General features: G+C 44.6%; 4 protein-coding genes across 4 annotated transcripts in view; 2 read left to right on the top strand and 2 right to left on the bottom strand.

The window, feature by feature from the left end:
• Window positions 1-1,770, bottom strand: part of ercc8 (excision repair cross-complementation group 8) — a 9,908-nt gene extending 8,138 nt beyond the window's left edge. The window contains exons 1-4 of the mRNA XM_058636777.1: window positions 1,413-1,770; window positions 1,165-1,260; window positions 320-421; window positions 1-66 (exon numbers count right to left, since the gene is read on the bottom strand). The exon at window positions 1-66 is cut by the window's left edge and continues 58 nt beyond it. Coding sequence (XP_058492760.1) covers window positions 1-66; window positions 320-421; window positions 1,165-1,260; window positions 1,413-1,489 — 341 coding nt within the window. The 5' untranslated portion in view covers window positions 1,490-1,770. The remainder of the gene's footprint in view (window positions 67-319; window positions 422-1,164; window positions 1,261-1,412) is intronic.
• A 40-nt stretch (window positions 1,771-1,810) lies between these two features.
• Window positions 1,811-15,923, top strand: ndufaf2 (NADH:ubiquinone oxidoreductase complex assembly factor 2). Its single transcript, XM_058636778.1, has 4 exons — window positions 1,811-2,079; window positions 11,608-11,697; window positions 12,681-12,721; window positions 14,787-15,923. The coding sequence occupies exons 1-4, from the start codon at window positions 1,965-1,967 to the stop codon at window positions 15,027-15,029; spliced, it is 489 nt and encodes a 162-aa protein (XP_058492761.1). The 5' UTR covers window positions 1,811-1,964; the 3' UTR covers window positions 15,030-15,923.
• A 451-nt stretch (window positions 15,924-16,374) lies between these two features.
• smim15 (small integral membrane protein 15) lies at window positions 16,375-18,272 on the bottom strand. The gene is made up of 2 exons (XM_058636779.1): window positions 18,216-18,272; window positions 16,375-17,069 (listed from the first exon to the last, which is right to left on the bottom strand). The coding sequence occupies exon 2, from the start codon at window positions 17,036-17,038 to the stop codon at window positions 16,814-16,816; it is 225 nt and encodes a 74-aa protein (XP_058492762.1). The 5' UTR covers window positions 17,039-17,069; window positions 18,216-18,272; the 3' UTR covers window positions 16,375-16,813.
• A 3,529-nt stretch (window positions 18,273-21,801) lies between these two features.
• Window positions 21,802-70,804, top strand: LOC131464346 (zinc finger SWIM domain-containing protein 6-like). The gene is made up of 14 exons (XM_058636776.1): window positions 21,802-22,619; window positions 48,131-48,487; window positions 50,807-50,955; window positions 53,041-53,191; window positions 54,554-54,733; window positions 55,852-56,022; window positions 56,143-56,289; window positions 56,406-56,552; window positions 57,299-57,559; window positions 58,466-58,601; window positions 64,115-64,272; window positions 64,357-64,520; window positions 65,919-66,000; window positions 66,106-70,804. The coding sequence occupies exons 1-14, from the start codon at window positions 22,187-22,189 to the stop codon at window positions 66,969-66,971; spliced, it is 3,402 nt and encodes a 1,133-aa protein (XP_058492759.1). The 5' UTR covers window positions 21,802-22,186; the 3' UTR covers window positions 66,972-70,804.
• The last annotated feature ends 250 nt before the right edge of the window (window positions 70,805-71,054 follow it).

Genomic DNA, 71,054 nt, shown 5'->3' with positions numbered 1-71,054 from the left:
ATTCCTGTGTCATAAGGATACCACTGAACTGTCTCAACACTGAATTTGTGGACATACCGACTCGACCTAAAGAGGAAAACAGAAACAAAGGTTGCATGTCTTCATGACCTTCATGACAAATACAATCTGATGGTTTAGAGTGAGTTTCACATATGTTTCACATATTTTATATGAATATGTGCATAAAATGATGATATCAACGTGGACAAAACATGTTTGATTCATAGTAAACAGACACTGTCTGATTCAGGTCACTTCAGTAGAGCAGAACAGAATGCTACCCTCTAGTGGACACAATTAGAAATGGAATCAAATGTACCTGCCGACTGTGCAGACTGCCTTGCAGGTGTATTGTGGTTTGCCACTGAAGTTCTCCAGGTCATACACAACGATGATTCCATCTGAACCTCCAGACAACATGCTAAACATAAAAAAAAAAGAGTTCCCGTTCAGATATTTTGTTTTTTTTTAATTATTCAAACGCAATTTACCATACTTTGAGAGCTGCAAAATCAATTTACAAGTAGAGTGAATTTAGCAATGCATTGGTAATGGCTACGTGAATCGATTCTGTATCTGTAACAGAGTTAATATCTTGTTTCTGATTTTGGTGACCCGTTAATACAATACCTTCTGCTCTACAGCATTAAACCAATGGAATATAACTAATATAATATACAACTATCAATAACATATATCAGTGGTCCTCAAACTTTTTATACCAAGTACCACCACTGCCACCAACATTAAAATAGGCCGAGCAAAGTCAGGACTTTCCACAGGAGGCAGATTTATTCCCAATAAGATAATTTCATGCTCCTCTTCCTCACATATACTTCACACACTAGTATTGTGAAATTAGATTAAGATGGAGCGAGAGATGAGGTGACTTATTATTATTATTTAATTTATAATAATTATTTTGTTATTAAGTTTCATTTCCTAAGCACTCTGGTCAAAATTCCTCAGCTCCTCTCCGATCACATACCCTGCCACAGTAGACCATTATTTCTGATTTTCCTCCATGTACCACCAGAGGAGGCTCATGTACCACAGTTTGAGAACCAATGACATATTTGACGTGATGCTTTGTGCGATGCCTATAAACATATACAAGAATAAATGTAGTAATAAATAATAGACCATTAGTAAGCCAGGACTCACTATCTGCCCTCTACTGCTTCAATGTCTATTGTGTTAATGCCATTGCCATGGATTCGGTCCACATCTCTGTCAGGATTCAACTCCAGTCCAAAAACCCTTTGAAAGTAAGAACAGAAGATTAACATGACTGCACGCTTTAAATGTGCCATTTCTCAAACACAATGATATGCAAGGATGGGCACTATCACCACATCGGTCAAACGCCTTCATTTTATACATTTATTGCACACAGACTGTGGATCTCTCACCTTCTCGTTGACTCTGCACGTCGCAGTCGCAGTGGGTCATCCAGTCCAGCCTGTCTTGCTGTCAGAAACCCCAACATTATCCCAATTTGAAGAGAATACGACTTTAATTTTTGAGTGATCTACGCAACCCTTGGTTAGCCTAGCCAACAGGCGAACATGTTACCCAAAACGAAGTGAGTTTTGATTAATAAATCAAAACCTGCGCGTCCAACACTGCATTATATCTTAATTAACGCTCCCTGGTAGCTAACCGCGCTATTTCACTCTCTTTCAAAAGTAATTCTTGTTACTTTCTGTGTATTTTTGCATTCATTTCGACTAGCTTTGTGGCTAATTCACAACAACTGTCGGCCATTTTGGTACGCTACCGGCGCATTCTAAGACGAGCGCGATGATTGGTTGGCAAAACATAGCCGTCCAATCACAACGCAGTTTATTGGTTTCCTTTCCGCCTCCCAAGCACTTGCGTAAACGCGTCAGCGAGAGGGCAGACAGGGCAGAGAGCAGGACAAATACTATTTACCCCCAAAATCTTTGGGTTACTCTGTCAACATGAGCCGAATCACTGGAGCTATTCGGCGGACGTTTGGACTGGTTCGCGAACACGTCGGGACAGATCACTTGGGGAACAGATACACCTTCATCCCAGAACAGAAGACATGGACGGGTATGTAATATATAATAGCAACTTACAATCCTAGTTGTGGTTTTTATGTGTACAACCATAACACCTATACACTGATGACGATACATTCACAAAGCAGTTATCACACGTATCTATTGTGTCCCTAACGCTTTATTTTATTTATGCAGGGTGTGTTCCCTGCCTAAACTTAACTGCTACATCACTTTATATTTTCACACATTTAATTCCACTTGCAACACACTTGACAATACAGCTACATACTCTGTATTATGCTTCATTTGCTTCTATGCGTCTTTACCTTCACCCCTTCATCTCTCGTAGTATTTTGATCCTGCCACTAGATGGTAGCCTCACTATTAGTATTTCATTGTGGTGTATTAAATCATGTCTGTTTTTAATACAGCTCGTCCTACAAGTGTCAGTGTATTTCTTGACATTCAGTAATGATTACTCATGCCTCTGATGTGTTTGTGATCTACCTGCCTTTGGGATGCCCTCTCCATTCATGTCCCTAGGAAGAAAATCTGCAGAAAAAAAGTTAAATGTTTCCAAATAAAAGTATAAAATCAGAAAAAGTTTGACATCAATAATTTCCTGAATGATCTGAATGTTTTGAGTTGTTGAAATTGACTGAATAGTGTCGGAGATCGAGAGCACGGATAATGATGATGAGGAGGATTTAAAAGGAGGTCACATATCCCTGCTGAGACATGGCAAACAGTATGTAACGCTCAAGCCAAGCAGCAGAACTATCTATGTCATCGGGCTAATCCATGGTGGGATACCAATGGTGTCCTTCACACTCTCTGACTGATAGGAGGCCAAGGTCGTGCTCGGCGGCCTTGCAGATTTGATGCTGAGGCTCACTCTCTGTGAGTCCTTCATCAGTGAGTGTCTCAAAGAAGTGCGTTCAGTTTAGTTATGGAAGATGTTGGCCATAGTTATCACCTCTGCAGAAAGTAACAGAAGTCTGGTGGTGTAATGACATACCCCTCTCTTGCTTACCAAGTGACAATAAAAACATTTCCTGTGATTATGTCATATGTATAACTGCACATTAACTCTGGGGAACAATTTACTGACGCAATAAGGGTAAAAGTCCTGTCATTCTTACTATAATTAATTAGTATCCAGGCTTGATATATCACTCCCATCATCCCAAGGGTTCTACTCAGACTGTAAGCCACAGATCATGGGTCACAGGTCAAAGAGCACAACCTGTGTCTGCTCTACACGTGATGCTGCTGGTTAACAAGCCATGGACTTTTGGCTTATTGGTAAATAAGGGTTAAATCCCACCCATGTCCTCTTGTGTTTGTCTCCCTGTCTTGGTGCCACATTACACAAGACAAATAAAATACACCTTTGACTAATATCATGGTGTTTTTTATTTTCTGGAGAGGGACCAACCTCTGGCAGACTGCAGTCCGGGGATTCTTTCTGACCAAACTTGACTTTGTGCTTCACCTTTTCTCAGCAGTTTGCGGGGAAACTTGTGCCCACCTCGTATTTATAATTCATTACAAGGCTGCTCCTCCACCCTTGGCTGTCAGACTATTCAAATGAGACATCACAGAAGCCCATTTTCCAGCACACTACAGGCTCCTTTATTCACTGTACAATCACAGTGATTGACACAGTGGAGAGGCTGGTTGGCCTGTCGAAACATTAGTCCCAAACAAACACACTCACAAATGCCATACAAGCATTATGTACAAAGTCATAAGAAGCTCGTAGAAATTATACGGTATACACATTGTGTGAGTTTTTATGCCACTCACTCGACCCAGCCCTGTAGAAATAAAACAGATGCATTATTCAGCCCATATGTCTTGCTAAAGCAAGCTCTTTTTGATCTTAAACTGATAGGCCAAGCGTGGGCTCAGGGCCTCAAGGCATGGACCGCAGGGCTTTCCACTGCAGCACATGAGTAGTGTTTAATGTAGGTGAGGAGTTTTTCTCCCTTTCTCTGCTCACTTCCTATATTTACTTGACCATTCCCAGTGCTCACTTCTTCTACCTTTAGCCACGCTTCTCTGCTCCTGTTTTCTACCTCTTTCATTTGATGAACTTTAGAAAACTGGGGCATATAAGCAGTTTAGATAGTGGAAGGCAGCATATGGGGATGCCAATGGTCGCCTGTACAAAGAAAATAAGAGGATGCAGCTCCTTGTTTTTGAGGTTTTATCAGATTATAGTCATCTCTTCTTAGTTTCACTGTAACGGGTCAGGGGGAGGACCCACATGCCAGTACGCGGAGGCAGGCAGACAGTTGGTAATGACTTTTATTTACCACAACGTTCAGCAAAAGTTCAGAGAAAACCTTGCAAGGGGAAGCTGGGAGCGAGCAGGCAGAATCCGTTGTCGGGGGCAGAAGGCAGAGTCGATCACCGGAACAGAAACAGAGAAGACAGGTCGGGGACAGGCAGGGTTGAAACCGGGGAACCGGTCCAAAAACCGCTGAAAGAGACGAGTGCAAATGACATAGAACAATCTGGCAGTGACTACCTGGTGGAGGGGATTATATATAGTGGGCTGATTAGTGATCAGGTGCAGCTGCTGTGAACAGGTGAGTGGAGTTGAGCTGATGAGGAGGGAGTGGCTTGAAGGTGATGAGAAGGAGGGGCTGGTGAGCTGGGGTGGAATGAGATGACTGAGAGAGAAGATCATGACATTCGCTCCTTATTTGCGTCCAGTCAGTCCGTTTTCCCCTGTCCTTCATTGCTGCCTCTTGATTTTCCTTCTTTGAAACCAGTCAGTAAAGATTTCTATTTGAAACACTGGAGCACTTTATTAGTGTTTAGTGTCAGGTCGAGCGGTATGCTTTGTTCCCCTCTCTGTATCAAAATGAAAGGGATTCTGTAGCTGTCTGCAGAAGAGGTCCGGTTATGGAGGCCTGCTGCGCACTGCAGTAGGCCACGGAGCTGCACTGATTGTTTTCTACGACAGGACACCAGAGAAATCCACTGGTTATATGGACACTGGTCCTCAGAAGGCCTCTGCTTTGGTGTTGGCTTCATAGAGCTATGCTTCTATATTTTCTCTCTCTTTCTGTGTGCATCTGTCCCCCAGGCCCAGCTCTGCCTCACACTGCATGGGGCGCCATGTCATGCTGCCCAGATGAAAGGAAAGCATTCTGTGGATGAGCTCATTCGTCTTCAGCAGTGGGCCTGCAGCTTTGACGCCTGCCTTCCCTCCCTTTATTTAGGAAGAGAGGCACACTGACATTATCGGCCGCTGCAGGCACATTTGAAAATAATTGCCTGTATGATTGCTATTTTTCTTACCTCTTTGAGGAGATGTAGCCTTTGTCTTGGAATCAATGGCAACTCAATACTGGACAGGGGAAAGGCAGTTTCCTTTCATGTCTTAGTGAAAAGGATGTATTTTTAGCACTATTCATATTAACAGTGTGTGCCATGCAGTTTTAATCTAATGGTCCTCTCTACTGTGTGGAGAATGGAAGGGATTCAGGGGTTCTTTAGAGGTGTGCCATGCTGTTGCGGAGAAAGGATGCGATGACTTGTCGTCCTATCACTATCCCCCCTCTCTTTGTCTATTATTTATTTGATTCCTCGGCTCTGCTCTGTGAAGTGAAAAATCTGAAAAGGCCTCAGCTCTGCTATTTCATGATGGGCAACTTTGGGGGACGAAAGGAACAGTTGTGTTTGTGCGCCTTTGCGTTAGTGTGTGCATATGTGTCTGCGTGTCAACACATTATCTTGTGTGTGTGTGTTTATCTGCTTTGAATTAAAAAATCAGCGACTGTGTGTTTTCCCTCCACTTCATGCCCTAACACACTTAACACAACAACAGATGGCTGTGTGTCATCAGAGCGTTGATTCAAGCCACATATTTCCATGAAAAGAGTCACAGCGGAGAGGGGGACGCGGGTCCAAATGGCTGTTTATTCTGCCACAAGCCACCCCAAGGGAGTGATGAAGGAAGGTCTATCCTACAGTAGAACACCACGTCGGGGTTTGCTATGGAACGGCGATGTCCAGAGCTACCACAGTAAATCACGTTAATTGATCAGCAGCTTTGCAATGCATGGGGTTTAAATGAAGGTTGTTGAATCATTATAGGAAAACCAAGTGGGTTTAGCTCATCTTTCTGTACACTGTCTGGTTGCCAAGTGTGTGTTGTGTGTGTGTGTAGTGAAACGCCATGAAGTGGCTTAACTACTTCATTAAAAAGGCATTTGAAAAGATAGATGCTCCAATGAGAAACCAGCTCAAATCATTTCCTGCGGTGGAACAATTTAAATTAGCCAAGATCTAACACCTGTGGATTAAGTATTTAGCAGGCCAATCTAAAGTTAACCTTTATGCAGTATATATATACATATATATATCCTCTACTTCAAACTCCATCCTCCTCAGAACCTGCACATTTTAATTGAACGTTATTGTTTCAGCCTCCTGTAAAACGATTTGCTGTTTGGTGAGCGGTGATGGACAGCAAATAAATCCAATTCACTTTTCCCCATTTGGCTTAGATGTGATTCACTGTCCAATGCATGAATGTCTCTGTTTGGTCAGATGGCCAGTCGGATGTTTTGACACCTTGGGGCTCCTTGTCTGTCAGAAATTCAGCCAGGAAGACTGACAGACAGACTTACATGCAAGCAGACATCTCCTGGAGCCCTCCACTGCTTATTCAATTCAGAATATTTTAATAAAGCAGACCGGCAGAGAGAGAGAGAGAGAGAAATAAGGCTAGGAGTATGGGGGGGGGGGCAGATAAGGCCGAGAGAGACTCACTGAGGGTGGAGAAGAAGGTGGGGTAAAGGAAGTGAGTGACAAAGAACAAGGGGTATGCTGACATATGGGGTGAAATTATAGAGTGGGGGAAGACTGGAGAGAGTGAATGTGAAAGGAGGGCTTCTGACAGAAAGAGGGTGAAATGAGTGGGTGGAACAGGCAGACAGATAGAAGGGTAGAGAGAGAAGGTGGAGGTAGGTTAATGGAGAGCGAGAAAGCAGGGGGGCTGAAGGTGTGAAGCAAGGAAACGGAAGGGGGGGGATGCATGAGCGTGATGGAGGTAAATAGAAAGGGGTGGACAGCTTGGTGCATGGACATCACATGCATGGGCCTCAGAGGAGTCAGTAGCAGGGAGGGGGTTCAAGCCGCTCTGCAGGCTCACAATGGATGCTGACTTCCTGTGTTACTACATTTTTTATTTTTTTTTTATATATAACCCATCGCACAGGGGAGAGACTTCAAGAGGATATGTGGTCTTAAGCAGAGGGGTCTAAAGTATCCCTTCCACCCTCAAGTGCGCCTGCGTTTAGTTAAAAGTAACACACAGGGGAAATCAGAGTATTCTTTTCGGGCACGTTATTACTTCTATATGAATTATTCTCCTCTGTTCTGCCGTGAGTCGCTCACGCCTCAGCGGGATCAACAGCAACAGGGACAAACAGAATGAGGGCTGAATTAAAAAAAGGAAGGAACGAACAGCAGCAGAAGGCCTACTTTGTGTCTAAGCCCCTCCTCTCACCAGAACTGATGCAAAACAACGGCTGGCCTTTTCCCTCTAAACCTCATCACAAGACTCTGGGCTAATGGGTAACCATGGTTACAGGCCTCACACATCCTCGCCATTTTTTTTTCTTCCAGAGAAAGAGATTGGAGGAGGAGAGGGTGAGAGGGTTTCAGCACTGGTACCTGGTTTCTATTGTATCACTGATGCTTATCGGATCACTCCATCTTCATAAAGCTGTCCATTACCATGCACATACTGGTCCACGCATCTCTCCCTAGTAGAGCTTTGTGCTGGAGAGGAATAAGCCAGGCTCACATATAGGCACACAGCTTCAGGACGGCTTTTTGTTCCCGCCACAGCGTCAGGCCTCCAAACCCCAGTGCTTTACCTCATACAAACACAAAGACTTAAGAAAGCTGCTCTTTTTGCTGTCTATTGAGAGGGAGCAGTGAATGCTGTGCTGCTGGAAGAGGCAGTTTTTAGGTTTTTTTGTCTGCATGGCAATCTGTTGGAGAGCAAGTGAATGTGGTGGCGGTGTGCTGCATGAGACCACGAGTCCACCAGTTGGAGCTCGTTCCTTTCCTGAGTTTGCAGTGCGTTTGTTTACCCACTCATATCTGCATCTGCAACCAGGACGAACCGACTGCAGCTGAAAAGTGAAGAGTGAGCGAGACATGCAGCACAAGACGCCTGTAATGACATTGTGGAGGTGAAAAACCTCTCAGGTCGCCCCCAGCAGTACTCACCTGGGAGCTGATGTGTGAAGTTAGGAGATTTGTGGTGTGTGTGTGTGTGTGTGCGTGCTGGAGCAGGTGATGGAGTTTAGTGGGGTGTGTTCAGGGTTCAAAGAGCAGCCCTCAGAGCGCATCACGTCTTATTCTAAAGAAGGGGGAAAGCAGAGGCATACCTGCAGTTTGATTGGCTCCCGATCTAGCTGCCACGGCAACCCCTCACCCATCCTGCCTCTGTGTCTCCTTACCTTCAACCCCCCCCGGTTCCAGAGCCAGGCTCACAGATGAGTCGCGCTCAGACAGGTGAGATGGCTCATGAATATTTATGTGGTGGGATTTCATTTCTCCTGCCGCTGGCCCCTCCCCCTCCCTCATTGCAGTGCTGCGTTTGTCCTTCACGGTAAGAGGCAGTGTCCTCGCTCCTGTTCATCAGGTTAATCTGCCTGCTCTCTAGCCAGTTGTATGTGTGTGTGTGTGTGTGTGTGTGTGTGACTGGTAAGTAGGTTTCCCCTAGTGAGTGATGAGGAGGCAGACCTGTCACAAGGGTACCTGCTGAGATTGAAAGCTCCTAACACCTTTCATCTCTCTCTCTCCCTCTCTCTCTCTCGTTCTCCCCCATGATGGGGGGGGAGAAAGAGAGCCAAGGTCTGAACTGTGATAGATAGCTTAGGCTCGGCTTGATGACTGTGTCAAGTGCAGTCCTCGGAATAAGCAGACACTAACTTTATACACTTCATCAGAGTGAATATGCTGATGCTAAGGAGTTGATTTGCAATTCCTTCTCTCATAATTGGAAATTAATAATTCATTTCAAATGAGAGTAATTTGTTTTTGTGCTGATACGTGATTTCAAACTACATAAGTAATAAATACAGTGTGGCTTTAAGACATGCCGTAGTAAACGTGTGGCGTCAGCAAGCCTCATTGTTGTGGTTGCTTTGCACTTTGGGATTTGCAATATTATTAATAATGCTAGTCTTTTAATTTGAAAGGGTTTCTTTCTTTTCCCCTTTTTAAAGGTCCAGTGTGTAAGAATCGGTGACATCTAATGGTGAGACTGCAAGGATATAGTTGTTGTTGTTTTTTTTGTTACAGCCTCTGCAAAGCAAGGCCCTTGCATACAGTACACAAAGGCTTGTTCTAAGGTGTTTTGGTTGGATGTTTGATTAAAAAAAAAAGAAGAAAAGTTTGTAATGAAAGCACTATGCAAATGGTGTGCAAGGCCAGCTAATTCTGTATGCTACATTAGTTGAAGACAGAAACTAATTGTGTTCTTTTTAATAAAATCGACAGGTCATGTAAGGTTGTTCTTGGAGATTTGCTGCGTTTTCCTTTGTGCGTCTCTTGTCGAAGCAGCACGGCCTTGATGTGCATATATCTCCCCCCCCCCCCCCCCCCCCCGCCCCCACCAGATCAGAAATTACCATGAGAGCAGGCCGTGGTGCATCCTCCCAATGTGTATGTGGTGGGAGGATTGGCCGTGTTTCATAAATATATGTACATAGTCGATTTGGTATTCAAATCCAAGGATAAAAGCCATGGTGGAAGGGGCTTAGTCATGCTGCAAAAGCAGCAAGACAAGAGCAGAGCCATGTTGGGAGTGTGAAAGAGTGGCGAGGGTGAGATGCAACCTAGTGGAGAGAGAGAGAGAGAGAGAGATGGCGAAAAGAAAAAAGTGGGTGACTCTCTTTATGCTTATTAGTTAGGCATTAGCTGTAGCTAAGCCCATTTCTTGTGGGGACTGTATCATAATTGTACCATTTGGATCTGCTGCCGCCCACACTTAACACAAATATTGATATGATCTGTTTATAATTAACATAGCATCACCTGGAGAACATAGGCTTTTGTTTCCGTGCAGTTGCCTTCGTGCTGCTTTCTTGGTAACCGCTTCTCAAAAGACATTTTAAGGCAGACATAAGACGAAATAATGCAGTGAGGGTTTTTTTTTTCTTTTTTTTTCTTCCAGACCTGGATATCAGAAAACTAAAGCTGCAGAGCTGGAGCTGGTGAGGCCCTATAGTGACAATCTAGTGGGAACCAAAGCAATAGTAGCCTAATTAGCTGACCTGATTACTATAGAGGCTGGATGGTGTATGGAAAGGAATTATTCTAACGAGGCACAATTGCAAGCAGGCTTGTCTTTATTGGAATTATTTAGAAGGCAAACGAAAATATTGAAGTCACCGCTCGTGGAGGAGGCACAAGCAAAGCAACACGACTTCCCACACAGAGCACTCTTTAGTGCCTTTATGGAGTGCCGTCATTCATTTATCCCAGTGCCGTAGCTATCTGTTATGGTTGAAGTAAACATTAAGGCCATCAGTCTGCCGTGTGCATGGAGGTGGTTGCCTCCATTTGTCCATGTCCAGTCAGCTGCAGAGAAATGGTGATGGAATCTTGACAGATTGTCTGTGTTTTGGAGCGTGTTGTTTTCCTTGCCCATCCATTTCTCTCCTGCTAGCCATGTTTGCCATGCATCATCTCTCTCTCTCTCCCTCTCCCTCCCTCCCTCCTCCGTCCTCCTTCCTTTGCTCATCATTTTACAGAGGGATGGAAGCGATGGACAGACATCTGGTTACCTGTGAGGAAAAACTATTATAACACTGCACTCTGTAGCTCTTTGGCACCACACAAAGAAACGACTCAACTACTGTGGGGGGGGGGGTTTTGTGGGTGTTTTTTTTTTCTTGTTCTGTCTATATCACTCTCCATTGCTCCCCACCTTCTCCACCTCCATCTTCATGTCATTGTGTGCGACACCAAACTTGCCTAATCAGCAGATCCTACCAAAATAATTGGCGGTGGCTTTTGCTGCTCGAGAGCGCTGTGCTGTATACAGATAGGGAAAGGAGCACTTAATATTCCTCGCTGCTCGTAGCTCTCCTGTTGTCTGTGATATCTGACCTCTTTTGTCTCCTGCTCGGCTTGATGTTGATTTTGGAGGGCATTGTTAGCCAGTGCGCTGTGATTGGAAGAGGTTGCCGGTGAGGGGGGCTCTGGTTGGTTGGGTTAAAGGGAGGCTCATTTGCATAAAGGCTTAGCCCAGATTTGGAGCCACTCAGTGAGATCTGAGGAGAAGGGCCCGAGGGCCACGAGGTAATCATCCATGGCCTGTCACAGCGCTGTCATCCCTCTGTGTATTTGTGTGTCTGTGTGTCTGACAGCAACAGACGGAGAGCATTGTGTCTGCTCCTCTTTGTGTGTGTTTTTTTTGCGATCTGTATGCATCGTTGTTGTGCATCTCTGTCTAACTCTAGCTCCCACTCACTGCCTTTTTGTCTCCCTCTTTTTTGTGTGTGTGTGTGTGTGTGTGTGTGTGGTTTTCCAGGAAGAGTTGTCCGTGCCAAGCGAATGGTAGAGGCAGCCAATGCTACAGAATATGAATATACAGAAGGCAGCATACCGATAGAGTGGGACGGTAAGTGTAGACTGCAGCATCACCGTTGCACACTTTATCATTAAAATGGATAAATGAGAGTGTTAACAAAAGAGCTACCCAGCAGAGAATACAAAGTGCTGCACAAAATAAAAAGGAATAAATTCATGACTGCGTGTATTGGGGCCTCGGCTAATCCACTGATTTTTATGTTTATTTTCATCATGCTGTGAGATGGGGGTTGGGGAAAAGTGTATTCATGAGTTTGTCAAAGACGCTTTCTGCTGGCGTTATACAACCGTACCATAAAATTGTGTTTCAAATTTCTTACAAGTGGATACAAACTGTTCTCTCTGTCTCAGACTGGCTTTATCCACCTTAAACCCCTCATCCTACTATGCCCCATCCCTCATGCATTTTCATCAGGATGCAAATAAGAGAGGGATAAAAGAGGCCCAGAATCCCCGTGCTAGCTGATGGGAGAGTTAGGAAATCTCTTTCTCTCTGTCTCTCTATCTTTCTGGCTGCCTTTAACCTGCTATGCTGTGCAGCCAGCTCAGCCAAAATAGAGTTCTTAAAAAAAGAAAAATAAAGAAAAAAGAGATGGAGAGAGAGAGCGAGAGACACAGTCTGTCTGTCATCTCTCAGGGTATTGATGGAGAATGACAAAGTGTGTACATTCAAATTCAAAGATCAGAGCCGATCCACACTTTCTCTGGTGAGACGTAGAACTCTCCGGCCGTGCTCTTGTGTTTTGAGCTCATCAGGCTTGGATGATATGATCTCACGTGTTTTTTCCCCTATAGTTTTTAAAGGGAATTGAAGCTAAAACATTTCTGGATACACTCCCTCGACAACCCTGGTTACTCAGTAGTCACGCTGAGATAGTGCAGTGCCCTGAAACTCGGTGGTACTATCGCTGCAGCCATTAAATATGACTGCAGTTTTTTGTTTGTGCAGCGTATGTTTGTGTGGGTGTTCTCACTGGGTCTTTTTTTTTTCTCTCCTCTCTCCTCCTCCTCCAGCTTGGCTCCGAGGCAGAAGGAAGGAACCCCCCTCCATCGAGGTACGTCGTCGTCGTCACCCCCCCCCCTTCCAGCCTCCCTGCTGTGCTGATGGTTGGACTCCAGGGGGCTGGCTACATGGGAGGGAAAGAAGCAGCAAAGGCGGAAAAAAAGAGACGCTTTGATTCGTTTTATCTTGTAGTTTCGAACTGAATCCAGGAACTTTGGGGGACAGGTGTTAAAATAAACAGCAGCAGACGTACGTTGATGGCAAGACTGAGAGCAAAGACAGCCTCCGAACAAGGGGCTCACTGACACTATGTCCTAGTTTACTTTCTTTTTTCCAGCAGAAGCCTGCATCTCGGCTTTTTGTGTTTTATTTCTGGCAGTCTCCAAGATGGGAATAGTGAAGGAGTGCAGTTTTTCCCCTCGTGTACCTCTCACTGGGTTTATTGCTCTGTAAATGTGAGAATGCTGGAAATTATTTGGCCAGTGAAATGTGGGCCTATAGGAAATCCTTTGGAAGGCCAATACCCAGGCCCTCTCTCTGTCTCTCTGTCTCTCTGTCCTCTGTCCCTGCCAGTGGCCAGTGCCATCCCCTGCCTCAATTGCCAGAACATTCTCTTCCAATTTTCTGCCTTGCTTCTGCCCAATAGCTGCCATCGACAGCTGGACAGTGTTGATGTGGCCAAGGCTTTACTCCCAGCACATTACCCTACCCCTTGTCACGCTCCCTCTCTTCCCAGTCCAAGCTGACATAAATTGATTGGATTAAATCCTGTCATTAACAGGCTGGAAAAGCAGCTCAGTATGTTTGTCTCTCTCCCCAAAGCGGGGCTTTTTGGCCACAGCTCTCCCCCTCTCTTTTCCAGTCCCTCAGTTCTTCCAACACACAACATCATCATGCCCAGTCCTCCCTTCCCTTTTGGCTGCCCGTTTTAGGGAGAGGCTAACATCACTGGACACTAGCTGTGTCTCGAGTGGGTAGCTATTCCACTGGTGGACTATGCTCGGCTTATTATTGTTTCCATGAGTTGGAAGGGTTGTTTATATTACACATGCCTCCTGTCACGTTAGTTTACCCATCTGTTCCAAGCACTACACTTTTAACCGGAGTTTAGTGGACCAATACAGGTTAACAGTGCACTTGTGTTCTTTTTCGAGCAAATACCCTATTTCATGCTTGACACGTCCATTTATTTGTTCCCGGAAACTGCCGAGTGCAACTTGATGTCTTTTCTGCTTCTGACTCGTGAGCTGCTGATGATCTGGACTTTACTCTTGCAATATCTTGCAGCCCCACTCAGATTTTGTCAAATCTTCAGAAAACTTCTACCTCATGGGTGCGGGTGATGTGACACATCCAAGTGTTGGCATCTACCATTAATATACCACATTTGGTATGTTGTAACATTTTCGTTTTAAATTGTGGGCCAAAAGAATGAATATACATTCATAAACTACAAGCAGTGCTGTCGTGTTTACTCTTGCGTCGTGTCCTCACACCTTAAAACGTGGCTGTAGCTAGAAGGGTGATTGGTAAGTGTGTGGCCCAAAGAAGGAGGAGTCCATTCTTTCTGAAACCCAGCGCACTTATTTTTTAACAGTTACATTAGTACACCTAGTCCATTGGTTGCAGAGCACACTAATCACTTCTCCTTTGAAGGAAATAAATCTTGACTATCTCTCTTGAACCGGAGGTTTGTCTACAACTCGTTCTGCCATGTTTGAATTCATTAGACCATGTCTTCACCACAGGGAGGAAACAGCCTGATCTTTTATCGCCATACCCTCACACACCTCCTTGGATGAAAAGTGCTTTACAGAGAGGTAGCAGATGATGGCATGAATTTAATCTGAGACATCATTCAGGGTTGAGCTGCTCGTGCATTAATTATGAGCTGATTAACAGATCTCAATTTATCCTGGGCCACAAACATATCAGTGACACCTCCGAATTATCTTTTACTTTATTTCACCTCCCATCATCTCCCTGCTACTCACACGTGTCCATATCATGTTAACTGATTATATTCCAAGGTAAAAAAAAAATGTGATATGATTGTCAATAATTGACTATATCATTTGTGGTTGTTCCTGATAGTTTTCCACCTGTGTGTTTTACAGGAGCTGCAGAATAATGTGTCGTACAGGGAGCAAATCAAGCTGAAGGCCAAGGAGGTGGAGGAGAAAGATCTGGCCCTTCAGGCTCGCGAGTATCAGGAAGGTCTGGTGGCGACTCCTGTAAAGACTTTAGCCAAAGGCCATGCAGCCACCACCAGCTTTGGCAAGGAGGAGATGTCTGAGGAACCCACCAGCACTGCAAACACATTTCAGCCCGGCACCTGGATGCCCACTGCCAAGAAATAGACCAAGACATCCGTATACACGGACAATAGTCTAATAGAGAAGCCCTGCAATAAATAGTACCGATTTGTCACAAACATTTATGGACATATTTTCGAAACAATCATCTCACATTTAAGTCTCAAATAATTCTGCATTGTTTCAGAGTAAAACTATTTATTTCAATGCCTTTTTTAGGTCTACATTCTACTTTTCTGGTCCCTCAGTATATATTATACTATAGTATACACAAGATCATTTTAATCTCTCACTTTATAAGTAATGAAAAGAATTGAATGAAGCAGAACGTTTTGTAAATGACACACTGAAATTGTTCAGGTGTACTCTGACTGCAAATGTTGCAGGGATGCTAACTGTAATTCAATTCAATTAAACCTCTATTGAGCCTAAGCTAAATGTTGTAATAGCACCTGAAGAATTCATTTCATTTGGTTGATTGTTCCTCGTAAAATACAAGTTTTTGACAGTGTGAAGATGAAAATGAGATGTTGTGACATCTGGTGAAAATGTATATACTGTCGGGGATGAAGTGTTAATTCTAAATTAAATGTGGTGCAATTCGACTGCAGTAACATTTACAATACAGTGTTACGTAGGTGGCCCCTACTGCCTACGGGTCATAGGTCAAACTCACAACCAGTTTAACAGCTAACTGATCTGCCACAGTATGAAGTTCCATCCCCTGAGGTCAGAGTTCATGTTGGCAGCAGAGTTGCTGAAGAAAGGAGCCCAAAAGGAACAGCTTGAGGACTTGCAAAATCCAAAAAATAGAAGCTATGAACTAGGATCTTTCAGCCAAGAACATGCTCTTCCTACACATGCAAATGCTCTCAGGAGATGACAGCACTCTGGATCCAGGGATTAAAGAGGTGAATGAGTAAAAAATGGGTAAACTAATATGTTGTTATGTTCATTTGTTCACCTGTCTGGAGTTACTGGTTCGAATTGCTTCTTTACAGGCTCATAAGTCCTTAGAATTACAGTGCCTGTAAAAAACAATCGTCCCACTGGACTTTTGAATGGTTAATTATTTTTCCAACATAGTCAATAAATATATTTTTTGGAGAAAATGTGAATACAGGCACCTTTGGTGACAAATTGATGTTTTACATTTTTTTCTACCTGAATTTACAAGTGATCTCCCCGTGCTGTGATCAGGATTAGGGCCTCTTGTGACTTGCACTCATGCTATAGCAAGTTCTTTAATACAAACTGTTGATCAGTAAAATAAAACCTCTAACTAGATGTAGTGTATAATACAACATGAGGACTCGTGTACACTGAATCATCATTTTATGAATAATATTTACTGGTGAATCTATAAAAAGAAATTCAATTTTCTTATCAATCATGAAAACTTGTTTTATTAGAAAGTCATAATTTGTATATTTTGCAAGTGACTTGGAGAAAAAGTTCCAGTATGCTCATTACATCATCAATTCAGCACAACAGAGATGCTAATGGTGGAATGCAAGGTGTTGCAACAGCTGCACAATATTACCAGCAGATCTCTATATAGAAACATCATACAGATGACCACTGTGCTCTTGCTGACCTAAGTCCCACTGGAACAAGCCTCCTCCGGGCAGTACTGTCCGTCTCAGCACTATTAGGCCTGTGGGGCCAGTGTTGCTCCCTCTACCCTGGATATGGGGCATAGTGGCCCTGCGATGACATTAGGGCTGGGACAAGGAAGTGCACCGTGTCATTATTTGGAATAGGGAGGATTGTGTTGGTGCAGTGGTTACTCCTCCTTTTCCACTGACCCTTTCCTTCCCCCCACAGACTCAGTCTTTCTTGGTCCTTTTTGCCTTGGCTATGTTTTCCTGCCGTTTCTGCTTTTTCTTCTGTTCCCGGTCACGGACCTCTATCATCTTGGCCAGTTTCCAGGACAGCAGTGCACTGGCAATGAAAAGAGGTGTGAGAGCCAGGATGACAGTGGTGAGGAAACCATAGGGGTCTTTGGCAGCCCACTCCACCACATACTCTGCCCATGCACGAACATCAATCATCTTGGTCAGAAATGATGCGGAGTATTCAGACCTAAGGATAGAACCAGAAACAAAAACAGTGAATAGCCAGAATTGAGGGATGTGTATGAATTGGCTCCCAGTACTAGTCAGCAGCTTGGATCCCTAATAAGGTTAGAACATTGGGTCTAAAACCAAATGATTATTAGTCTCAAATGGTTTGATAGTCAATTGTTCAGTTTCAATGTGTGTGTTTTCTTCTTCCTTTAAAAGAATATTATTTAAATGTTTGGGAAGCAATGCTTTACAATGTTTTACCATTCTCTGACACTTTATGAACAAATGTATCAAATATAAATGACTGAGGATCAAAGAATTGTTTTCCCCAATAATGAATAAAAGATTGGGGTTGATTGCATGTGTGTGATTCGGGGAAATAAAGTCAACATGATGTCATTCACAACACTCGGGACCCAGGAGGCAGCAAAAGACATTGTAGGTAATATTATAATTCTGAATATAGAAATATTGACTGACACTCAAAAGGGATATCTGTCCCGTTTAGAGGAACAAAGAGCTCAGTTTGTGCAATTTGATAAGCCGATGATGACTAAGAAGTGAAACGTTAGTTTTACGTTGCATCATTTATTCAAAATGCTTACATAGACATAATTTTCAACAGGTTTTGTTAATAAGAATAACACCCCCTAGTACAACAAATCGATAATCGATTTGATTATGTTAATCCGGACAGATATGCGAGTTATTGGCCCCTTTTCCACCGCAGGAACTTTTCTCATTGCTGCTTCCTTGGAATCCTCAACGTTTCTCATAAAACCTGCTGACAGGACTGACCACTGGCTAACTAGTATCATATCAGCTAACACATAGTAGGTCGGTATATTCACAAGGTATTGCTTTACCGCTAGCTACAGCCACACACATGCAAGATAAGTCAGTTAACAAATTCACACTGTCTAACACTGGTACTGGATGTATAGTCCTGAAATGTCGATCAAAGATATTCATTTCGGCTAACGTTAGCATCGCTACATAGCCCCTCTGCACCTCCATGACGGGCCTTAGTCAAAGTCAGAGTAAGCACAATGACTCGACTTTACAGCGTGACAGGAGTAAAGTGAATGTGACACAACATCGAAACTACATTTTTCCCGTTGTTAGTGGAGGTAAATTCACGCTAAATGTAAAATAAACTTACCGTAATAACTGTTTACAGCCACGACGACCAGTCACAGCTCCTCCCTGTTCCGGTATATTGAAGGGGTGTGGTTTCCGATCGTCGCTGGCTTGTGATTGGATATGAGGCTTAAAATAAAACATGGTAAATGTAGTCTTATAAACTGGAATTACTGATAAACCCTCCAACTGCAGAACAAGCTGCTTTGTCATTGTTGGTGAGTTTAATCAGACCATCTGACGTTCTTTAATGGTTGCTCTGGATATGTATGTATTCATAGTCAAATTAAAAAACATTTCACATATCTACAATGATATGTGTCCTATCCACAATTGAATTTTCTTTCATTTTAATTGCAGAGACAACGAAATTATGACTAACCATAATACAAGTCTGACTATATTAAAGATATATGATAAGTCAGCAATCTATACCCAAATGAGGACGCTGACTAGGAAGAGGTCTTGCTATAATGTTATGATTGTAATGATATTCCTCCTTATCTTTGTGACATTTTATTCACAGAAGAAAATACCAATCAGGTGGATTAATAAAAACAACTGTTGGTTACATAATTACATCACCTTATGAATATGATTAATTTTGCCTGAGGATTTTTGTGTTAAAATTAACTTTATATATATAAACTGTGTGGAGTAATGTGTGTGCAAACCTCCGCTATGGCCACTCAGTTTCCCTCATTACCACCAAAATGTAGCAATTCCCTCTTTCGGCGACAATCTACATCTCTGTACAATTTCACCCAGTCCACTCTTTACTGTTTGAGTTACTCTGCTCACAGACAAATGCAACCAACAACATAAAATCCCTGACAGGGTAAAAATGGCAAAAAACTAAACAAAAAGCAAATTAACTTAGTTTGCTTGACTGTACGCTGCCATAATCCTTAATGTGCTAAATGTCCTGGTAAACTAGTAATACTGCGGTCACTCCAAATGTGATTTTCGCAAACCACCATTCTGCTTTTGTGCTGTTTTTGTGTGCCAATAGACTGGTTTCCTCACTGACTTTATTTCAAGCTTTTTCTATTTTTTTAATGGTCTCTATAGATAAACTTCTGTAGAGCTCCGGGTGTGAACACACAGTGATGATACGTTTTCCCTCCATCTAATCTAACCGAGTCTGACATGATGTCACATCACGGACGTGACATTTGGATCACGGCTATCCTCACATACAGAGAGAGAAGAGGTGTAAAGAACCTCCCGATAAAGCAACCCAACAGCAGTTTAGACTGCAGCCCAAATCAGATTTATACGCATATCCAATCAGAATCTGAATCTTCCTGACCAACTGTTCACATTACATATTGCAAGTGATCAGATCTGATCTGCGTGTGACCATATTGACATTGTCTTGTCTCGTCTTCAACATGTATCTCTATAGTTACAGGTCATGCCTCCGGAAAAACAAGTCGTATAAACAAAATGAACAAACTGGATGACAGAAATCTGTGCCTGTTTCTGTCCCAAATGGTTATGTGGAGCTACTGTTGTGCCGCCTTTCATGGCGCAATCTTCTCATTTACCCACAGACTGTTGTTGTCTTCCGTGTTTTTTTTTTGGAACTATGATCATGTGTGAGACTGCACTGCTTCGAGAATAAAGCAAACGATAGGGCAATAAGTGCAAAAAAAGCAACAGGCTCCACTGGCCCTCTGAGAAAGATGACTAACATAACAAAGGAGGACCTGCTGGCTTTGTGAACTTCCTGTGGGGAAGTATTGAAACCAAATCAGGTTAGGCCACATCTGCTCTGTCCATACGGCATGGATCACTTTCAGTGCAGTTCAAAGGCCAGCCTTTTAGACCTTCTCACAGAGGAAGGACAGGGGCAGCTGGGAACACATGCAGAAGACAGACACATTGCAAACACTCATTCTGGTTTACCAGCATAGTTTTGGTCAACTTTTATAGACAGACATCCTCAATCTGGTGGCTTTTTTGTTATGTGATTATAATTATTAGCTTCTGCTACATGTCTCATCAGGCTGAGAGAATCCGGACGGTGGGCAATGCAGCCGCACCCTAACTCCTCCTGCGCCTCCTTTTCATGAGCTGTGGGGAAAATTTGCCCTCAGGGCTTTCTGTCAAAAGGCCTTCCTGGCAGAAGCTTTGGTTTTTTGCTCGCAGTTTAGTTAAGTTTAGCCAAAAAAACTTCTTGGTCAGGATTAGGCAACACAACTACTTGGTTAGGTTTAAGAAAAGATCGTGGTTTGGATTAAAATAGACCTCTTCATAACATTAACCATGGGCAAAGGCTTTTCTGGAAGAAAGCCTTGATGGCAAACATCTCCCATATGCTTTTCATGATCCAGCTATGGGACTATTATCAGCAGGCGGGGAGAGGGGGGAGACCATAAAATGACAGCACTACAATTTATAGTTAACCAGCTCCACTAGTGGTGTGAATCATAATGATTACGAGAACAACCACTAGTCTGGCTAGTCCTGGAGGATTTCCATTATCATTTGATTTAGCCTTTTCTGTTGTAAGTCGATGAACTCAATTACCAAAAGGAGTTAAGAGCAAAGAACGGGATGAGATGCAGACATCTTAAGGGGCTAGTGAAGGGACAATATAGGATATCAGTGTTCATCGTGATAAAAGGCACTTACAATAAGGTAATTTTGGTGAATTTCTATTATTGTAATGGAGATAAACATTAATATTTCACGTGAGTGACTTGAAAATCCTTTTTAACTCACAACATACAGTCCTTGTGATTTATTTTTTAATGTGTCCCAATGGGGGGGCCACATCTTTCCTTGTGCGTTATTATGATCTTATTAAGTTAATTATTTTTCATGTGGCCTGTAAAGAGTCTGGTAAATGCCCATGCCATTCACATCACATCTAGTTTGACGCAGTTCTGTTTTAAGCTTTAATAACTCAATTGAACATCAATGAATAAATCAATTGGTTGTCGTTGTTAATAAATTCTGAGAACGTAAATCAATTTAATAAATGTCAGATCAATTGAAAATGAAACCATTTAGTTGGCTGCAGGTGTTAGTGTCTCTTTCATATCTCATTATGACATGTTTATAGCTCATGATACTGAATAAATTGAAGCATTTTTGATGAAATGAAACTGATCAGAGAGTGAGGTCACAAGATGATGACCCACAGTCATAGCTTTCTTCATTCAGTTGCTTTCTTCAGGGGTGCACATTGGTGAGTAATCAAATTATGTAGACACAATGGTTAAAGATGAGACCTGGAACAACCATAGCCACCTGGCCACATGTGCAAAACCTAGGGAGTGCACCTTTAAGATAAAAATAGATATGTTTGTATGTGAGAAAGACAAAGGATTGGATTGTCTTTCAGTGTCTGTTTGTCCACAGGCAACAGCAGAGTCAGTCTGACCAAAATGACTGATTAGTGACTGTGGAGGACTAACATGTCCAGCTCCATATCTTCTTCCTCCCACGCCCTTTCTGCCTCTGAAGGCTGAATGTCCTTTGGACTTTAAGCCTCGAAAAAACAACTATCACGTTGTTAACCGAAGCAGCCAGAGCCCGGGGTGGTAGTAGAGGCACCAAGTGGAAAAAAGTCAGTTTTCTTGCCCCCTTTTAGACCTGTGGGAAACTCCGAGACCGCCCCTGGATTAAGTCCCCGCCTTAAAACTCAAATAAGACGGAAGCTTGAAAGGCCGTCAGCCGCCGGGGCTCCGCCCTCGCGCTCCCGGACGCCTTCACAAAGGATTTGACGACGTTCGGGAATTCCGCCTCCAGTTCCTTTTATAGCGCCACTCGTGCCCTGGCAGCGCTCCAGGGCCCCGCCCACCGCGGTCACTTTGACAACACAAAGGACTTCACGGAACTCGTAAGCGCCGCCCTTCTTTCCAAATAAGGTCGGCTTATCCATGTACGGCAAACAATCGGTGCGAGATTGCCCTTTTCTCTTCCTTATCCCGTTTATATGATCGGAGAGGAACTGCGCTTCAGGTTGGAAGCGGTGCGATCATGGCCGAGCGAGTCCAGCAGCCCCCAGCCAAGCGGCTCTGCTGCCGGCCCGGCTACAACCCGGCATGCAGGCAGGGGCAGCGGGCTGGAGGAATTCTGTGTGGCGGCGCGGGGTCCGCTCCTGGAGGGTCGGGGAACGGGAAAACGCACAACCCGGAGTCGCTGCTCGACATCGCGGCGCGCAGAGTCGCTGAGAAGTGGCCGTTCCAGCGGGTGGAGGAGCGATTCGAGCGGATCCCGGAGCCCGTTCAGCGGAGGATCGTATACTGGTCTTTTCCGAGAAGCGAGAAGGAGATCTGTATGTATTCCTCTTTCAACGCCGGAGGAGAGGAAAGTGGAAGTAGCGGGGACAATAATGACGAGACGCAGCTGCCTTTCCTGCGGGGTGTCACTCTGCTGGAGGGTGGCTGGGTGGACAACGTATTGCAAGTCGGTGAGTGGACTGTTACGTTACAGTGGAGAAGGAAAACAGTTGTTGTGACAAACAAAACAACTAACTTAACTCGCACTATTTGCCTTTTCTTCCTGCCATGGAACCGTGCCAGCTTTTTTTAAAGGGCTGGTGTTCGCCTTCCACAGCACTGTTGATAATAAACAATGCAAGGCTAGTTTACACCCGTCTACCCTATAGCTGTGTAAGAACGACTTATTTCCTGATAAGCTCACAATAGCAGCCCACTTCTTGTTTCTGCCCTCTGAGCTGAGCGCACTGAATCGCCCCAGAGCCATCCCAATTGGAAGCTTAGCACTTTGTTCCTATTTTTGTGTCTTTCCAACTCTCCATGCCCCCACCAGTGGGTACGCAGACAAAAGCCCCCCTATATCTTTTCACCACTGGCTAAATAGACGATATTTAGACAGGGTGGGAGGGACGGTGATTTAAAGCCACAGTGCTTCTTGTTTTGTTTGCCAAGCACCTTTGTGAGACAGACAGACGCGTTTCTTGTGTCTCCCCAGCATTTAGTTAAAGCCCAAGCTATATGCAGCTGATGAAGGCAAATATTTTTTCTCCTCCTCCTCTTGACTGCGTTAGTTATGGTAAAGCTGGGAGTAAACAGAGGTGTAAGCTCAGCAACCTCCTGCCGTCCTCTCTGATTGCCTGCCTGCCTGCCTTTCTGCTTTCCTCCCTGCCTGCCTGGTTGGCTGCCTCTGCCAGAGCCACAATATTTCACTGCATTCGTCAGTGCAATAGACTCAGCTGTCAATCCGACTCCCCACCCTTGGAAACGGTTCAGGATTCTAATCCCATTACCCTCCCCAGTTCATCAGAATCTTAATGCATTCAGCAAACAAGATTTTATGCATGATCTTCTTCCTCCCTCCCTCACCCTCTCAATCTCTCTCCCTCGCTTCCCCTCTCTCTAGCTCTCTCATCTTGGCTTACTATCCCTCCAAAGAATCTGTGTGGAGATGGCTTCAGCTCTTGTGGGCTTAGAGAATGTGTAGTGCACAATAGTAGCCATGGAGCAGGCAGACAGGCAGGCAGCTCTCCCTCCCTCTCTGGTCTGTTTACCAGATTCCCCATCATTAGGCTCATTTATGTGCTCACTCTTGGGGCTGTTGGAAGCCGAGCACTCGACTCGAGGTAAAATAAAAAGTGTGAGGAATCGCTTCAAAAGAGATACAGTGTGTGTGTGTGTGAGTGTGTGTGCGTGCTGTGGAAAAACAGTCAGAGAGAGTGTCAAAGAGGGTAACAGGGTCATATTCTGTGGCTGTGAATGTGTGTGTGTGTGTGTGAAAGAGAGAGAAAAGAGTCAGTATGTGTGGGGGTTTGACAAACACTGAGGGGGGATTGTGCATGCATCTGTTTGTGCATGTGTGTGTCTTCGTCTGCACGGGCTGTCAGTCTCATCCCGCATGCTCACAGAGAGTGGAGGATGACAGGCGAGCACACGGCAGAAGAAGGGCACGCTATGCTGATTACAATTTTTGGCCAAGATTTTTATTATTTTATTTTTTTTAGTTGGGGGGGGGGGAGAAAAATAAAGCCAAGGAAGAGAAAATGATAAATAAAAGATGCAATCTACTCCAGGGGACAGGCAGCCACTCGAGGATGAGGGCTTAAAAGCAGGGCAGCATGGGAGGGGGCTGTCAGCCACATGACACACCACATGTATTGGCCCATCAAACACATACAGTGGGTCTGGCCTGAAAAAAAAGTGCACAGTGGTTGTGATGGTGTGTATGTGTGTGCAGGGCTTTGTGTGGCGTCTCGTGTGTGTGCTGTCAATGGGATGGGATTCACTGTTGATGATGAAAGACAGTAGAGCGATAGAAGAGATGTGGAGGTTATTGTGTATGGGGGGAAAAGCTAATATACTTGAATGGATCTGCTGTCGCTATATTCCTCTCCTCCCCCTCTCATCTCCTCCTCTACCTCCCTCTCTCCCAAGTGAGCAGCTATAAAACTCTCCATATTTACTCCCCTAAGGCCAACTACCAGCCCCCAGTCTCCTGTGATTATTTATCTTTTTCTCAAAGACATTAATCACACGCTTTTCCCTTTTTTCCCCTCCATCTCTTTCATACATCAGTGCTGCAGAGAGAATGGATAGGGGGATGGCGTTTAAGGGGAAGAGCAATAGATCGGGCGATATCAGGGAAAGAGGGCGAAGCCTGGAGGGGAAAAAAGTGGGTGGAAAATGCAAAAAAGGGAAAGAGGCATTGAATTGGTGATTGCAGGAGAAGGAGATGCATGAAACTAAAGAATGAATGCTGAGAAGGGGAGAGAGTGAGATGGATGGGTTGTTCTTTCTCCCATGCAAGCTCATCTGTTCCAGTGCCAGCATTTGAGATAAATATTCATGTATGAATGCAAGTGTTATCTAGCAGTCCGCTGCTCCTCGCTTATAATATTGTTACAACGACCCGGCTTCGGCCATCTTGCACTCTTCCTATTGTCGAACCGGGTGATGAATTTGAAGAGGGAGCGGCACAGACATCTAACCTTTAACCTCTGCGTAAGGGTTCTTTATGTAATAATACAATCGAAAAGAAACGCACACGTCCATTCGGTGGACTGTCCAATGGCAACATCTCCATCATAAAAATGATGTTGTCATATGCCGATCACATAAATGTCAGTCAGCAGGTTTCCATGCGCAGTGAAGGCGAGCTACGGTCGTACGACGACACCACTTGATTGGTCTAGTGTCCTTGTCCCAGTACAAGTACTAGCAAGTTATTGAGTGGTGTGTGTTTACTTCCTCTAGTTTAGGTGGCGATATGTCCCCTGTCAACTTGTTAGTGTGTGCCGTTTTACCGCGTGACCTGTTACGCCACAAACAACCTCGTCATCGAAGTATAATATCAGCTGGACTAACGTGTTTACTTGTGTTTTAAAGTTTAAAAGTTTGGGCAGGCAAAACCAAACGTCATGTAAATGCACTGAGTTACTCTCACCAACGTTAGCATTTTCTTTAGCCTGTCGATCAGACAGCACTGCAGGCCTGTAGCCGAGCACCGTTCACCATTCTTAAGGTGCCTGCTCACAACTCAGCATCTGTTCTCCAGCCCCCCTTGTGTAATTTAGCCTCAGCAGCTCATCATGCTGAAACGTAGGCTAGTATTATGGTGCCCCGTCCTCTAATTATAGAATTCAATCCTATGGCTTTAACATGGCATGACAAAGCATGTTTGCACTTCATTACCCTCCTTCCTGTTTTAGTCCTCCAGTCTGGGTCAAGTTCATCTCTTCTCCTCTCATTCATTTATGACACACACTGTCCTGCTGCTGCTCCTCCTCCTCCTCCCTTTGACCCCTAATCCCTGTGTTTCTAACCCCCCCCCCCCCCCCCCCCATCATGTCTGCCTCCAGGGCTTTGTGCCAGGAGTTAAAAAAAATCATAACCCCCCCACCACCACACACATACAGCACCACCACCTCACTCTTACTATCCTGTTACTCTAAGCCCCATGTCCCCAAGGAGTGACATACTGATGCCTGGCATATGTCGCTCTCTGCGATGTCATTAGCACAGGCTACATGCTACAGCCCGCTTATCCCACTCCCCTTGTTAGGCTAATTTCTCAAATGAGGCTACATGTCATTTTATCATGCTGCTGCCCCAAATGCGAGTGATGAGGTGGACACTTGAATGCTTCACATTCAGCAGGCATGAAAGTAGATATGCATATCCTGTAGCCTATTTTGGTGGATTTTCCATGGTGGTGTTGTTGGACGAGGTAGCCTGTAATATTTTGCCTTCCCCTTACCTAGAATATCACAGCGTGTCCATGGGCGTCCTGCCTGTTTGAGTGTGAATGTCATCCTCCTCTGCATCCCCTACTCTGCGTGCGCTTATGTGTGTGCATATGTGTGTGCGTGTGTCGGTCTTGTGCTTCTGCATGCTCATAACTCAGGTTAATTTGTTCACGCTCTAGAGAATCTTAATTAGGTTTCTGCGTCATCTACTCTCACCCTCTTTTTTTTATCATGATGTCAATGAAACGGTGGAATAGCAAGCAAGGCTGGTGTTTCCCCTGTTTTAACCTGTTACCTCTCTGATGGTGAAAATCATAACAAAGGTGCTTCGAAACGTTACGTTTAGCCCCTAAATCGCACACCATTCAGGCAGAATCGTGTGCCAAAAGAATATTTGCACACACTAGTGCATTATATTGTTTGTGGGACAAAACTGTAAGACCTATACCAAGGAGGAATATTTTCTCACAAAAGGTGTCCAGTAATACAGTACACACTTACAAAGGTCTACTTGAAGACCCACATCGACATCTCAGGCAGTCTGTCCATGAAGGTGCAGAATTTGAAGATGCAAAACTTAAATCTTGCATGAGCATGTCATCTGTGAGACGCTATCAGGCTGAGCTGGGTTTTTCATGGGTGAGGGCTTTTTTCTGTTTGTGTGTGGACCGCTTCTTTTCATGTGGGTGGATCTGGTTTTATTTTCCTGTTAGGTTGGAGAGCTCCTTTATCATTTTACAATGCCCATTGAGAATGAGCCCACATGCCTACCACCACCGAAGAAAGGGAGAGACGGAGCGCTTCCGATTATGTTAGTCTGGGTGAAACCAACGTCTTGTAAAGAGGTATAACATGTAACTCGGGACTTACGTGGATACTGACACAACATGACTCAGGAGATTTGGAAAAAGTATGCCCTTGATGATGCTCTTCGTGCTACTTTTTATTCAAGAAAAGTAGAAGGTCTATTAAAAACCTCAAAGTCAGATGATGTTTGTGGGCCCAGCTCTACGATGATCGCACCCAAGGAGCAATGGTCCATGATTCACCCCCAGTCATGTGACTAACCCTGGGCTTGTATCGTCATGGAAACATGCCTGAGCCTGGAGCCAGTGTAAACATCTGGCAGTCCAAGAGGAAGAGAGAGGGAGAGAGAGAGAGAAAGGGGCAGCAACTGCATCCATGTGAAGAGACATGGAGTCTTTAGGGAAAGGACTCTCCCTGAATATGTCTGTCTGAGAGAGACAAGCAGATTTCAGACCTTTGTCCCACGATGTTGAATGGAAAAAGATAGGATGCATTCCAGGTATTGTTAAATGGCAACGCATTAGCTTATTCTGAGAGCTTGTGGAGCTTACATGCAAATTGGACTGTGTAGATGAATGTCTAGACAAACGACCCCTTTTTTCAGTTTGATATATCACTACTATTAGTTATGTAACATTTGTTGTTGTTAAAGAACACGTGGATTGAATGTCCATGAAGATGGGATTTTGTTTAACAGAAGCTGCACGGAACATTCTCCATGTAAAGTGACGCTAGCACAAGCATCTCATTATAATAACTTTTGTTGTGTTTATAATGAGCCTCAGCTCAAGCTCAGTTGCCTCCATCGATCACTTCACCGTCAGCTTTTGCCAGGTTTCCTCCTGGGTGGCCCGCTCAGTGATAAAGGAGACTCTGATATTGCAGTGCTCTTCTTTAGATGGCCACTGGTTCTTTTGCTGTCATGTTCTAGCATTTTCCAGATGGTCCCAGTTCTTGTCACCACCCCAACTCCAAACTCTAAGCAAACCCATTCCCAGTCCCAGATGTGGCCCTCGACAGATTATTCCGTCCACAGATCATAACTTAGCCTAGCCAGCCATGTTCCATCTCCTACACCCAGCCATAACTGTCTGTGTCCAGCTCATGAAATTTCCAAGACCAAAACATGCCATTGGACACACCCTCTACCATCTTAATCTAGCCCCCCAAAGTTCCATTGCTGGTCACAGACGTAGCTGTTTCCCCCTGACCCTCTTAAATCACCAATCCCAGTTCCAGCCCTATAGCCGCCTTGTGTCTGCCACAGATCCTGGTCTTGTTACCACGCTGCCCAATGATCTTGCTTCAAAATTACCCTGCATGCTAATACTGGCACACTTTCAGAGAAGCTCTGTGTACAGGGTCAGCATGAGTTGCTCCTGTTAAAATAAACCAGCTAAAGTAATAAAGTTCCACCATGAGCTCTCTAACGTCTGCCCCAGTCCCCATTCCAGCTTGACTTGTCTCCTGTCCCAGACTGTGGCTGCTGGGTGTGCGTCAGCACAGTTCCTCAGCTGGCTGACTCTGTCTAGGAATCCAGTCCTCCTTCCACAGAGCTCATGCCTCTCTCCTCTCTGTGAGCACGGGGAAAGAGCAGAGGGAAGGGGCGATAGAAAGGCTACTAAATCCACAATGACAAGGCCCTATTAAAGGCCGCTTTTTCTATTTCATTTAATGACTTTTATTACCAGCCGCCTTTCTCTCTTCGATTTGGCAATAATAACAACAGGGGAATGCAGCACTCAGCGTTCTCCTATCTGATGCTCCCCTTCACTTTTTTTTTCTCTTTAATGAATTCCTCTTTGCACCAATGGGCTGCTGAAATAAGCACAAAGCAGTCCAAGACTCCGCTTACTGCAGTGGAAGGTTCCATGTATATGTATGTACTATCTCTGTGTGTGCACGTGTGTGTGTGTGTGTGCGCATTTACTACATTAGTATGAGAATACATGTTCAAGAGTACACATCCTCTCACTGTTGCCACAGAACAGAGCTTCTCTGTGCAGTTTGGTCAACAGCTGTTTCGCCCCAGAAGCCAAACAGCTTTGCATCAGCCCAAGGGCTACAAACAAGTGTGTGTGTGTGTGTGTGTGTGTGTGTGTGTGTGTGTGCGCGCGCACCACACATAATCACTGTATACTACTTTGCATAGACAGATGAAAGTTACCTGCTGTTGTCCCAGATTAGGAGTAGTTTTTTATTATCTAGCCCAGAAAAAATGCAGGGCATGGGAAAGAATATCTTGACTTTTGGCTTGTAGTGCCTAAATATTTCTTGAGGTTGTTCAGGTCTACGGTACAGTAAATAAACTTCTACACCTCAAAGTCCTGCCAATCGGAAAAGAGGCCACCATGGGAACAAGAATATGTCAGTGTTGTTAAAATTCTATTTCTTATCCTTTAATGCCATAAATATCTGTTATGAGTAAGGTTGGAATTTACTCCCTTAAGCTACTTCTTGGACACAAATATGCCCCATAAAATACTTGCACAGCCCTGCAAGTAAAGGTAGAGTTTATCTGTACATGTGAATATAAGCACGAGTGTGTATGACCCGGTGTGTTAATGGCTCTGCAGGCACGTTTATGGCTGTGTGTATGTGTGTCAGGGTGAGGTGTAGGTGAGGCATGCTAATGATAAGAGGGTAGATGACATTCCCATCTGTCATCGTTCCCACTCTATCTATCTCACACACACACACACACACACATTCAGTGCCAGGGCGCCAGTGACTAGGCACCTTAGAATAAACAACAGCAAAGGATGAGGGTTTACCTGCTACTGACCCCTATCGCTCACACACACACACACACACAGACACACACACACACCAACAGAGGTGTTTACGCATTGACTGGTTCCTCCTCCCAGCAATGAGCTGGCCCAATGCTGACCTCTTTCCTTGACTCAAGGGGATTTACTTGAGTCAAAGGTCAATCTGGTACCTCCAGTGTCCGATTGCTGCGTTAGAAAGACTGGCCTATGCACACGTTATTGTTTTCCAATACAAAGAGTACCTGACCAAAGGAAAAGCTGGCTTGCTTGATTGAATGTGAGCAACATTTTCTTACATGTTTAAGTAAGTAATGTCACACTCATTCACCCACTCACTCACTCACTCACACACACACACACACACAAAAACAGGCCCATTGTCTTTGTCCTTTTGTGGAACAATCGGGAACCTGAGCCAGATCAAGAGAGAGAGGGAGTTTACCCCCTTCTCTCTTTTTTGCCTGGCAGGCTCAAGTGCTGTGTGAGCTATGCAGAGGAGGAGGTGCAGTTGTGCCTCTGGCCGTGCCTGGTCCAAAGATGTCGTGGCTGTGTGGCATGTGAGACATGCATTCACCGCTTTGTGGCACACAGAGCTCGACAGGCTCTCCGGGTATGAGAGACAGACAGTCAGACAATGAAAGAAAATGCAAGGCATTCAAATAGATCAAGATGAAGGCTATCAGTTCAATGCGGAATTTAGTTTGCCCTTGTAAAGAGTTTGGTCTTGAAGGAGCTCCTTCCTTGCGTTTTCTCGTCTCGTGCCTCTCGTGATCACTCCGCACTTACCCGGGTCTGTCCTCCTCTTTTACGGACTCCTTCCTTCTCATGAGCCATAATGATCTCTTTTTCCCCCCCTTCTCAGTTTTCCAGTTTCATTTCCCAAGCCAGGCAATAGAAACTCATATCTTATTTACACTCCCCCTATCTAGATACAGCATGTTTCCGTAGTGCTTCCTGTGTCTAAACTCCCAAAGGAAGGCTAGCTGGTTAGCTAGCTCCTACTTACTGCACTGTGTTCAGTGTTAGCCTGCAACCAGAGCTCTGAGGCTATCACTGTGGCTACATTTAGAAGCTCTTTGTGTGTGTCGCTGTCTGGAGTTATTAGGGCTGTTTGATTTGATTTGTTGTGGTGTATTTCTTCCAGGTTTTTTAAATGACCCTGAGGCCCTAACCTGACAACGTACACTCTTAACATAAAACACTTTGGATTTGTTGGGGGCCGAGTACAGGGAGGCCTTTATGCCACTTTTTCTTGTCTGATATAAGCAACCATGGGTATCTACCAATACAGATATTAGTCGTTTTAAACCACTAAGGCAGTGGTCAGCAATTGGTGGCCCGTGGAGTGCAGATTCATATGTTGCTAGAAGTGACTGATAAATTAAATTGCTAAATGTTTGGTTTGAAAAATAAAAATAAAGACACTGCTGGTCTGTAAAATATCTGCTTGCATATGTTAGGCTCAAAGAAGAAGCAGTAATTCTTAAAACTGAAATGATGCACAATAAATATTAACAGTGTGTATCTCACACGCATTTGTCTTCGTAACAAGCTGGTGATTAAAGGCAACGTCCACATTAGTGTGCGCTTAAGGCCGCAAACGTGGGTTTTTGTGTCTGACTGAGGACGTTTTAAGGCACTTTGCCTGATGAAGGTACAATGTTTTGGCCCAATATTCAATTGCTTACAAAAACATTGGCCCTCTGCCACATTTACTTGCTGATCCCTGCACTAAGGTGTTTATACTAATACATTTACCACCGAGCCACGGCTGTATAACCCATACTCTCTAAATGGAACACATTTTTCCAAGCATAATTGTGTTAACTTGCACTTAATTCACATAACTAGTGATTTAAATAAGACTGTTTCATGCGGTTATTGTCATGCAATACCGAACATGTGAAAAGTTCAGGGTTCTTTTGTTTGGAAAAAGTTGTTTGTTAAGAATCCAGCATTCATTCCAGAAGAGAAATTATCACAGAATGCTGGTTTCAAATCTGAGGTTCTCAGCATTGAGAGAAGATCATTTAATACCATAGCCTGTCCTATGTTTTTAGTGAGTATTATAGTTGCTGGGTTTGAATCCCTGCTCAATGCAGTACATCTATTGCTATAACCTTTTGCCAGAAATACGCTGTGACCCTTCTTTACCAAGAGTGGCTTTTGGGAAATTAGTGCCATAAATCAGGTTGTGCTATGGCTCATAGAACCACAAAGGGCTTGAGCTCAGATGAAGTACAGTTCTATCATTGTTGTTCCTTGGCATTGTTGACCATTCTGACTCCCACCGCGTTTTATTGCCATCCAGTCTGTCTGCATTGTTGTCAAGAAAACCTGCTATCTGTCTGCCTGTCTGTCTGTCTGCCTGGTTGTCTGGCCAGGTGTGAGCTGGATAGCTGTCCCTCCTGGGTGGCTACATCCCCTCACCTCCGACCCCCCTCACAGCCAGTGACAGACCAGCCCAGGGAGACGTGGGTAATGGTCATCTCTGATGTACAGCCTGACTCAATCGGACTGGATGGCAGACACATGCCTAAAATAACAAAAGGAGGGGAGAGAGAAAGAGGGGGGGGGGAGATAGAGGGAGGGAGGAGGGGAGTGAAAGAGCGAAGCGATCGATAAAGCAGGGACACATTGCCTAATAAAGATTTATTCCTTTTTTTCCCCTCGCCATCCGCCTTGGCAGGGCAAGGAGGGGGAGGAGAGAATGTGATTAGTGTACTTCTTCTCCCAGGGTGCCTCTGATAGCGCGTGCGTACGCGTGCACAGCAGTATGTCCCGTATACCCCAATGTGTTTTGTGTGTTTTTGCATCTCTTGTGTGTTTATCGCAAATGTGTCTCTTTCTCTCTCCCGAGAGCAAAGGGGGTTAAAAACAGTTTCTGTCGTTTGTTCTGCCAGTAGTGGCACCAGCAGCTGCAGCTGTGTCCCTCTCTCTGCCTCCCTCTGTCTCTCTATCTCTATCTCTTCCTGTCAGCTAATATTTAGTTAATCTTTGGTCTGGGACCTGCGGGACTGGCCGAAGCTCCTGGTGCCCCATCCATCTCACACTGATCTATATTCCATGCTGGATCCCTGTGCCATTAACCACCACCAAGGGGGAGGAGAGAAGGGGATGGAGAGGTAGAACAAGTAGGAAAGGGCAGATGGGTGGAGGGAGCACGGTAGGGAGACAAGAGAGTGATGTAGAGAGAATGCCGTCTCAACACTAAATGAAGGAAAAAGGGAGGTGGTTCAAACATTTCTGCTGTGCACAGAAATCCCCCTTTTAATGGAAAAGTCCAAATCAAAAAAAAAATGCAATTCAAGAAATGTGCTTGGAGTGCATTCGTTAGACTCTTTGTTTATTTTTTTAGAGAACACTGAACCATTCGTTCTCCTCCCGCCTCTCCCTATTTACCGCCTTATTGAAGCGGCCCTGATCATTAATATGAGAGGAGCAGGTGTAATTACTTTGGGGGGGGTTAGGGGTGAAGTGCAAGGAAGTGTCAAATAAAAGGTGGCATAGGTAGGAAGGAGGTTAAAAGAAAAACCGAGGGAGTGAGTGATCTGTATGCAGCGAATGGGCCATTTCATTGATATGCGTTGTGTAGTTATGATGGGGTCCACCTGCAAAGGCTCCAAGTGCTGAGTCACTCACTAACGCACAGACTAAATGCTTTTATCCCAGACGCCTGGTCCATTTGAATGGAATATAATAGGCTATAAAGTGCTTTGCTAGCAGTGGCTGCTTGCCCCGTGGCAAACCCTTGTCCCTTGCTTCCCCACTCCAAATCTCATTTCACCACTTTTATCGAAACAAAGTGTGTTTATGCTCTGCTTTCATTACATCCTCTCTTTTTTTTGTTCCCCTGTCAATGTTTTCTTGTCTTTCCATCCTCTTTGCGTGTTGTTTGTGCTGTAATGCTTCTCGTGCAGCCAGAGAGAGCTCCGTCTTTTAGCTTCACTCTTTCTCGCTGCACTCCCTACATACACCCCCAACTTCTGGGGGGGGGGGGGGGTTGGGGGGGGCACCTGTTTGGGATCTTGGTGTGTGTTTGGGGTCATGCCTTCAGGTCATGTGTAATGAATAGCAGGTCTGTTGGCAAAGCACAACTGGCTAAGAGGGAGCTAGCCAGAAAATAGCAGAGCACTGATGGAATAAGAGGAGGAGGATGGAGAAATGGATGGATGGAGGGAGGGAGGGAGGGAGGGAGGGGGGGGCTAGAGAAATGAGGGAGCAGGAGAACCAGCAAGGGAGGAAAGAAATAGTGGTTGCAAAGCCAGTGAGCCTTAACCACCTTCTGTCAGTCTGTCTGCTCTCAGTGCTGTTTTCTCTCTCATAGGAATCTAATGTCTTTTCCACTGTCCTCTTTCCAAGCCTCCGCCACCACCATCTCCCCCTTCTCTCTTCTCCATCCTCTCTGTATTGCTTGCTGGGGTTTTTTCCCCGTCTTACTCCCCTCCATCTCCTCTCACTTTCCCTTTCCCCCGTTAAAACTCTTCCCCGAAGTCTGCTCGCTGTCTTCCCTTGCTACCTCCCCTCCCTTTCTCTCCCTACGTCCTTCCAGCTGCTGGCCAGGGGAACAGCTGACTAAATCTAAAGCTGGGCCCCGTGGCTCTGGCCCCAGCCCCAGCTCTGCCACAACCTCCTCCTATTCCCAGCCCCTCTCCCACACACCCTCCCTCCATTCCTCCTCTGGCCTCTAGCCCTGGCTCCTCTCTCAGCAGCCCCAGTCCAGCTCTGGCCCTGTGCTGAGCCTCGGTTCGAGCTCTGCCCGACTGTTAGCGGTTCCCTTTAACCATCCCCCTCTATCCCACTTCACAGCTGAAAAGGCTTAAAACCATTCTCTCTCTCTCTCTCTCTCTCTCTTTGTGTGTATGTGTATGTGTGTGTGTTGTGCCTATAAGCCCGGCCTTGTCTCTTTCTCGTTTTTTCACTCTTGTCTTTCTTTCTAATTCTCTCTCTCTTCCCTCCTCCCTTCTCTGACGGGGCTGTAGCAGGGGCCCCTGGTACTGTCCCAACATATCTGGACTGAGGCCTTATCCAGGTTGGCTGCAGTTCAGTTCTCTGGCTCCTATACCCAGTGTCTCTAGCCAGGCATCTTTCTTTCTCTGGCTACCAATGTTAGACACTGTAACTCATTGTGGCATGCTTTACTCCAAGCCACGTTGAGCTTGTACATTTGGTCGTTTCTGGCCCGACACTTCCCGCGACGCACTTTGACTCCTCGTGTGTTTCTTTGTCTCCTCGTCTCTTGCTCCCGTACATCTCTTTAACTGGTGTAGACAGACTGCCCGAGCACACACACGCACGCTACGCACGCGAGCATGTGCATCATACAAGATTGTGAGGCGCACGACACATGATTGGCAGCAGGGGGGAGATGAGGAGTGGGGGGTGGTACAGCAGGGTTTGTGGGCCTCGTCACATCTGCAGGCAAGCCGGGGGCTCGGATTTAATCGCTGCCCAAGGAGGAGAGCCTTTGTCCCCTCCTCCTCTCCTCCTCTCCTCCTCCTCCTCCCTCTCAGCCTCTGTGGACGTCACAGCGACAGTACGTGCTTGTGTGATCAGGTGCAGGCCTTTGAACGGCCACGGCCCACAGAAGACACCTGTCAATGCGCTTCCTCTCTAACACCCGACTACACTGAGCCGAGTGACAGAGGAAAGTTTACAGGCGACTCGACGCAGCTACACACACTCAACCGCACACCCTTTGAGCAGAAGTGGGCCAGTGTGTAGTGCAGGCAGGAAGAAGAAGAAGGAGAAGCAGTCAGTCTGCTCGAGTTGAAGCAACGTCACAATCTTTCAGCCCACTCTCTGTCTGTCTAATGCCCAATACAGCTTTGTCGTTCCCTCTGTCTTTGTCATATTTTTTGGGTTTTGTTTTTCTTTCTGTGTGTGTGTGGGGAGAGGAAACTGGGGGTGTGGGAGGTAACATAAGTTTCCTTTGGAGACGTGATTTCTCTTGCTGACTGACAGATGCAGCGCGATGAAAGCAAATCACAATGTGCCACAGACTTCAAAGGTTCCTGTGTTCTGCCATTTGTTGGCAACAATGCACAACAACCTCTCTCCCTGTGTGGATTTCTTCAAAACAGGGCGGGAAAGATTTAGAGGAAATGAAGGCAGACGACAAAGAAGGAACCATCCAAACAGCTAACGGGGGGGTAGAGGAAGGAGAAAGGGTGCTAAATACACGGTTACTGATTTGACAAAGTTTTAAAGAAGTTTCTTTGTTTTGGTTCCTCACTCTGGGGCTTGTATTTACTCTATGGAACATGTGTGTGTGTGTGTGTGTGTGCTTTATATGGACCACTACATTCGTAATTAACTAAGTGTAAAAGCCAAGATGAAGTAAGCCGCTTGGTTCTGCTCTCCTAACCTTATAGTCTCTTCCTCCTCCTCCTCCTCCTCTTTACCATTCATTCTTTCTCTTGTCCAGGATGGCACCCATTGACTGCCACTGACCTAATTTGGGCAAATTTCACTGACCTACTTCATGGGTGACTGCTGACTTGCCCACGGGAGGGGATTCTCTCACACACACATATTCTTGTCCACATTATGAATATAGAGACCCTCAACTTTCAGGATTGCGCTGGTGCCGGGAATTCACCCTCTCCCTTGTGCCTCTGCCCCTGCCCCCCCTCCCTGGCACTGACATCCCACATGAGCATAATGAGGATCTGAGAGAAAAGACGTGGTAAAATATAAACAAAGCAGTTGGCCTTTGTTTCATATTGTCTCGGAGGTGACATAATCCTTCCCCTCGCTGGTCTCAGAAGAGACATGATCAACATAATTGCACACAGATATGATTATTCTTCTGTCATCTATGAAAATGCTAATTTGACCAATTTCTATCACACGGCGTGGCGACGCGTTGACAGCACAGCCGGTCACAGTCATTCTCTTCCAAACTTGGATGGACAGAGACGACCACTGTCGACGGCGCAGCGGTGATCCCACAGGAGGATTTGCATCTTAAACCCACTTGAATTAAAATGAATTCAAGCATCGTTGCATTCCGGCAGATTAGGTCCCATTCGACCGGGCACATGTGATCCTCTGGAGGGTTTTGGAAATGCTGCTGTCATAGCTGGATTACTTTTGCTCTTTTCAATGTGAGAATAATTAGTAATAAACGTGTGTGTCTGCAGCCTCCCACGAGGACATGGCAGTTGGAAGCAAGTCTAACCTGATAACCTGAAGTTTTGGTCATGCTCGTGTATTATTCTTTGTGTTTTTAAGTGCTGCTGTGCGTGTGTGTGTGTGTGTGTGTGTGTGTGAAAGAATGGCAGAGGTATTTGCATTGCTCTTTCTATGTGTGTGGACCTGCCCGCTTTACTGTGTGTGCGTCCGTGTTTTCCCTCATGTATGCCTCGACAATTGCGGCTCCTGGATGCAAACGCACACACTCGCTCGGTCACACTCGCACGTTGTCATGGTAACGCATACAGATGTCAACAAAAGATGCTATGGGGTGAACATTGTCTCCCTCTTGTCCAGCAGGGTGCAATTTATCTCAATGTGGCAATGAAAGGCAGCTATTTACATGAAACAAGAGCTGTTTCTGGGAAATAGGGGTCTCTATGAAGGTTTTGATGTCAGCTGCCTGCTTTTAGCTTGAGAGTGGAAACCTAAACCATCTAGAGAGCGAGAGGAACGAGCTGTAAACCTACTGAGAGAGCTCAATTCCCTCATGTGGTTGCAGCTCTTTACCTCGTCTCTCACTGTTTCCCCCTTCAGCACACTTGCAGAAGGCAAAGCGTAGCATGTGATTTTAGATGCGTACAGTTTGCGCTGAGTAAATCTAACCCCCTTGCTTTATAGCTTATCCTTAAGAGAGTGGTCCTAACATCAACGTCAATATTAACAGGAATAGCCTGCAGGCAAGAGAATCGACCACCAAGATTCAGCAGAGACATATTCAACCTTTCTCTTGTTCCTCTTGTTCCCCCTCTTCACTCCTCACTCCTCTCTCCCTCACTTGTCTTCATCCCAGTTATTCCTGTTCAGCTGCAACAACCCCGTCGATCGCGGTGCCAGGTGGCTGGGATATTTCTCACTGGGTTACCTTTGTTTGGCGTGCACTTCTGTGTTTGTCCGTGTGTGTGTGTGTGTGTGTGTCTGTGTACAAGGTGCAACTTGTACACACGTGCACAACATGTCTGGCAGGGGTGTGTGTGGCTTTAACACAAGCTCAGCAGCTATTTGAGAGATGCTGGATGATGTGTGTCAAGTGATATTAACTGTGAGGGAACCACACACACAACCTCTTCCTCCATTCACTCCTCCCTCTGCATTGCCCTGGACTGTGTCGGCCGTGGTTAGTGTGAGCTATGACACTTTTCGTCGGGGTTTAAGGGGTGGAGGTTGCCACGTCTGATGTATGAGGCCTCACATCTCTCTGGGTAGAGTGGACACTTTGGCCTACATAAGCTCTGGGAAGGTCAGCCCATACACCCGTTGAACAGACACAGATACGTTGCACCTGACCCACATTACTCTCGCTGTGCTCTTTTGTAATTTCATAGTGTAAACAGAGATGTGGTTAATGTGTGGATTATATGTCTGCGGCGGTCGTCCTGTGCCTGCTTGTTGTGAATCGCTTGTGTCTCTGTCGTCGCTTTGCTGCTGTGTTACCTGTAAATCCAGGTCAACCTCAGACACTTTTATGCACGCTCATACTCGAACGCCGCCGTGGAAGAATGAAAGCGGCATGCAAGAGGTTAACCCATTTTCTCGGTGGTGTTTTTGTGCGCGTGTTCCCATCTGTGTCAGGTAATAATGTGGAAGTATGAGTAGTGGGGCCAGTGTGCTCAGTGCTTTAATGGGACAGTCTGAGCCAGGGGATGTTGGGCAAGGGCGGGTTTATACCAGGATGTGGCATGTGCTGCCGAACAGGAACGAGTTGAGTGTGACCTCAGTGACTCCAGGAAGGAAGGGGTTAAGCACGAGCCGGCAGAGCTGCATGGGCTGCGTTACGCAAAGTGGCGGCTGGCTGGAGCTGAAAGGGGAAGTGCTGAGCTCAGAGGAACACTGGCTCAGGGCCATTACTCCCTCCTCCCTCCACTGAAACCCCCCCCTTTGCCTCCCTGGCCCTTCTCCCCGCCTCCCTGCTACAGCTGAGCGCTCCCCATGCTTCCCACCGCCAGGCGTGGTGATGTGTGTTTGTGTGTCTGTGTGCCTGTACTGGAATGCAGCTTCCCCCTCGGCTGGGGCCTGTGTGTGTGTGTGTTTTTATGTGTGTGTGTGGGTGTACACGTGTGTGCGTGTGTATGTGTGTGCGTGTCTGTCTGGAATGATGCCTCTCGTTGTCTAGTGCGTGACGTCAGTATACACAACGGGTCAGCTTAGGGCTAGGCAACATTCCCCTTTGTGTGTGGGTGTGCGTGCATACATTTGTGCGCGCGTGAGTGCGTGTGTGTGTGAGTGAGTGAGTGCATGTGTTTTTGTCATGGGAGGGGGAAACAGGGGAGGAGTCAGTTATTGGAGAGAGGAAGAATAAGGAGGGGCTGTTTGTGAGCAGGAAGAGGTTGACTGCAGAGAGTCACTGAAACCAGTGTGCGTGCATGCATGAAGGCGACATGAGGTGTGTGTGTGTGTGTGTGTGTGTTGCAATATGTGAGGTGACTTTCCAAATGATATGTGAAGGTTAAAAGAGTGTAAGGTTATTTCCTCGCAAGAATAAGTGAACCTAGAAACACACACACAAACTTGCCCGTGTGCACTCGCAGCCATGCTGCAGTTCTCTGTCTGTTGCACTGTTGGGGTCCAGCTGTTTCCATATGCAAATGAATTCTGTCCACTTTCCCCCAGCTTCCACTCTTATGTTTTCCTCTTATGTTGTGCAAGCGTTTATCTGAATCCAGTTTCTACTTTTCTTTCTTCTGTATGACAAATTTTTGGAGATAGGTTTATCAAAAAGTTTTAGGGCAAAGTTCAAGTCAAGCAAGAGGAACACGTCAGATGTCATTTGTAGGGCTGCAACTAAGGATTATGCTCAATTAGTTGAGAAAAATGACTTGTTTTAATGATTTTATTTTTGTTATGTGGAGCAAAGAAACCAAAGAAAATTGTTAGGAAGGGAGAATACATTGCTTGGACCCAAATGCACGATAAAAGATTCAAGGGTCTTTATTGTCCTCTTGATCAGACAAACACAATCAAAACAATCACTTCTTCCTAGAAGTTGAATTAATAAGACAAAACTTGGCACTTGAGCTAACGTGGCAAAAGGCGAAACAGACTTGGACTCTGACGTGTTCTCTGCGAGCATAAATGGCACACTGGCACATGACCAAGGGACTGGGGACACTATATAGAGAAGAGGGAATCAAGGCCAGGTGCAAGTGATTACTTAAGGATCACCAGGTGAAGTGCATGAGGGAATTATGGGAGATGTGTCAAGATGACTGAAGAAACCACGTGACAGGAAGACATGGCGGTTTACCAAAATAAAAGGGGAAGTGAAAATCAAACCCACACTAAAAGTGACATGAACTTAACGTGACTTTAAACCTAAACTACCTCAAGAACTGAACTTACCAAGACAAAAACATTAACAGAACAAAAAATTCTAATTTAAGTAGAAAAAGCAGCAATCTTGTTTTAATTGTTAAAAGTGGATTATCAATGAATTCACCAACTGATAAATAATCGTTGCAGCCCTAGTCGTTTGGCACATTTCCTCAAATTCTGCAAATTATCGTCTTCGAGATTCAAGCTCAAGCAAGTGGACCTGTTTTGTTGAGTTAAGATTTTTTCCCAGGGGCTTCTCGAGTTGTACATATACACATATGTATGTTCTACACACGCATGGCAAAAAGAAATTGCGTAGTTGCCCTATTTGTTTAATCGTCCCTTTCTTTCTCTTGACCGATATTGACCAGCTCCTCTTGAACACTCGAGGCTTCCCCTCTCCAGGAAAAAGGACACTGCGCTTTAATGTCTTGACCGTATAGGTTTGTCATTAGAAAGAGACTCAAGTCACTGAACTAGCGGACAATGGCTTTTCAATGGATCCCATTACCTTCATTCTATAGCTTGCGTGGCTCTACTGGGACAGACCCCCCCCCCCCCCCCCCCCCTCCTAATTACGCACATTCATTTGTAGCCAGCTGTAATTTCATTCACACTAATGAACCTTGCACATGGATTGGGATAATGTATAGTTAATGTACAGCCCGGAGACAGAATTAGCAGGCCATCGGCTTCTCCAGTGACATTTGCTGAATAGCAGCTAAAGGCGCAGTTCACCTAATATCGCACAGGTACCGTTCTGAAGTTACACGCAAGAGTCATTTTAGGTGTTAAATAGTTAAGTGACACACACTCCTTTCAGAATTATTATTATTCCGTGCTACCAGGATTCATCTGTTCAGCTTGCACTCATTTGTTAAAAGGAGACATTGATACTACTTTTGAAGTATTTATAGTAAATATGAAGCTCCATCTAATAGCGAGCTGGTAACAAAATCTAGCTACAGGGAGGAGCTACAACTGGAAGTCACTTTCCGAGGCTTGCTGTTCTCTTGTGAAGAATGCAGCAGGAGATTGTCTTAGTCAAACGCGTTCAAAACAGCCGGGTTATGTCCAGACATTTACTCGGACACACGGACGTAAGTTCACGTCTGAAAGCAGCTTTGTGTCATCTGGCCCACAAGTTTGTTAAAGCGCCTTTAACAAATAAGATATGGCGTTTTTGGAGGTGATCGGCGCTGTCCCAGTCGCTGTGCTTAGTTAAGCTAAGAGGAGTCTAAAATGGAGGAAGAAGCAGCAGCCCTGGTCGCTGGCTCTAAACTTATTATCCATCAATAATTTGTTAATGGGGAATTTCCATTATCAGGATAATCATGAATGTGGGAAATCATTCATATTTCATGTGAGTGTCTTGAAAAGTTTGCTTTGAACCTTTCCAGTCAGCCCAAGTCCATAAGATTCATGTTATTCACTTTAAAAATGTGTCATCTCAGCAACACAAAAGAACAATTTGCTTCTTTTCAAACATCATTTCAGCACGTTGGCATATTTTTACATTCATGAATCACAAGTGTTTTAATTTGGATGGTCATGACACCAAATTGTCATATTGTTTCATGCCTAGTTGTGACTCATCGCTTGCTAAGACATCATTATCATATTATCAACAATCCTCTCAGCTCGAACGCTCAAACAGATTCCCCAAAATGTTAAACTACAGCGTTCCTCTATTAAACCGCTTAGACCGAGGCTGCATTTTCTCCTCGCTTCATCCTTTTTTGTCTTGTCTCGATCACGTCCCTGAACAGAGGCTTCACTGTCTCTCTGTTCTGGTCAGCTGTCTGAAACCCAACCTTTGGGATCCGTCAGCAGAGCAGTAACACCAGCTCTGCCTGACAGGCCCAATCCAGCAAAATTAGAATCCATTTTGAAAGTGATAGTTAGAAAATTGCCAAGTCATTCTTGATGTACTGCATTGCAACTAAGTGGCAGCGGCCCAGAAGTCGACTGTCATTTCAATCGCCTGACACTGACAACTCCCATTACCCGCACAACTGTCAGTCTGCACATGCGAGCACGCGTACATGCTTACATGCGCGCGACCATGCATGTCGACACACATTCACAGATGTCCTCTCTCTCCCGTCCTTGTGATTAACACGCAGATTTTTTGCTGTCACCCGCATTGAAATTCATAGAATATCGCAAAACATTAACACTGTCGTGATGAGCACACTGTGAGTGTGTGTGTGTGTGATGAAAACACATCAGATGAGAAAAGGGCCTTTTGGGTTTAACAAGGGGGGGGGTTAAAGGCATAAATATGGCAGCCCCTGCGGAGCCCAGCTGTGTTATTGCAGCCCATCCCACACCTAGGACACACACGCACATACATGCACACACATGCCCAGAGCAAGGTCTCCCACCGAACAGCATTGATCTCTGTTTATAGTCTCTGTATGGGTGCTTCCTTATAGGACCACACACATGTACTCATTGTTGCGCACTCAGTCCTCAGCCTGTAAAATGTTGAAAGGCCTTGTATTCGCCTTTGTACTCGTCTTATTAAGCGGGGCCAGTTTGAGGAGCTGCAATGAGGAAAAAGCTGCGCTAGCTGTGGGTGGGATGGAGTTTGTGTTCGTGGTGGATGTCTCCCAATAATTCCTGACCCCACCTGGACCTGCTGTAGAGCATTTGCTTTCCTTCAGTTGTGGTTCAGATCGGCTTTCAGTGGGGCCTCTCGGTTCAATACAACCAACCGGATTAGATTCCCGTCCAGGTTTAGCAGGCTATCTTTGGTCGACGTAGAGTACAATCCCATGTTAAAGCACCAACTCCTGAAGGTGGTCCTCTGTGAATCAGAGAACCTCAAAGATGTGCAGCCGTCCGCCTCGGAGCAGACGTATAACAGTTGCTTTAAGTTTTAAATTTAGTCAGGACAGTACTGAATCGGTTGTTCACAGGACTACAATGCCATTTATACAACCAGTAGCATAGATTGTTGAAAAACAAATGCACAAAATAATGAATAAACTATTCTACTACTACTAATAATAATAACAATAATGGCCTCGCAACTGGATCTGGATCCTGCAGCCCAGGTGTCACCTCCAAGATGAGGACAGAGAGAGAGAGAGAGAGAGGACAGGGAGGAAAGGCACAAACTAGGTTAATGTTATGTAATAATGTCATATTTATAACCTGAGTCTGAAGGAGTGAGCGTGAGTGCACCACAGGAGTTCCCCCAGCAGTCCCGGCCTATAGCAGCATAACTAAGGGGGCAGGTTCCACTGAGACACCTCTAACTATAAACTTTATCAAAAGGGAAGGTTTTAAAGTCTAACTTTAAATACAGAGACGGTGTCCACCTCCTGAACTGAGACCAGGAGCTGGTTCCACAGGAGAGGAGCCTGGTCACGGGAGGCTCTGTCTCCCGTTCTGCTCTTATAGACTCTGAGAACCACAAGTAAACATGCATTTTAGGACCGAAGCAATCTGTGGGGATGAGAAAGTAAAACTAGCTCTTTAAGGTACGATGGCGCCTGATCATTAAGCACTTTGTACGTGAGGAGGAGGATTTTAAATTGAATTCAGAACTGTACAGAGCGCCAGTGTAGAGAAGCCAACACTGGAGTGATATGGTGTTGCTTCTCTGCCTGCAGCGTGTGAGGTAATTTGATTAATGTGTGAGGCTAAAGTGAATTGACAGAGGCGAATAGGCCTTAAATGTCTATTTGCTCTCATTTCTCCCTCTTTGCTTTTGTTTGCTTACTTTCTCTCTATCCCGTTTGCTTCATCTAATTCTTTGCACTAAAATGAATCACGCACTCACACACAAATTCACACACAGACACAATGGAAGGGCGCCGCTTGAGCTGCGTGGTGTTGGTTGATAAACCTGAAGACCTTCCAACGGCTTGGTCTAAATTTTCTCCATTGGGTTAGAATCTTCATGTGATCGCAGACATGTATGCATGTTGCTCCGTCTCATTTAACCCAGCAATTTTGCGCTTAGACAAGCAAACCTTTCAGGCTCAGCCCTGATCAGTGCCGACTGAGTTCTGCCATTGCAGCAGATGTACGTTGAAGGAGTTGCAGGTCTTTGTTTTGGACTTACGTCATTGGAATTAAAGCAGCATTTCTGGGGCCCCTTGTTGTTGAGTTGACAGAAGTGGTTCTAGCTGGCTTATCTGCCGTCATACAATTTCAAAATGAGAGAGAAAGATTGTGAGTGAAGGGCTATTTGGGGGAATGCTTTTGATGTGGACCCCCCCACATTAAAAAAAAAAGGGAGTGTGGGTGGTCTGCAGGCCTTTGTGGGATTTGAACACACATATATAGATATACATATGCTCATTCTTGCTCACTCTCTCTCTCACACACTGTTCTCGCTGCCTTGAACAGCACTTTTGGCCAAGTGTGACTTCACCAGGGCGGTCAGAGGGGGTTTCTAGGGCAACCTCACAGAGGCCTTGTTCTAAAAATGGCCGCCATGGTTACTTTGAAAGCCAACCCTGGCCTCTTGAACATGCACAGAAAAGAGCCATGAGCACCACTTGGGGAGAGGAGGGGAGGGCAGTGGAGCTAGGTGGACTGGGTGAGGGGAGACGAGGATCCTTAATAGCTAGCACATGAGACATTGAAGGTTTCATACCCACCCAACCAGGACTCATGGGAGGTGTGTGTGCATAAATGTGTGTGTGTGTGTGCGTGTGTCTGTACCTAAACAGTAATATCCCTGTACTCAGCGCCTGGCTAAATTAAAAGGGCATTTTTGGCGTGGGGGGACAGTTTTCGGTGCCCAGACGATTGGACAGGGAAAGGCGAAACTCATTACCTACCCATCTGTCAGAGCGTGAGACAGAAAGAGCGGTGGGAATGTGGATGGTGGGAGGGACGGTTGAAAGGGGCTGGGAAGGCAACAGCGTTTTGAGTGTTCGTTAAAGAAAATGGGAATCACAACAGCTTTCGGACGAGCACAGATCTGTATCCTTCATTTAGTTGTGCATACTCCATGTGTTTTGAGTTTGTAACAAACTGTAAATTTGCCCTGTGGGGGGAAAAAGACAAACAATTGCGAGAGAAAGTGCAGCTTATTTTTCAGCTGTCTGATAAGTATGTGTGCACGTGTGTGCGTGTGTATATCGGACGTTGATTTGCCTTTGAGCTCCCTCAGCCCCACATGTTTTTGATGTTCTCTTTTTCTCTCCGCTCTCTGGACCAGGGGCCACTCTTGAAACACAAGCTCATGACACACACACACACACACGTGCGCACACACGCACACACACACGCACACACACACACACACACACACACACGCAAACACTCACACATACTAAAAATGTATCAGCAAGTGCTAAAAGCCATTGCTCATTTATATTCTTTTCCATATTCTTTTGTTTTGAAAGCTTGCTATTCTACAACCAGCTGCACCATGTAAACCTTTTGTGAGCCCGCCCCTCGCAGACAGGGCTGCAGACGTATAGGCTTTGATCACTGCGGATGCGAGCGGTTTTCATATTTGATCCATACCCCCTCTCTGGTGTGGATGTTGTTAATGAACATGTTACTTTCTCTGCCAGCTGGCTTTCATGGAAAAGCATATCTCCATGGCAATGTTCTGCCGTTTCTGCACCGTTGGATATTTGTAGCCAACACTTATTGGTTTTGCAGATAATGCCGAGCAAAAGGTCACCTGTACCAAAGTGGCTGCTATTTCTGCACCTTTTGTGGTGTTATAGGTTTACAGCATTCACAGAAGAAGCTTTTTGAAATTTTTGGAGAAAAGTCTAAACTCATAGGTATTATTTTAAACCGGCTGCGATTCTGCAAATGCCTGTAGAGAGCGACCGGGGAGGAGAAGTATAAGGCCTCTACAACCAGCTAGTTTTATTTTTATATGCGACCTGGGGGCACATCCACCACTATAGACAAATATTGTGACCCTGTTTACTCTCGGCTCCATTTTTCTATCTGTTCACTGCACTCCCCTGAACCGCCACGAACAGAGAAAAGCTGCAATGACCTGACCTCTGTTCAGCTTAGTTTGCGTAAACCTTGACCCATTTCCATCTGTAGCCTATGAAATATTCAAACTCCCGCCCCTCCCTCCATACCTAGACGCCCGGGAACAGCTTTGATATTATGCGCTACTACATGCTCGTCATCACAGCGGTGCGTGCGCTCGGTTGCTTTGATAAACGTATTTAAGAGATGTGTGTCTTTGCCTGGTCCGCGTGCATTTTCTTCTGTGCACACATAAATGCATTCACGAGTCACTCTCATCTCCACTAACCACTCCCAGTATTAATAAATGCATGATCTCATGCTGTGGCACAGTATGGGCCTACACGGTTTCTCTCTTTTATATGCTCATCGCCGTGTGTTTTAGGCCACTGCTGGGGACCCCGCCCCACTCATTAATATTCATCCCCGCATAATGACCAGCCGCGCCTCCGGATAGCAGTCAGGATGAGATCAAACATGATATTAAAACAAGACGCCGTGTTGTTCATTTTTGTTGCGTGTGCACTCACCGCTCACTCCCTCATCTCGCGCTGTCTCTCTCTCTCTGTCTGTCTGTCTCTCTCTCTCTGTCCCTCACTGGTGAACTTAGTTCCTGCGATTCCTGTCGGGCTCATTTGCTCAGTCTGACCAGTGAATCACTGCAGCTGCTCCTCATCATCATGCTCTCATGATAAGAGGGAGTTACGGGGCCTGTGGCAGGTGACTGTGGCCAACTGAATCTGGTTCATATAATGGTTCAACTCTGTCCTGTCTGTGTGCTTTCATTTGCAGACGTTTGCCCAAATCGTGTTGTTTACTGAAGGGCACATTCAGTGAGTCATCCAATTCCCATTTCATTTCAAAGTGTTTAGGCAAAAGTTCCAGTTGTTGAGTCTGTCTGGCGAAATGCATGACTTTATTGTCTTGATTAATAATCCTAACCTCTGATCTTCTCAGAGTAGTTCAGACTGAAACCTAACTACCTTAAAGCTGCAGTGTGTAACTTCAGCTGATTTTCTGTTGATAGTGTCACTGTTCTGCCTCTGGTCTTCCTGAACAGAATTTGTGTATATACAGCGTCAGTGCAGGGACAATGAGCTTTTATCCCACAAAACTGTAAATCAACAAAATAACTTTTAATGAGCACCTTTTTTCCTTCATTCCTTCATCCGTCACATCCGTTTGTAGCCGCCTCGCTTTTTACTAGCACAGTGTTGCCCTTCTTTTACTGATCCTGTCGTCAGGCTTTGGCATGCGTACGTCTCATTACCGCAACTCCTGGACCGTTTGTGATGTCTAGAAAATTCAAAAAACTATGGATTGGCGATCTGTCCAGGGTGTGAGCCCGCCTTTCGCCCCATGTCAGCTGAGACACGTCAGCAGCCCACGCGACCCTCATGTGGAGGATAAAGCTGTAGAAGACGGATGATGAGATCGTTCCCGGAAAGCAAAGAAATAGAGCTTTGCGTCGCAGTACTGTAATTCCTTAACGGTTGAATAACTGTCAGATATCAAAAGTGAAAGTTATCTTGGTAAAAGGGGCAGAAACACTCACTCATTGAACCTTTTTTGTTAAAATATCAAAAATATCCATCTGCCTCCATCTTGTCCTAACACACTTTCTCATCGATAACTATTTTAAAACCCCTAATATTGTGTTTCCTTCCTTTCCTTCCTCAGGTTTTCATCTGAGCGGCACAGTGACGGATCCCGCCACCCCCTCGTCCCCCGAGCTCGTGTGCAGCGTGAGCGTCAGCTTCGACCGCTGTAAGATCACGGCAGTAACGTGCACCTGCGGAAACAAAGACATCTTCTACTGTGCCCACGTAGTGGCACTCTCGCTTTACAGAGTACGGAAGCCCGAGCAGGTCAAACTCCACCTGCCCATTTCGGAAACCCTGTTCCAGATGAGCAGAGACCAGCTGCAGAAATTCGTCCAGTATCTCATTTCAGTCCACCACACAGAAGTTCTGCCCACTGCACAGAAACTGGCTGATGAGATTCTGTCACAGAACTCGGAGATCAACCAGGTCCATGGTGAGGAAAATGAGTGTGTGGGTGTGTGTGTACTTGTATGTGTTACCTCTATCTGGCATAAACCTGGTCCTAATGATCTATAATTATTTTTATCACCAAAAAAAGCAACAGTGAAACAAATTCGTGAAAAAAAACAGGTTAAAAATGTGTAACATAATTGTTTAACAAGTCACTGTGAACATTTTTAAAGGAACTGGTTAGATTTAAGCTAAGATTAGGATAGCTGCGTGAAACTGTGTGTCTTTATAAAGATGTGAGAACACATTTTGGTTCAATGTGAGGACATTTGTCACAGCTTCAGGTCTTTTTGAGGGTTTGCCCTACTCATTATTTTGGGCTTTCATATGCAGTTGTTGGGTGTCCGCGGTTCTTGTTGAGATAGAGGAGTTAAGGTGAAGTCTAAGGGCTAACTGGCCCTTAAAACGGAGATGAACGGAATCCAAAGAAACTAATCTTACTGTCGCGAAGCGGACGTTGATAAGCATGTAATGTAGCTATGCTAACCACAACAAACCGTGTTAGCAAGGGAAGCTCCTCTCAAACAACTGTGTTGTATTTACATTTCAATACTAAACGTGCGCTTGTTCAGAATCAGCTGTTTATCACGTCCACATTAAAACCATTTGAAGCTCAGGTTCAACTGGTACAGAGTAGGTTTTTAGTCACTGTGGTGATCTCCAAAGTGTCACTTCCACGGATGCTCAGCTTCTCTCGGAGTCAGTGGAGCAGTGGTCAGGAGCGGACGCTGGGCTTCTGCATGATGATTAGAGGAACTGTGTGTAAGGCGGAACCGGTTGTTTTGATTGACAGCGTTGAAGAGACATAGCTGGTCGTTGTGTGTTATTTGCTCTGTGATACAGCCCTTTTTTTTTTTTCTTTTTTTTTTTTAGTTATCTCGTTTTCTTTGTTGTGTTTGTTCGTTTGCAGAATTTATATAAGACGTTATGTATAAATAACTGCGTCTGAAATGAGCTTCCCTCTGTTTCAAAGAGCGACCAGCGAGGGTTGTGTACACACACCATAAACTGCTCCGCCGGTATTCCCAGGCGTTGAAAACATTTTGGAACACATCTCCGCTTTTGCTCACAGCCCACGTGAGCGATATAAGAGCCGCTGATTACGGCATGCAGAATCCTTTTGGCCAAAGCATGTGATGATGTGTCACATACTTGAAGGTGGTGTTCCATTTCTTAGGGGTAGATTTTAACCACTCCCCCTTGTCACTCAGTTGCAAGGAGAGGTGGGATTGGGCCTTTGTTTTCGGGTTAGAATTAGGGTTTACGTTAAGGTGACAGGTTGGAGTCAGGGGGCGCTGTGTGTGCAAAAGATAATGAGCATGTTTAAGACCACAGCATCATGTGGCTTTGTGTGTGTTTTCCCGGTGATACATGCATACGTGTATCGACTGCATGATGGAAGTAAAGTGTGGCGGGATCAATGTTGCTCATTAGTGAGATCCAGACAGGAAAGTAGAGACTGTGTGCCTGTAATCAACAGTATAGACCCGTTATTTACCTCTGAGAAAGAGAGACCGATACAGAGGCAGGGACAGAGAGGGAAAGGAGAATACCTCTTGTTATCAATACTGTTCCTGCTGCTTCCTTTAATAAAAGAGGGGGGGGAACGGAAGGACAAACAACACACAGAAACTGGGGACTGCATGGGACGGGGGAAAGGCACGAGAAAGCCGAGGTGTGTGTTTGTGTAGGACATTTAAGGAAGAGGAAGAAAAACAGAGCCGTTTAAAAATGCAGGACGTCAATAAGAAAAGCAAATTAGAAAAGGAGAACGACAGGTCTTCATCACAATAATGTGCGTCGTCGTTTTTTAAAACATACTATTGATCTGCCGTCCTTCCGTCAATAATACCAAACAAATTAAAAACATATTTAATTATCCGAATTATAGGGACAAGACGAGTTGACATTATTTGTTTTGTGTGTCGATGCAAACCAGGTTTGACTGTCACATATCATTTATATTTGTTCGGCGTTGCTTTTGCTTTTCAAACTAAAATAATCTTCAGAATTCCTGAGGATGTTTTAAATGAACATTAATTATTGTCACTTCCGTAACCAGGCTATTTGAATTATATTCTGTTGTTGTTGTTTTTTTATTATTTGTTTGTTTGTTAAGGTTGAATTTAGGCTTCTGTGAATTATGTGTGCGCAACAGTGAGGAAACAATGCTGAACTCATTCATTTGTATTTTTTTTTAACGATTAAACAGAAACCATTTGCAGAATCAGTCATGCTCCGTGAGACGGTGTGGGTATTTCAGTGGTCTAATACACATCTGTGTGTGTCTGTATGCGTCCAGGGGCCCCGGACCCTACAGCAGGGGCCAGTGTGGACGACGAGAACTGCTGGCATCTGGATGAGGAGCAGGTTCAGGAGCAAGTCAAGCTTTTCCTTTCCCAGGGAGGATACCACGGCTCCGGCAAACAACTCAACCTGCTCTTCAGCAAGGTCAAGAGCCGGCAACATTCATTCATGCACATACAGAACATAACATTACACATACAAAACATGCCAGACTTCCTGTGCCTGTGTGTGAGTCTACCTCTGTTCCTTTAGGTTTCCTTTCCTGTTTACAAAGAACTTACAACTTATCTTATATTTGCTTAAAAAAATACGGAGCCTCCTCTCGAAGCAGACAGATTTATCTGCTGATATTTGCTCTTTTTATAATAATCAGCATTGATTTTAGAGCATTGGTTCATAATCGATTAATCGTTTGGTCCATAAAACCTTAAAAATGTTGACCGGTGTTCATTAAACAATGACGTTCTCAAATGTCTTGTTTTGTCCACAAACCAAGACGATTAACTTTGAATGATTTCTTTGTTATGCAGAGCAAAGAAATGAAGAAAATCTTCACATTAAACAATTGACGATTAATGAATTGTGAATTGTTTCAGCTCTAATTGGTTTATTGTTCATTAATTGTCCAGTTATGACAAATGGAGCATTTTTGATCTCAGCAACTTGATAAATGTTGAGTTTATACATCATTTTTTAAATTAAAATAATGTATATAATTTCTCTGCAGTGCAGACATAAAATGTAGATTGAGACGCAGGCCATTAGTGTCATTGTTTTTGATTATTTGTTATCATTTAACTGTTTTATTTGATCAAATAAAAGAAAAATAACAAATGGCAGTTATCAGCTATATACCCTGTTGTCTAAAAAAACTGGCATTGGCGTCGGCCTCAGAGGAAAAACATATTGGTGGACTTCTATTCTGCCTACTCTGTTTAGAGCAATCCAGACAAAATACATATTGGCACATGGATTAAATCACATTCTGGCTCTGAGCTGCAGCAGGGAGATTTTGAGATGGAGAGAGAGAGAGAGAAAGAGACAAAGACCTATAGAAGGAAGGACATCTCACAGAGTATAACACACTGTCTACCCACGATTAAACAATTACACGGGCGATATGTGGTTGTCTCTGTTGCCTGGTATTTCAGTGGCAGTGCAGGGGCAGCATTAATGTACTGTACGCTATGTAAAGAGTGCAAGCCAAGGCCATTATCATCCATCCCGCTCAGCTTTTAGAATGTCCTCTGCTCTTTTATGCCTCTTATATCCCTTTCAGCACACACACACACACACATATACTGTATGCTTGCAATGACAAATTCACACTCACTCCCACACAGAGTTGTGCACACACACACACACACACACAGCGCTTCCCACGAATCACAAAAGTGCATTTATTTTTTTACTTAGTGTGAATAGGTAAGAGAAAGATGTTTTTTTTTTTTGAAAAATAAGGAAATAGTTCAATTACCAAGTGGCAGCTTTTGTGAATGGTCTTTGTTCTCTCTCGCTCGCTCTCTCACTAAATCCCAAAATAAACAGAAATAAACAGTTCAGTTATATTGTGACTTAATTAGCCTTTTATGTAAATAAATCAAATGAATTGGAAAATCTTGTCGCTTTTAGACAACATCGCTAAGCGAACTGACAAAACTACTAATGCTAGATTGAATAGTATTAAGAAAAACACTGGGGTCACACACACTGTCTGTGCTTGGATCCTAAAAAAAAAAAAGTTTAGTATCTCTCAGTAATAAACACCTGAATGTCCCACTCGTCACAGTGTGCTGTATGAAGCATGTGAGACGTTTTTTCCAATTAAATACAGATAAGAACAACTAGATGCTGCGTCTAAATTTAAATTTAAATTTAAATTGGCTGTTCACAAACAATAATAAAAAAAAGATCCAATACTGTCACTTTAAACCGTGTTGATGGCAAACCGTTAATACAGTACACAAAGTAAACAACTATAACAACTATATATATATATATATATATATATATATATATATATATATATATATATATACATACATATATATATACATACATATATATATATAAATAAAGCTACCTAAAAAGATACAGAAACAAAAGAATCATAAATGCTGTTGGCAAGTGCTTTATCTATCACTTATAGTGAGTGTGTAGTCGAGTGCAGTCATGTACGTTTGTGTGTGTCTGTGTGTGTAACTGTCCGCCCTCTCTCGCTCCCTGTAGGTGAGGGAGATGCTGAAGATGCGCGACTCCAACGGAGCGAGGATGTTAACACTGATCACAGAGCAGTTCATGGCCGACCCTCGGCTGGCACTGTGGAGACAGCAGGGCACCACCATGACCGACAAGTACAGACAGCTCTGGGATGAGTTGGGTGAGTGAGCGAGAAAACACACACTCACACACACACTCACACTGTACGGACGAATATAGCAAGGTGGGTGATGGATCCCAGACACTGACAGGAAGGCACACACACAAACACATATTTCTTTCCTGTTTGTTTGTTTGTTTGTCCTTTGTTTCCAGAACAGCCCACACAGAGACACCCACTCAATTACACACACACACACACACTCGTCACTGAGGGCCTCCTTCCACAGCGACAGCTCAGCAGGAGCGTCTTTTGTAATTTAGGAGCCGTTTAACACCGCGCATCACGCCTCATCAAAAGCACAGATATTAGAATAGTGTAAAATGACACATTTAGTCGGCGCTGCTCTTGATAAAGTGTGCAGTTGTCGTGACGAACGCACTGTATCTACAACAAAATGATTCCTCACAAACCACAAAAACCAACAAGCCCGTCAGCGGGACAGCAGTCGCGTTGCCTCGTGTCTTTGTTTCTCTGTCGGCTGCTGCTGCTGCTGCTGCTGCTGCAGGAGTTGATGATGCTGTTCATTTTTCCTCCCTTTAGTCTTGTTTAGCACATTGTGAGAACAGTGCCGTGATCTCATCTGTTTCAGTTCCACGTATTTTCGGAAGTGTGTGTGTGTGTGTGTGTGTACAGTCTCTTTGAAGTCCATACTTCAATCCTTTCTTCCCAAGTCCTTATCACTCCCCCTGATGTGTGGTGAATGCTGCCTCTCGGTGCCGCTCTCGTCCTCTTTTCTTTCCCCTTCTCTCTCTCTCTCTCGCTCCTTCTTTTGTCTCTCTCTTCTTTGAGCCGGAGCTACTCCTCTTCTCCAGACGCCAGCCGTGCCTCATTCACGGCTCCTCATCCTTGTCCAAACCATCTCGACTTTCATTTCATTTTCTACTTCGCTTTTTACTGCACTTTTTCTTTTTCTCCGTGTTCTACCGTGTCTGTCCTTGTCTTTGTCCTTCCTCTCAAACTCTCTCACACACACACACACTGTGGAGTGTACAAATCCTCAGCAGTCTTGAGAGTAAAATCCCTGAATGTGCTCACCTCCCCGGGGACCCGGCCACTTTTCATATTCTGTTTGTTCCAATTTACTCCAAAATGATGTGTGTGCAGTCAGCCTAGCCTTGGGACTAGTTAAGTTCTGTTTTTTAAAATAATTTTGTATTCCAGTGCAGGATGGCAGCAGCATAGAGAAATAGTGCATTAAAGGGAAACAGGAACCAATGTTTTGATGATATGAAAACTGCCTTGAGCTTTCAATCTTTGCTTGATAACTGTATTTTAGGATGTTGATGACATTGTTGTCATACATTGGAAAGTAGGACAGATAAGTGATGTGTGTGTGTGTGTGTGTGTGTGTGTGTCCAGGTGCCCTGTGGATGTGCATTGTACTGAACCCTCACTGTAAACCAGAGCAGAAGTCATCATGGCTGCGCCAGCTACGCAGATGGAACAGCGTGGACGTCTGCCCCTGGGAGGATGGTAACCACGGCAACGAGCTGCCCAACCTCACCCACTCACTGCCTCAGGGTGCCCATGGCAACCAAGGTCAGAGTTTGACACGTTTTGTATGTGTGTCAATAGCATATTTACTCTGTAATACCTTTTACGGCTGTGAGACAAAGTGAGTTGTGCCACAGGTGAAGCCTCTACCTGAAGAGGTTCTTCTTTACTCTTTTGGTTACGATCAACAAATTTGAGGTCATTTTTCCCTGTAGCACTTTCACCCGCACAGCTTTTATTCAGACGCTTTTTTTTGTTCTTTTTTTTCTTTCTTTTTTTTTTAAAAAGAAGCATCCTGGCAGATTTTCAATGGTGCAGAAGCTACTTCAGGCTGCCAGTCTTTTAGGTGACAGTTGTATTTATTTTCAGTCATAATGGTACGGCTTGAAAATCAAAGTTTGTGCAAAGCAATAAAAAATATCTCTCCCGAATTTGAAAACCCACAGAAAAATGTGTCACAGACAACCTTGCCAAGTTTTGAAGGACTTAAAAAAGTCATGAAAGTGCAAATGAATCACTTTTTTTCAGGTGAAACCCAGTGAATTTCTGTGCCTAGTAACATTTGCCAAATCTTCACACTTGAAGTTATACAACAACAATAAAAAATCAGCATATTTACTGCTACTCTGGTTTAAACACCAGCTACGGCATTCAGATGTTGCCTTTCTTAGTCAACGCTTAAGTCGCTGGTGCAAGCCCCCGTCATACGTTTTTTTTTCTTCAGACTCCTCCCCCTTTTATAAACTCTCCGCTGCTTAAAGTGCAGTGTAAGAGAAGTGAGAAAATTGCCTTTTCTGCACCTTCTTTGTGGGGGGAAAAAAAAAGCATCTTAACAAACAGTTGTGTGTGGGATCAGGTGTAATTACTCACGAGCGAACAATAAACTGCTGATAAAGCGCGGCGTGGGTTTCGCCGTGACATCATTACAACGTTTTCAGGCGGAGTGGTGCTTACCGTGTGCTCCTTTTACACACACCTGAAAAAAACCTCTGGTCAGAACACTGTTCAGAGAGACCGTTTGTCGTCTTAACTGCAGAATTCCCTCCTCCACAGTTGTCATTTCTAATCACATGTTCTCAGACACTATTAAGAATGTTATAGAGTCACACACTAATGTGTTTTTCCTCAAGCGTTAAACCCTCGTCTCCTCTGGTCTGTCGCAGAGATGCGTCCCCACCGGACTGTGTTCACACGAGCCATCGAGGCCTGTGACCTGCACTGGCAGGACCGGCACCTTCAGCACATAATCGCCAGTGACCTCTACGCCAACTACTGTTACCATGACAACCAGGAGGGTTCCCTCTTTGACTCCCGCGGCTGGCCCCTGTGGCATGGTACGTCTCGTGTGTGTGTGTGTATAACTGATTCCAGATTATGGCGATGTGGGTTTTGGCTGAGAATGTACTATGTCCACTTCGTGAATATCTTGATTTAAAATGTAGCCTCTTCCGCAGAACACGTCCCGACAGCCTGCGCCAGGGTCGACGCCCTGCGGTCACACGGTTACCCGAGGGAAGCCCTCCGACTGGCCATCGCTGTGGTGAACACGTTACGAAGGCAACAGCAGAGGCAACTTGAGCACTTCCGCCGGCACAAGAAAGGTTGAGATTATTTATATCGTTATTCTTCACCACTTCACTTCACCAGTAAAAGATAAATAAAATAAAAGAACCATGAGTAAATCATTTCAGACTTTCTTTGTCTTTTCGTCCCTCAGAGGTGCTCCAGAAAGGCCACACCTCCATAACCAACATGGAGGGCTGGGTGGGACACCCCCTAGATCCTATTGGTACCCTGTTCAGCACGCTGACTGAGTCAGGACGATCGGGAGAAGAGGGCTCGAACACCTGCTTAGACCTCTCAGGTACATTCACACCTGTACTTCAGGCTGCATCAGTGCATCCATTTTGGGGAATTGTGTTGTTGTTGTTGATGTCGTTATTCTGCCTCTGTTTTGATCTCCACGAACAGAAACGTTGAAAACTGACTCTAGAAAGCAAAACTATCAGACCTGACGGAGAGAGCGCTGTATGCTGTGTTTTTCTGAGCAGTAGAATTCACTTCGTTTCGCGGGCACTCCTTTGTGTTTTTCAGCCGCTCTCCATCCCGCTTGCGTCCTCGTGTGTGCGCTTTACTAGCGCAGCGTTGCTGTTGCCATGACAATGAACAACTTCCTGTGTCCAGCACGGGAATGTGTGCTGAGAAGAGACACCGAGAGGGTCGCAGAGAGCCGATGGGCTTGAACATTTGTTTACGTGGAAGTCGCTCAGCACAGCTTTAACTCACATATGTATTTACATGCAGCTTAGGTTTCATGGCAGCATGTGAAGTAAATTTAGAAAGATCATATTGCATCGATATATAAATATATATATATCAAATACAGTGTGTACATACTGTACACAGTGTGGTGAAATAACTACTGCTCTGTCCCCGAATGCCTCCTCTGCTCCCAGAAATAGCCCTCTCTGAGGCAGAGAAGTGAACTGAGCAATGCTCCTGAGGCGCTGATCTTTATTTCAGATTGTTGTTGGATTCAGACCTCGACACGGTGGTTTTTAACAGGAGACCTTTTTTCTTTTCCTTCCTTCTCTTCCCCTTCCTCCACAGACTGCTCCAGCGTCGTAAGCCGAGCGGACCTCCAGCGGTTGCCTGTGCAGCGATTGCTCGGAGACGGCGAATCGTACGTGGCGCTCGCGGTGGAGACGGCTTTGATGGGTCTGGGCCAGCAGCGCGTGATGCCCGATGGGCTTTATGCTCAAGAGAAGGTCTGTCGCAACGAGGAGCAGCTATTAGCCAAGCTGCAAGAAGTGGAATTGGACGAGTCCTTGGTCAAAATCTTCCGTAAACAGGCTGTCTTTCTGCTCGAGGGTGAGGAAATTGAAGAGATTTCAATGACTGCTGTCACTGTTAATTCACTACATCTCCCAGTCTCCACCCAAAGGCACAGACACAAGCCCAACACTGGATAAAAAACACATTGGACTTTGTCTCACTATTTATTATCCTTTCATTTTGTGGTGCAAACAGAGGCTGAGCTGCTCTGGGCCAGACCAAAATGAGCTCTTTACACAGCAACACCGGGGGAATTGTGTCAGCACACACATGCATGCGCACATTTACAGGAGCGGGGCAGGAGCAGAGTGGGGCTTGGTTTGTGGAAATGGTAGACGGAGGAGGAGGTGGAGGGAGGGAGGGAGGTGTCGGATCATGGAGGGCCTGGCCCAGTCAATCTCCATTCCAGTCCCCACCCAAACCCCAGGCCTGCCTCGGCCCCGGCACGACCACCCACCTCTGGCTCCGTTGCTAATAGAACAGCAGGCTCTGAGGCCTCCACAGGCCCCAGGAGGCTGCAGCCGCACCACTGTGTGATGTGGTCTGTGGCTTGGGAGTTTGTCGGGGTTTAAAATAACCCACCAGAGACAAGGGGGGGAAGTGCAGGAAGAGAGGGAGGGAAGAGAGCGAGCGCGAGGCCAAGTCTGCACACACACGACCATATGGTTTTTTGACGTCACGGTTTGTTTTAATGCTGCATGGTTTCGCCTCTTCCTGGCTTCAACGGAACACACCAGTCTTGCTCACTCAGAGCACAGCGGGGGGGGGGGGGGGAAACCGCAGCTCGCGATATGGCAAAATGAACATTACAGAAGCAGAAATTCATTGGATTGATGGCACAAATTGTTGCTGTGTTGGTGAATTTTTTTCAAGTCTTCAATCTCCTTTTTTTGTCTAAAACACTAAAACACAGCATTTTTTTTGTGTGCATTTCTCAAACAGCTGGTCCGTACTCTGGCCTCGGAGAGATTGTCCACAGAGAGAGTGTCCCCATGCACACCTTCGCCCGTTATCTCTTCAGCTCTCTCCTACCTCATGACGCTGAACTTGCGTACAAAATTGCACTGAGAGCCATGCGGTAGGTCTCTTGATATTATACGTGTGTTGCTTGTGTGTTGCTGTAACCATGTCAACCCCCCCCCCCCCCCATACATCAAATTGCAAGAGTCTGATATTTGGATGAAGGACGTTTGCGTTAATGGAGCCTATTAAAAGCCACTAACCTCCTGAGAGTGCAGGACCATGTTTAGATTGGTGCGGATTCCCAACTTGACTGAAAGCTTGTAAAACCTGTTGGATGTCTTAACACCTCTTACTAAATCTGATCCCAGATCTCTCCACATTTCCCTAAAGCTCCAATGTCGGTTACAGTGATCTGTCTACGGGACATGAAAGAGCCGACCCATGTTAAAAGCCTCTCAGGTTTTGTGTGTTTACTTTTTAGTGCGTGTAAAAGACCTGACGAGTTATGAAAAAAAAACATCTGCCGAGAGTTTTTACCGTGAAGTAGGTGAAGGTGTTTGTGAAGGTGTCTCGGATCTGTCGCCTGCGTCTTCCCGACTTTCAGTATCTGATGTAACGTTGAAATTGGTGTGGCAGGACAGACACTCCTGTTGTTGCCATGGCGGCAGCAACTTTTACAGATGACCAGAAAGCCCCGGGGGGGGGAAGGGATGTTTCCGACACACGGAACAAGCAGCTGACCAATCAGAGCAGAGTAGACTGGATGTTTTATTGTTTTGGGAGCAGGGTCAAGAAGTGAAAGAGAATTAAAGAAAAAAAATATTAATGGTATGTAAACTATTCCAATAGATTCCCCCACCCTTAACATTAATATTATGAATCTATAAGTTGCCAAAATATGAGCGCTTCAAGCTTCTGTGTGTGTTAATCTGTGTACGTGTGTGTGTGTGTGTGTGTGTGTGTGTTAATCTGTGTACATGTGTATGTGTGTGTTAAACGGTGTGCGCTACTGTGTTTTGATGTTGAGACTAGTGGGAGCTTGATCAGTGAATATTAATTACATTAATGAGAGTGTAATTAGTGTGGCTGTAATGAGGAGAACGCACACACGCACACACACATGCAGGGCCAACAGGGAGAGGGCAGTGTGGGAAGATGTTTGTTGTGTTTCTACAAAGCTGGGCCTCTTCACATCCATCGCTGTAAAACTGGTAAATGATTAGTGAATGAATGAGAAGGGAGGTTTTTATCCTTCTTCTTCTTCTTCTTCTCCTCCTCCTCCTCTTCTTCAACCACACTAGGACAAGCACAGAACAAAAGCAAACAACAAACACATGGCTCCCACTCTCCTGCAGTTAAGGAGTGGAGTGAGGAATCGGGAACTGAAATAACACGCTCACAAAACCAAAACAACACGTCGGACCTTCTCATTTAAGGGCCGTGCGGTTCCAAGGTTGCACATTTTCCCTGCCGTGTGTCCCCGAGCCGGTTTTCCCAGAGTCAACCACTCCCCACCGTGCCTTGCTCCGTCCCCTATTTCCTCCCCTTGCCTCCTCCATCCTCACTCCTGTGGTGTGAAACCAGCGATTTAGAATAATATGGCCACTTATGGGCGCTCCTGGGAACCAGGGGTGTCTACTCAGCACATAATGAATGTGTGTAATGTAGCATAGTGTAAAATGATAGCATATACCTCCCTGCTCCCACGGGATGGCGGACAGTTAAATATAGAGGAGGAGGTAAAGGATCCAGTGCTATTTTAATGGACCCATTATAACACGATCATTGATACAAGAAGAGAGAGAATGTCTAACTCACCCTCTCATTTACACACTTTTTCACGTTCCACTTGTCTTCTCTTTTCAAAAACAGGCCTTTTTTTAATGAGTCAGAGTGCCTTCATACACACACACATACTGTATATCCAGTGGAGTATTTTAAAGTGTGTGTGTGTGTGTGAACACACACGCATGCGCATGGATGGGGGTTCAGTAAAGTGTGTGAGAATAGCACGTGCAGCAGCTCCTCTGTGAGCGGCCTAAAAACAAAAAAAACAAGAGGAGTCTGCTGACTGGTTCACGGCTGTCGCCTCTCCAGAGATCGTCATTATCTCGGCTGCGTGGACGCCAAAGAGACAAATCCTAGCCGTTCTCTTATTGTATGAGATTTCCATATGAGATTCAAGTCTTCCGATGCTAATGAATCTATATCCTCGCCGTCATCCACATACATATATTCCATATATACACAGTGTTGTGTATCATACAGCAGACTGAGGCTATTCTAGGACAGTGAAACTCACAGGAAGCCAACATCCTTTTGTCTTTCAGTTCAGACTGAAACTTTTTCTTTTCTTCTATGTGTTCGCTAATTTGCACATTATTATGTTGTGATCTATTGAATATGAGATATCATTGTAGTAATTATGGAAAGCAGGAAGTTTAAACACATAATGTAAAAAAAAAAAAAGAGTAAGGCTCTATTATTTCATACTCTTTTTGTGAACAGTTTACTTTAGATGTGTTTATTTTTCCGTGTTGCTGCAAATGTTGGTCTTTTATTCTAAGCATTTTCATTTGGTTCATTCTGAATTCAAACATGCTAACCCTAAACATTACAAGAGTAAACATAGCAAAACCACCCTAGAAGTATATACATACACATGCATGTATATATGCATATATATACAGTATATACATATATATACAGTATATAATACACGTGCATGTATTACTACTGGCAACAAAATCTCTTTAAAGTAGAACTCATGAAAGTATTCTTCGATAGTTATTATTATTGACGTATTTCATGTGAACAGAGATCACACTGCCGTGAAAGTGACAATAACTTTTGTTATCGTAAAATAACTTGTTAAAGACGTTAATATTTTGAACGAGGAAACAACAAACACGTGTTATTTCAACAATCCTTGATGCTTAAGATCCACGGACTGAAATTCGGGGGGGGGGGGCTCAGCGCTGAGGTCGTGTGCAGCATGACTTGACCCCTGTCACCAGGTATCGCGGCGGTTTCCGGCCTGAGTGGGTTGGTTTGTGTATAGAGTGGAGGTCTTCCAGCGGATGTGTCACAGAGCTGACGGATGTGTGCTCCATAGATTATGAAAAGTGAAAGGTGTTTATCGTCTCAGGGGGAGAGGAGTGTGAGCCTGAGGAGTCAGTCGTCATGGTGATGCTGACCAGAAACCCAAAGCCCTGGGATTTGGGTAAAACCTGGCGGGGCTGCTTTTTATCAATGTCTCACTCCTTCTTCCTCTTTTCCTTCTTCATCTTCTTCTCCTCCTCCTCCTCCTCCTCCTCCTCCTCCTTCTTCTTCTTCTTCTTTCACCTGCCACACAGTTTGCTGTGTACATGTGTGAGTGGATCCAACAAGAATACAGCAACCCATTTGTTTTTTATAGTTTCCTGATTTGTTGTGTGTGTGTTATCCGTCTTCATGGTCCTTTGTGGACTCCCTTCACACCAGTGTCTCTGAATCACATTTTGGATGCAACTACAGCTGGCTATTGAAATTACACACACACGACGCTAAAATTCTTACATTTTGTCTATACTTGCATTCGGGCATAGGGCAACTTTCTGCTGTCATGTTAATTCTGTTAACTTCTCGACACACCTTTTATTCATTCAACAATCAATTCTCAAAACACAACAGAGGCACATTCACACATGCATGTAAAGCACCGTCTTCTTCTTGGTGACCGACCTTGTTTTTGTGTATTGCAGCTGTAATACTGCAACTAACGATAATTTTCATAATCGATTAATCTGTCGATGAATCGCTTGGTCCATAAAATATCAAAAAACCTTAAAAAATGTTGATGCTTACGTTAATAATCGATTACTAAATCAATTAATTTTGTTATTGTATTGTTTCAGCTCTATTCCAGACAGCCAGGTCACATGCAAGGTTACAGTAGCTCATGGTCAACGAGCATGTTGCGTGGATGAACGTCTTAGGCGCTGAAGTTCCGCCGTAGATGTGACGTGGTGCTACAGTGCACACAGGACACGGTTGACACCTGAACCGCTTTTTTTTTAAAAGCCAGCGTTTATACATCACTGATGTACATTTATATCCAGCCATGGCAGCGCCGCGAAGAAATATGAGTTTAATTTCACGTTTTTAAGCACACTTGACTTTGAATGAAAGTGTCTGTGTAGTGTTGTTTTTGTAGAGAAGACAATGGTGTTTATAGCCAGTTTGCATCATTCAGCAGCAGTTTACAAGATGCTCGACTGTAGTGGGGGGTACACTCTACTCTACTAGGTTTTTTTCGTTTCTCCTGAAACAATGGCCCAGTATGGATTTTCCTCCCCACATTTTTAGCTTATTTTTCAGCAGGCCAGGCCTCTCAAGCTCCCGTCCAATGGAGGCCTCTGGCTCTCTGGTGAAACCCAAACAAAGACAGGAATGTTGATGAGGCCTCCATCTTTACCCAGGGCCCTTTTTTTGTGCTTTGCTACACCCCAGGAATCTTCCAGAAGGCCCCAGTGTTGTGGGAGCTTTTAGCAGCTCCTTAGATGTGTGCGGCTGTTGCCAGGGCGTCCAAACGTGTTTTTTTTTTTGTTTTTTTTACACCATGTGTGAGTTTTCACACTCGCACTCTTCTCGACTGGTTTTGTTTCTCTCGCTCTCTCTCGCTCTCTCTCGCTCTCGGTGACGAGCACGACTTAAAACCCAGTGAAGACGAGGCCGTGTCTGTGCTTGCCTTCACTCAGGTGGCAACAGTATCACATGCACTTCTGCGCTGAAATTGAAACTGGCATTTAGCATCACATTGCTTTTACCGGACTGCTTTGATGTGTTTTCAAAAGGGCAGGTGTGTGTGTGTGTGTGTGTGCGTGTGCACACTGACTCTTTTCATTCGTGTGTGTTGGTATTTGTTTTATGTGTGTCCAGCCTTGCAGGGCTGGAGGGTGAATTCCCTAATTTCCCCGCGGACTCAATTAGCTTTGTGATTGGCTGAGAGAAGGCCAGGTTGTGCCGTATCTTCTGAAGGAGAGAAGACCTTTGAAAAGTGAGGTGGTAGCGGAGGGAGGAGAAGTGAAGCAGAATAGGAGATGAGCCGGCCACAGTGGTGGTAATGGCGGTGATGCTCGTGGTGCCGGTGCAGCTTCTGCCCTGTCAAGAATTATTATAATGAGAGAAAGGAAACTAGTGGAGCTCCTTCATCCTGCAGCAGGTGTTGCACAGCTCCGAGTTCATCATGACCAATTAGACCGAAGAAAATACTAATTATACCTCGGTTTCTAGGTGATTAAATACTAGGTTGCAAGTAAATTGCAGGGATAGGCTAACTGTAATCCCCCTGTGATCACCAAAGTCATTTTGAAGTCACTTTTTAGACCATCATAATGAAGACTTGTTCTCTCTGTACAGGATTTCTGTCTGTCTGCTTGTTACTGAAAGAAGAAAGAAAAGATCTCACTGTGATGTTACTGATTTATGGACCTCTGGTGTCTCGGATTATTATTTCCGAGACCCCCCCCCCCAACTTTTAATGCCACCATAATCCTTTTTGTACTCTCCTTATAAGTATTTTTTGAAGTTTTCTGATTCATAATAGTGTTCCTTGGAGCTCATTTCCTGCGTCTCTTTGTCCATTAGGTTGCCGGTGTTGGAGTCGACAGCCTCGTCTGGTGACCTGTCGCGACCTCACCACATTGTTTCGGTGGTTCCCAATCGCTACCCGCGCTGGTTCACCCTGAGCCACATAGAGTCTCAGCAGTGTGAGCTGGCCTCCACCATGCTCACCGCTGCCAAAGGTGCAGAAACCCTCACAAGAAATAGTATTAACCCAAGCACGTCTTGTCCCATTCTAACACACGCGCACATGTGTTTCTTTTTAGGCGATAGTCGCAGGCTGGAAACAGTCCTGGAGTCCATCCAGAAAAACATTCACTCCTCGTCTCACATCTTCAAACTTGCACAGGACGCATTCAAGATTGCCACGCTGATGGACAGCCTGCCCGACATCACGCTTCTCAAAGTCTCTCTGGAGCTGGGACTGCAGGTACATAACTGCTCACATACTGTACATTATTATGGCACTTTCCCACTATACCAGGGGTCTGCAACCTGTGGCCCCTCTGCAGTGGCTCCTTGCAGCTTTGAATAAAACTCTTATTTAGAGATCAAGGTGATAAATAAGTGTATTAATATGTTGTGCATCACATCCAATATCGACGTCAAAGCTTGCGTTTGAAATATGGGAAGCCAATTTGGAGTCCTGTCCATCTTTGGATCCACATACTGCAATATTGCTTTATACATTTCAAAGTGGGTTACTTTAAATTTCATTCATTTTCCATTTTTATAGTAATATTATCTTAACTTTATGGGTCAAATGGGTTTTGCGGCTCCAGATTAATTATATTTGGGTGCACAGAAATGGCTCTTTTCATTCTAAAGGTTGCACTATACAGTTCTTGCATAACTCTCCTCACCGTGAGCAGTGTCTTCATGGCATAAGCTGCAGGTAGACACAAACTAGTGACTAGTGCAAAGCAGTTGTTTTCAGTGTAACTGAATCATTAGAATCCGTTAATTAAAAAGATCAGTTCAGTATTTCCTGCACGACCGGAGCACTGACTCCGCCTGACACTGACACTGAACTAAGATACGGCTGAACGGGTTGTGATTTGGCTCTCGCTCGCTGCCTTTCAGCAGTGCTGTCGCTAAATACACCAGATTCCTCTTTTAATTACTGAGATTTGACACATTTCCTCGCTAAATGTTGGAGATTAGGATTGTTAAATCTTTTTTAACTGTTTGATTCATGTGTCAGATGTCGTCCTCACTAGAGCAGGTATAACAGGTACTATCGCTAATGGAAAAGCAAAAAAATAAGCCAACTGTCGAGCAGAGCCAAGCCTCGTCGTGCTAGAGATGTATAGTGGCTTTTGTGCATTTGTAGCTCAGCTTTCACTAGATTCACCCAGATTACAGTTTTAAAGTGTGAAGACAAATGCCCTTTTTTTTCTACATTCACTCTGTGTGATATTCATATTTGACTCACTGTCTCTTTGAAACAACTCTAAAAAGAATCCGTGGAATTGGCCTTTGAGGATATTAAGGTTTAGTGATTTACAACCTGGCGTTTGTGAAACCTAAAATCTTTTTCCCCCCCAGAATACTAGGAACTGGACTTTCTTTAAAAAGGGCTCCGTATTACAAGGCCATTACACAGCCATGCAGAACAAGGACCAGAACTCAGAGATCAAACTCTGAGTCGCTTTTCTTTCTAATATCCAGACCAGTCTTAAGACCTGTCTTCACACAATATTTATGTGTGAAGGATACAAAGATCTATTTATTCTTCAATGCCCCTGAGGGTTCAAATTGGATACAATGGATAGTGAGACAGTTATTAATTGTATTGTATTGCTTCACTCTTTTTCTTATCCCTCAGGTAATGAGAATAACGCTGTCCACGTTAAACTGGAGGAGAAGAGAGATGGTGCGCTGGTTAGTCACATGTGCCACCGAAGTTGGTTAGTGACCATGACTCCTAAACTCCCCTCTTCTTCTTTTTTTTTTTTTAACTTTCCTGTTTTGTATCATTTCTAAATAATTTTTATCGTGTTTTTTTGCTGCAGGTGTGTACGCGCTGGACAGCATCATGCAGAGCTGGTTCACCCTCTTCACCCCCACAGAAGCCACCAGTATTGTGGCCACCACGGTCATGTCCAACAGCACTATCGTCCGCCTCCACCTGGACTGCCACCAGCAGGAGAACCTGGCTTCCTCCGCCCGCACCCTGGCCCTCCAGTGCGCCATGAAGGACCCCCAGAACTGCGCCCTCTCGGCGCTTACACTCTGTGAAAAGGACCACATTGCCTTTGAGACAGCTTATCAGATTGTACTGGATGCAGCGGCAACCGGGATGAGCTACACTCAGCTGTTCACTATAGCACGCTACATGGAACACCGCGGCTACCCCATGCGGGCGTATAAGCTGGCGACGTTAGCCATGGCTCACCTGAACCTAAGTTACAACCAGGACACGCACCCGGCCATCAACGACGTGTTGTGGGCCTGCGCCCTCAGCCACTCGCTGGGGAAAAACGAGCTGGCTGCCGTCATCCCCCTGGTGGTCAAGAGTGTGAAGTGCGCCACCGTGCTCTCGGACATTTTGCGGCGGTGCACGCTGACCACGCCGGGCATGGTGTCCGCACTGCACAGCCGCAGGAACTCTGGGAAACTGATGTCCCTGGACAAGGCCCCACTCAGGCAACTGCTAGACGCAACCATCGGGGCCTACATTAACACCACGCACTCACGTCTCACACACATTAGTCCGCGCCACTACAGCGAATTCATCGAGTTCCTGGGGAAAGCCCGGGAGACTTTCATGATGGCTCATGATGGACACATTCAGTTCACCCAGTTCATAGACAACCTGAAACAGATCTACAAGGGCAAAAAGAAACTAATGATGCTTGTGAGGGAGAGGTTCGGCTGAGGGTGAGGCTGGGGGGTCACCAAAAGCCCCCCTCCTGACTCTAGTACTTTTCTATTAACTTGAGTCTGCCTTTTTGAACTTCTTTTGGACTTCTCAAAACAGACAAATGAAAAACGAGGGATGCGATTTGTAGAATGAAGCAAAAAGAGAAAGGAAAAGATGACAAAAAATCAACAGAGCCACACGTGGTATTATTGTTCTTGCTGTTGTTATTGTTATAAACATTATTACTATTATTATTATTATTATTATTATTGATAACATTATTACTACTACATGTACATACGTGTTTTTATTTTTCAGAAGAGAGGAAATTTGTCATGTTGTGAATGTTGTGTGTATTTCTCTACATCATGTGTGCGAGAGGAAAAATGAAAAGTGAAATGGCTTTTTTTTTTTTTTTTTATTTGAAGCATCTTTATTTTTTTCCCTTTTATCAGAGTATGAAGAGGTATATGTTGTCAAGTGGCAGAAGCCCTTCTACGATAGCGCTCATGTACAAGCAAATATAGAAGAAGAAGAAGAAAAAAAACAGCCCGGCAATCCTCAAAGAGAAACTAAGGCTTTAAACCACACAGAGCACCTCCCTCTGTCTACGCCCTCACCGGTGGGTGCTGGGCAGCACTGCACAGCTCGGCTCGGCTCAGCTCGGCATGGCACAGCTTGGTTTAGCACTGACAGAAAGCTGCCATCAGCATTTCTCCAGACACAGCAGTAGCAGTAGCAGCAGCAGCAGCAGCAGCAGCAGCAGCAGCATTGGGCACATGGGAAGCTATTGGTGTTCTCTGGGTCCCAGGCATTAGCTTCATGACAACACAATAATGCTCTGAGCTAACTTGGTGTTGCTCTGGTCGTTGCCTGTCGAACACAGCGAGCAGGCGCTACACGTACAAACAAAGGCTACATCCAAACTACTGTGCTTTCATTTGAAAAAAAAAAAAAAAAAAAAGCATTTTCAGATATTAAAAATCTGCGTCCAGACTCAAAAAACACCTGAAAATGTTTATGTACTGGTGTAAACAGGACGTTGATTCTCTGCTCTGCTGTTACTGAGTTTGGTCAAATATAACCATTGAGGAACAACCGTAGGCTGCGTAATTAAATGGCCGTAGTCTTCCAGTTTCCAAGTCAAGTTGATCGGCTTTTGCCACCAGAATTTCACCTGCAACCAGACAGTCGCATAAGCCGTGCTTTACCGTCCATCAGCCTCTAATGTGGAACATCATTTATTTACCAAATTGACATCATGTGCTGTTGAAGAAGACCTGCAACTAGTGACTGAGACATCAACTCCTCAGGACAACGTTTTACCGACATTAGAAGTCAAGTAAGAAGGGCGCTCGTTTCCCAAAGACTTCCGATCAAATGGAGTTCTTTCTTTTTGCAACCAGCCAAGTCGCCCCCTAGTGGCTAACTGCTACTTCTGTCCTTTATCTTTTTAAACGAGAAGGCTACGTCCATTTTTGCATACGGTCTATAGAAACAACGGGTGAAGAGAGGATTTTTGCTCCCGAGTTCGGGTGCTTCTGTGCTTTTGTTTTCAAACCAAAATTAAGATATTATCCATTTTCAGGACTCTTAAACATCAGGGGAATCACCCCCCCCCCCCCTTTTTTTAAATGAAAACTAAGTAATGTGGATGTAGCCAAAGATAACAAGTATTATTGTCACATTAATGTAATGCAGTATAGCTGTTACTTCCCAACAGCCCAAAATTAGGCTAAACGAGTATATATATATATATATATATATATATATATATATATATATATATATATATATACACACACACACACATATACATACACACACACACACACACACACACACATACACTGTAGCTGAGTTTTCTCGTTGAAGCAGAGGGAGACGACTACCTCATGACACGGTACTGAACCAGCTCCCAATTCTTTTCTTTTTTTTTCGCTATCGTGATATTTATCATCTCAGATAGCCCGACAGTGTTAATTAAACAAGAGATTCACACAAGTGACACCAAGGTTATGGGGGAGTCGGATTCCCGCTCAGTGTTTTTTTGTTTTTCTCTGCTGTACATCATCACTGCCCTGGCATTGGTACTTAAACCCCGCCCCCTTTTCAAGAGACAAATTGGCACTCGGAAGACATGTCTTGTATGTCCGTCCCCCTCTCATCTGCGGCCACCATCGTATGGTCAATTCTCAGACTTGGCCAGTGTCCTTTTTTTTTTTTTCTTTTTTTTTTTTACACTATGTGCATGTGAATCATAGAAAATTAGACTCTCTGCTGTTATAGTTCATTGTGTGGAACCTTCAGTAATTGTCAAACCAGAACGTTCTCAGGGATTTCTCTACACAGGATTTAAAAAAAAACAACAAAAAAATTAACAAAAAAAAAACCAAGGCGGAACAAATGAATGACTGACTAGAGGAAAAAGAAAAAAATTAAGACAAACACATGACACAACGTGAGCGAGCATTTATTGTACTCTGTATATATGCCATAGTATATGTCTGAATATGGAGGATCTGAAAGTATATGTTAACTAATTTATACAGAGTATTCTATGTAATGTGAAATACTTGAAGCCGCTGTAGTTTGCTCTCTCTCTCTCTCTCCTTTCTCTCTTTTGTCTTTTCTTTTTCTTTTTTCTTCATTTTGTTGGTTGAAAAACAGAACATATCAGAAGGACTAGACTGACCTTGTTGACAAATTTCTCCGCTCACAAAGGCCTCGGGCGTTCATACATGAGATGCTGGATCCCCTTAAGAAATGCAAGTTGAGTCAAATTGGTAATTACAGAGAGAGAGAAATAAAAGATGTTCATTCCTGCTGACTAAAGCATAGGGGGGAAGAAAGAAGAGGGAAGTAGACTACTTCAGGCCATGGGTCGATAAATGTTTGAAAACACTACAGGATTTCTTGAAGTACTTAATTATGCATGTAAGCCGTTGTACTAGCCTAGTTTTCCACAGGATCCTATGGGGGGTAAACGATAATGTGTTTTACTAATTGGAGCAGAACCTGGGTTTTTTTTAACAAAAAAGAAACTGTGTACTATGTGTCCAGCCTTGCATGAATGTAAGTCTTGGCTGAAGTCGGTGTCACATCTGTAGCTAAATGGCCGTTCAGACTCACAGTGATAGTTATGCACAGGTTCAAATCTGTCCAAGATGAAACAGACGAGTCACTTTTCCCCTCCGTTCACCACAGAATTGCCAGTGTCTCCTCTGCGATGTTCAGCTGTACTGTCATTAATTTACCTTCTTCTTCTTTATACTCCCCCCCCCCTTTTTTTTTTCTCTTCTTTTCTACTTTGTGTTGATTAAACATAAAAAGCAGCCTTTTCTCTTGCCTTGTCTTAACGCTTTAAAGTAACCAAACGGGAGATCTTGTCTAACAACCAAACGCGTTCTAAGAGGTGAGAGACGACCCACCTTGGTCCCAGCTTTAGTGTCCTTAATTAGTAAGTGAATGGCTGTGTAACTCATGCTTTAACAAAAGCAATTCCTCACGTGTGTTTGGTGAAAAAGAAAAAAAAAGAAAATCATTGTCCAGTGTCTCTTGTTCTCTTCAGAAACAATTTCCTCTGAGTCTCTCGCTCTCTCTCTCTGTTTTTATTTCATTTTTTATTTTGATTTTCTTTTGTTCGTGTAGGAAACTTCTGCTCTCCCATTTTATTTATTACAATGACCCATGTATACATGCTTATGAAATTAAGATTTGATACACCGATATCAATTTATTTATGTAACTAAAATCACTGTTTTATAATCTTGTTAATGAGTCAATAATTGATTTGTTTTTTTGTTTTGTTTTTTTGTTTTAATAAAAGTTAGTTTTTTTGAAATGTATATTCATGTCTTTGAGCTGCTTTGAGCTGTATGGAAGAGTATTAGGGCCATAGGTAAAAAAGAAATAAAACAACATGAATTCTGATTTTAAAGTCAGAATTTGAGATTAAAGTCAGAATTCTGAGATAAAAGTCTGAATTCTGAGAAAAAAAAGTCTGAATTCTGAGAAAAAAAGTCTGAATTCTGAGAAAAAAAGTCTGAATTCTGAGAAAAAAAAGTCTGAGTTTGAAGTCAGAATTCAAGATTAAGT

Source organism: Solea solea, chromosome 8 (assembly GCF_958295425.1).
Source record: "Solea solea chromosome 8, fSolSol10.1, whole genome shotgun sequence".
NCBI lineage: Eukaryota > Metazoa > Chordata > Actinopteri > Pleuronectiformes > Soleidae > Solea > Solea solea.
Note: the sequence above shows the minus strand (reverse complement) of the source record. Positions and strands in the feature narration are given on the sequence as shown.

Bases quoted from the DNA above. Each gene is read 5' to 3' on its own strand.
- ndufaf2 (XM_058636778.1), top strand. From the start codon at position 1,965: ATGAGCCGAATCACTGGAGCTATTCGGCGGACGTTTGGACTGGTTCGC. The intron at 11,698-12,680 runs GTAAGTGTAGAC...CTCCTCCTCCAG, and splicing joins CATACCGATAGAGTGGGACG to CTTGGCTCCGAGGCAGAAGG. The intron at 12,722-14,786 runs GTACGTCGTCGT...TGTGTTTTACAG, and splicing joins AGGAACCCCCCTCCATCGAG to GAGCTGCAGAATAATGTGTC.
- smim15 (XM_058636779.1), bottom strand. From the start codon at position 17,038: ATGATTGATGTTCGTGCATGGGCAGAGTATGTGGTGGAGTGGGCTGCC.
- LOC131464346 (XM_058636776.1), top strand. From the start codon at position 22,187: ATGGCCGAGCGAGTCCAGCAGCCCCCAGCCAAGCGGCTCTGCTGCCGG. The intron at 56,023-56,142 runs GTACGTCTCGTG...CCTCTTCCGCAG, and splicing joins CGGCTGGCCCCTGTGGCATG to AACACGTCCCGACAGCCTGC. The intron at 64,521-65,918 runs GTACATAACTGC...CTTATCCCTCAG, and splicing joins CTCTGGAGCTGGGACTGCAG to GTAATGAGAATAACGCTGTC.